The following is a 63,952-nucleotide window of genomic DNA, read 5'->3' as shown; positions in this document are numbered from 1 at the left end:
AGCTGGACCTTGGCCTCCTGCAGGCGACCACGTGAACCTTGAGCTGTGAGCAGAGAAAGCAATAAGCCCTCAGCACCCCCATGTCAGTTCTCCTTCCCCGTCTGAGGGGAATCCCTGTCCCTTGGGCACGGCTTTCCCTCCGCAGAGGCGCTAGGGCACGGTGTCCCTGCTTCCCGCCTTTGGGGAGCAGGCCAGGCCCATCTCTGCACCGGGCTACGTCCTTCAGCCTGGCTTTGGACTCTGCTGTGAGGAAGCCCAAACCCTCTCCCCACTGCACTTAGCTGGAACTTACATCTTGCAGTGGTGGAACCCCAGCCAGCGATCCAGCAGTTGTTGAGCTTTGAGACTTCTAGGGCGGGGTCAGCCAGACAGGCCAGCTGGATGTAGGCGCTGCACTGGACAGAACCGTCCAGTTGCAGCAGGGCAATGTCGTAGCTGAAGTCGGCACGCTTGTAGTAGGGGTGAACCACCACCTGCTTCACGTTGCGAACTACGGCCCCAGGGCCCGGCTGAGTGAACTTGGTAGCTCCAAGCACCACATACAGCATGCTGATGTCACTGGAAAGAAGATGGAGAGAGGGCTGAGAGGGAGCAGAGCCATGTACCACAGCAGCCCAGCAGCTGCCTCTCTTCTGCTTGGCAAGGCAGAGAGGGAGCAGTGCTCTGGCAGGTGTGAGTGCCCTCACACACATGAGGCTGGGGGAATGTCGAGCTGGAGGCCGCTAGGAAGCCTTGGCACAAGCCCAGGCTTCTCCTGAGCAGTGTGGCAGCTGGACTGCCTGAGAGGAAAGGGGACGGGAGTAGCAGGTGGTGGCTGCTGACAGGGCACCTGCTGGTGTAGCGAGGGTGTCCCCATTCCCTGGTCTGCCTTACTCAAACTTGTCGAAGCAGTGGGCCGCCGTGAGGACCCAATCTGCAGTGATGAGGGACCCTCCACACCAATGACCCAGGTTCGGTGAAAGGGGATGTTGGATGCTGACGATCCAGGGCCAGGATGCTTCCAGAGCGCCTACTCCACCCACAATGCGTGTCATGCCAAAGTCGTAAGCTTCGTTGCCGGTGGAATAAGTCATGGGGTAGTAGTCAGGTTGCGGAGCGCGGAGGCCGCAGGAACCTCTGCAAGCAGAAAGTCATTTCCATGCTGCTGCGTGGCCTGCTGTGGCTCAGGCTGAAGCTCAGCCCTGTGCCCTCCCCACAAGCGTTTGCAGGCCCAGCAGGCCAGGGAAGCCCATGGGATGTTTGTCTGTCCAAGGAACGGAGGCTTCCCCATGGTGGGTAGGAAGCTGTGGCCCAGCCACGGGGGACAGGCGGGTCCCCTCCAGGGAAGGCCCCAAGTGTTGCCACGGCTCCCTCCCAGGGCCTGGGGCCACTTACCCGCAGGGGTACTGTATGCCGTGGGCCAGCGCGGCCACGGTCAGCAGGACGAGGAGGCCGAGCCGATTCATGGCTGCCAGAGGCACGTGTCAGCTGCAAGCACTGAGGGCTCCGTGCAGCAGCACAGCCACAGCCGCAGTGCCCGGCAGCAGCCGCGCTGCCCGTGGTGGCCCCGGCCCCGGGGCTGATGTCACTGAGGGCTGGGTTCCGTGTTTGGGGCGCTGTGGGGGCCTGTGCAACCGGGGCCCACTGGGGGAGGGGCAACACCGAATCCATGGGCCGTGGAATGGTTTGGGGTGGAAGGGACCTTGGAAATCACATAGCTCCGACTTCCTGCCATTGGTAGGGATGGATAGTTTGTACTGGAGAAGTTTGCTCAGAGCCTGGCTCAGAAGCTGTCGTTGGACAATTTGAGGGAGGATGGGACATTGAAGTACAAAGTCTTTATCAACAGGACCTGACTGAGGCAGGAACCAGAGCTCTTGATCAAAGGTTGGCCTCTGCGTGAACCTTCCAACCAAATGTTGTCGAGATCCGCTCATCGGCAAAACGTGGATTTGCCTTTCGCTAATCAGAAACTGGACAAGGCCACATCTGGCCTTCTTTTGGGATGTAGGATCACAGACAACTTCCTTGGTTCCTCCTGGAGTCCTCCAAGGCCTGGGGAGCATCCCAAGAGGAGAAAAAAACCAGATGATCCTGCACTAGAAGTCCTGGTAGCTTGTTTATTCAACAGCATAAAGATGGGCCTCTCTCGCAGCCCAGTCAGAAACCTCACTGCCTGGAGGGGAAGGCACCTGCAGGGTTTCCCAGTTGCTGGCAGTGGTTCTCCAGTCCTTCACTGTGACTGACACTGGCTTCCCCCCCCGTTGATGGGCAGACCTGCATGATGGTCAAGGATTAGGGTAACTTGTGATGTGTCTCCCTTCATCACTGTAGGCAGTCTTTTACAGTAACGATTAGATGCATTGCTTAGCTTATCCTTTTCCCATTCTTTGCGGTTTTGAATTACAGTAAGTTGCATTTATTCCTGAAGTTGGTGTCTGTGTCTTCTGTGCTGACTTTGCCTACATGAAAAACAGGTATCCGCAGCTGCTCTGGGCAACCCGTGCCAGTATGTCTGCAGCCTGACAGTCAAGAATTTCTTCCCAGTATCTCATACGAAGCTACCCTCTGTCGCTGTAAAGCCATTGCCCTTGTCCTTTGAGGACCTGCCCTTGTAAGAAGGGCTGCTCTCTGCTGCTTTCTTTAGGCCCCTCTTCTTGCAGGATGAGGCTGTGCAGTCTCTGAGGCCAGCAGCTGCTGAGGAATCCATTTGGGGCAGGGAGCTGGTTGTGCAGCTGCAGTGCCAGCTGCAGATTGAGCTCTGGCTGGTGGGAGTCTGGGACCAGAGACTGCCACCCTTTGCATGACAGAGGGCACAGGGAGCTGTGGCACAGGCCAGGGATTTGAACGGACCCTGAGTGCTGCAGCAGGAGCCGGTGGCTCTTTCTGGAATGTGACATCTGCGAGTCTGCTGGGGGAATGAATCCTGAGGTTGAATGGGTACGGATACCCGCTCTGACTGGCTGAGAGTGGTGTGGGTAGGGAATCAAACGGGTCACCCATCAGCTTGTTGGAGTCACCTGTGCCTCTGGAATGGTCACACAGGGGAGATTCCTCAGCATTTTGGCAGCCCAGATGGGACCTAAGGACAGTACTGCTGGAGCCTCCGTCCTGAAGAGCAGCTACTGGTGAGTTCACCTGGGACCTTTAGAGCAGGAAGGAGCCACGGGAGGAGTGTTATAATTCCATGTGCAGAGTCTGTGTAAATTATAAGCGTGGAATTGAGCCTCTCTATTGCTGTGGCATTTGCCGCAGATTCGGTGAAGTCGTGGGTAGTGGGTGGAGAAGGTGTGCGCAGCATGAGCGGTGTGAGGTGGCCACAGAGGAGTTGTGGAGGCCCCCGTAAGTTGTGAGGTAGAGGGGCTCGAGTCTCTGCTTGAAGGCTTTTGCAGACAGGCACAGGGAGAACCTTGTGTCCCTCATGCCGCACAATGGGTGCCAGAGCACACACAGAAGGGGGTGGAAATCTCTTCTTGGCACGCAGAAGAGGGCTTCACATGCACCAAGGTGTTTGACGTGGTGGGAAATATCCCTGTTTTAGGTGAGGACGTGTCTGTGGCCAAAGTTGTAGAGAACTGGGAGAACTTCTTAATGGGCAGCAGAATTTTGCACACTAAGGTTGTGCCAGGATGATGGGGCAGCTCGAAGCTTGTCTCCCCTCTGGGCAGGGTAATGACCATCCCCAACCCTGAGTGACACTCTTGGACTCAGTGTCTTTAGTGAGCGGGCAGCCCCTGAAATTTACTTCAGTAAATATTTGAAGAAGCTTATGCCAGGCTGGCAGGGGCAAGTACAGATGTGGGATGATTGCTCTCAGCACAGCCCACCTTGATTAATACAAAGGGAAGAATGCCACATGCCGTGAGACAGGACTCCATTTGCCTGGAACCCAAGAAGAATATCCAGAAGCAGACGGAGTGACACCTAGCCCAAGGCATTTTGAAGCCTTCCATTAATGCGGGCGTTCAGAGCTGCAACGGCTAGCTCGGTCCTGAACACGCATTAATTGGTACAGCTCCGGTTCCTTCTTGCTGTGTGAGCCCTGGCCCTCAGGTAGAAGTGTGGCTCCGGCGTGGAAGACAGGCAGACTCTCACGTGGGTGACAAGATAGGTTGATTGCTGCCAGCTGGCCAGGTGAAAAATGACTTCTCTGGGCTCTCCTTGACCTTAAGTACCAGGGGTGTGGAGAGGGGCAGGGATTAGCCCAGGACCAATACCATGGGGGGTGGGAGTTACCAGGACAAAAAGACAGTACGCAGGGCATCTGATACACGCTACAGGGCGGAGAAGTCATAGGCTCTGCCAATCACCCCAGCCCCCCACCAGAGTCTGGGCAGGGTTGCAGGGAGATGGACAGGAGCCACAACTAGGGAAAAACCAAAGGGGTTGGAACACGGGGTAATCTGGAACAAACCATTCTACGTAAAGTTGCAAAGTAATAATTTTCACACCGCAACATTCCAGTATATTTAGAAAGTCAGTGTTCACTTGCCTTCACCTGGAAAAGACAGCAACTGCCTTCAACAACTGTCTTCCCCGTGGCATGAGGCTGTCATTTTTTTCTTTGCCCGTCCCACCGCCCCAAATATTGAGGTTTGATTGAAAAGAGTATAAATTCTGGGGCAAATTTGTACAGTTTGTAGAGGATTTGTTAATTAGTGAGTCGAGATAAGAAGGTTCTTGCCCATCCTGTGGTGCTTATGTGCAGCACTCAGACAAGGAAGCACGGCAAGCTGCAGTTTGTGTCTGTGCAGCTGGATCTTTGACTGCTCCTTCTCTCCGTTTGCCAGACTTACACAGCAACCTCATCTTCCTTGACTCCTCCCTGTCTCTGCCTTTGTCTCCTCCCAAATTTGGAGCCAAGCCCAGGGATCTTTTTCCCATGGCTCCCAGGCTTGGCCCTCCCTGCCTGTGAACAGCCTCGGTGTTGCAGCTGCTGTTGGCCCACTCACTTTGGCCTTCCATGGCATTCCCGGTGTGCTCTCCTACTGTTTCTGCCAGGTTCCTCTCCCCAGAATGAGCCCAGCTCTTCCTTTGAGTATCTGTGAAGTGTGACCGCCCAGCACATCAGTCCCCCTTTACTACCTGTGAACTCTGGCTCTGCCTTAGGGCACTGGTGACGGGCCTTAAGCTTTAGCTTTCCTAGTTTCAGATTCTGTGCTGCTTAGGGGTGTAGTTCTGAGCCTCGCATTAAGTGCTAGTAGGCTCTTTTCATAGAGTAAGTAGACAAACAAATCCTTTTCCTGCTGAGGACCAAGGACAACTTTCAGGCCAACAGCATAAACAACAGCGGACTGAAGAGAGAAAACAAGAAGGATGAGACCCCACAACCCGAAGCTGCAATTGGACAATTAAACCCCAATATGCAAATGGACCAAAACTTAATAAAACCTTAAGATCTTGTGACCCGGCAGCCATTTTGTGGCCATTATTTGTCCAACTTGTGGATAGCCCTGATCAGGCTCCTGTCCTGGCCAAGGTGGATTCTGGAGGCCTTTCAAGAAATACCTACTTCCTTTTTTATCTCTGTCCAATCTCTGTTTCAGGTCAGCCCTCCCAAGCCATCACTGGCAGTCCACTCAGGAGGCAGGAGCTTCCCTTGTCATGCTTGGGACTGTCTCTGGTCTGTTCTCTTTGCCCAAGCCTACACCAGGCCCTAAATCATCAGCCCACGGGCATTTGAGCACTGTCCCCAAGGTGTCTGCTTTTGTCCTATCCCCTTCCTAGGCTTGGTGTACCGGGTTCCTCCAGCCCATGGTGGCTCAGGGCACTCTCCTCTCTGACCAGGCACACTGGTGCTCTCTGGAGCCACTCTGTCCCTTTGTGCCTCAGGCTCATTCTGCAGGTGCCGAAGGTGGCACTTGTTGCCCTTCCCAGGAATTGGAATTACACCGAAAAGATGGTTCCCTGTGAACAAAGCTAGCTTTATTTCAACAATTAGATCAACTCCAGTGTTTGCCTGCACACCGGAGAGAAATGTGGGCGGGACAGAGCAGGGTTTTGACACTGAGGCTGCCTTTGGATCAGCAGGCATTGCCCCAGCAGGAAAGGGCTGTGGTGCACTGCAGCCTGCCCTGGATCCTGCCTGTCCTGCTGCTCAGGAAGCACTTTCAGCGGTGTGGTATGCACGCATGTTGTAGTCAATCCAGTGATAGAAGTGCCGAGTGGAGATGTAGATTCCAGGCTGCTTTGGTCTGGCGCAGCCTTCTCCCCAGCTGGTTATGCCGACAACCCACCAGTACTCGGCGGTGTTGTCCTTGCACATGAGAGGACCACCACTGTCGCCCTGCAAGAGAGCAGAGAGGATTAAGGTGGTGTTGAGTGGCCCCTGCCAGCACCGGGGCTGTCTCCTCTTCTCTCACAGCCCCTGCCAGAACTGTATTCCAGGCAGAGGAAGGCTCTCCTCAGAGGCTGGAGCCTCCAGAGCCTTGGCTGTGAATGGCTTGGGGTCCTGTAGGGTAGGGCTCTCTGTGTCCTCTCTGCACAAGGCAGGAGTCCTGGATGTGCAGAGCATGGATGTTTGGCACCCGGATCTCTGCGCTGCCGAGAGCGCTAGCTGGGCTTTCTGGGCTTTCTGGCACAAGGGGGGCACTGGGCAAGTAGGAGTGGATGGGGAGTGTGTAGGAAGCCCCCCCCCCCCCCCCCCCCCAGCAGCTGGGGGGGAGCTGGGGCTGGGAGGGTGACCGGGAGAACTGGCCGGGGCAAAGCAGACCCTGGGCTGTGTTTGGGCAGCGCTGCCAGGGCTGCTGGTGCTGCTGGGGGCTGAGAGGCTCGTGACACATTCATACCTGGCAGGCGTCGATGGCGCCCTGTGGGTAACCAGCACACAAGTTGTAGGGGTGGACTTGCCCTGCATACCAGTCACTGCTGTTGCAGAGCTGGGAATTGATGAGCTGGACCTTGGCCTCCTGCAGGCGACCACGTGAACCTTGAGCTGTGAGCAGAGAAAGCAATAAGCCCTCAGCACCCCCATGTCAGTTCTCCTTCCCCGTCTGAGGGGAATCCCTGTCCCTTGGGCACGGCTTTCCCTCCGCAGAGGCGCTAGGGCACGGTGTCCCTGCTTCCCGCCTTTGGGGAGCAGGCCAGGCCCATCTCTGCACCGGGCTACGTCCTTCAGCCTGGCTTTGGACTCTGCTGTGAGGAAGCCCAAACCCTCTCCCCACTGCACTTAGCTGGAACTCACATCTTGCAGTGGTGGAACCCCAGCCAGCGATCCAGCAGTTGTTGAGCTTTGAGACTTCTAGGGCGGGGTCAGCCAGACAGGCCAGCTGGATGTAGGCGCTGCACTGGACAGAACCGTCCAGTTGCAGCAGGGCAATGTCGTAGCTGAAGTCGGCACGCTTGTAGTAGGGGTGAACCACCACCTGCTTCACGTTGCGAACTACGGCCCCAGGGCCCGGCTGAGTGAACTTGGTAGCTCCAAGCACCACATACAGCATGCTGATGTCACTGGAAAGAAGATGGAGAGAGGGCTGAGAGGGAGCAGAGCCATGTACCACAGCAGCCCAGCAGCTGCCTCTCTTCTGCTTGGCAAGGCAGAGAGGGAGCAGTGCTCTGGCAGGTGTGAGTGCCCTCACACACATGAGGCTGGGGGAATGTCGAGCTGGAGGCCGCTAGGAAGCCTTGGCACAAGCCCAGGCTTCTCCTGAGCAGTGTGGCAGCTGGACTGCCTGAGAGGAAAGGGGACGGGAGTAGCAGGTGGTGGCTGCTGACAGGGCACCTGCTGGTGTAGCGAGGGTGTCCCCATTCCCTGGTCTGCCTTACTCAAACTTGTCGAAGCAGTGGGCCGCCGTGAGGACCCAATCTGCAGTGATGAGGGACCCTCCACACCAATGACCCAGGTTCGGTGAAAGGGGATGTTGGATGCTGACGATCCAGGGCCAGGATGCTTCCAGAGCGCCTACTCCACCCACAATGCGTGTCATGCCAAAGTCGTAAGCTTCGTTGCCGGTGGAATAAGTCATGGGGTAGTAGTCAGGTTGCGGAGCGCGGAGGCCGCAGGAACCTCTGCAAGCAGAAAGTCATTTCCATGCTGCTGCGTGGCCTGCTGTGGCTCAGGCTGAAGCTCAGCCCTGTGCCCTCCCCACAAGCGTTTGCAGGCCCAGCAGGCCAGGGAAGCCCATGGGATGTTTGTCTGTCCAAGGAACGGAGGCTTCCCCATGGTGGGTAGGAAGCTGTGGTCCAGCCACGGGGGACAGGCGGGTCCCCTCCAGGGAAGGCCCCAAGTGTTGCCACGGCTCCCTCCCAGGGCCTGGGGCCACTTACCCGCAGGGGTACTGTATGCCGTGGGCCAGCGCGGCCACGGTCAGCAGGACGAGGAGGCCGAGCCGATTCATGGCTGCCAGAGGCACGTGTCAGCTGCAAGCACTGAGGGCTCCGTGCAGCAGCACAGCCACAGCCGCAGTGCCCGGCAGCAGCCGCGCTGCCCGTGGTGGCCCCGGCCCCGGGGCTGATGTCACTGAGGGCTGGGTTCCGTGTTTGGGGCGCTGTGGGGGCCTGTGCAACCGGGGCCCACTGGGGGAGGGGCAACACCGAATCCATGGGCCGTGGAATGGTTTGGGGTGGAAGGGACCTTGGAAATCACATAGCTCCGACTTCCTGCCATTGGTAGGGATGGATAGTTTGTACTGGAGAAGTTTGCTCAGAGCCTGGCTCAGAAGCTGTCGTTGGACAATTTGAGGGAGGATGGGACATTGAAGTACAAAGTCTTTATCAACAGGACCTGACTGAGGCAGGAACCAGAGCTCTTGATCAAAGGTTGGCCTCTGCGTGAACCTTCCAACCAAATGTTGTCGAGATCCGCTCATCGGCAAAACGTGGATTTGCCTTTCGCTAATCAGAAACTGGACAAGGCCACATCTGGCCTTCTTTTGGGATGTAGGATCACAGACAACTTCCTTGGTTCCTCCTGGAGTCCTCCAAGGCCTGGGGAGCATCCCAAGAGGAGAAAAAAACCAGATGATCCTGCACTAGAAGTCCTGGTAGCTTGTTTATTCAACAGCATAAAGATGGGCCTCTCTCGCAGCCCAGTCAGAAACCTCACTGCCTGGAGGGGAAGGCACCTGCAGGGTTTCCCAGTTGCTGGCAGTGGTTCTCCAGTCCTTCACTGTGACTGACACTGGCTTCCCCCCCCGTTGATGGGCAGACCTGCATGATGGTCAAGGATTAGGGTAACTTGTGATGTGTCTCCCTTCATCACTGTAGGCAGTCTTTTACAGTAACGATTAGATGCATTGCTTAGCTTATCCTTTTCCCATTCTTTGCGGTTTTGAATTACAGTAAGTTGCATTTATTCCTGAAGTTGGTGTCTGTGTCTTCTGTGCTGACTTTGCCTACATGAAAAACAGGCATCCGCAGCTGCTCTGGGCAACCCATGCCAGTATGTCTGCAGCCTGACAGTCAAGAATTTCTTCCCAGTATCTCATACGAAGCTACCCTCTGTCGCTGTAAAGCCATTGCCCTTGTCCTTTGAGGACCTGCCCTTGTAAGAAGGGCTGCTCTCTGCTGCTTTCTTTAGGCCCCTCTTCTTGCAGGATGAGGCTGTGCAGTCTCTGAGGCCAGCAGCTGCTGAGGAATCCATTTGGGGCAGGGAGCTGGTTGTGCAGCTGCAGTGCCAGCTGCAGATTGAGCTCTGGCTGGTGGGAGTCTGGGACCAGAGACTGCCACCCTTTGCATGACAGAGGGCACAGGGAGCTGTGGCACAGGCCAGGGATTTGAACGGACCCTGAGTGCTGCAGCAGGGGCCGGTGGCTCTTTCTGGAATGTGACATCTGCGAGTCTGCTGGGGGAATGAATCCTGAGGTTGAATGGGTACGGATACCCGCTCTGACTGGCTGAGAGTGGTGTGGGTAGGGAATCAAACGGGTCACCCATCAGCTTGTTGGAGTCACCTGTGCCTCTGGAATGGTCACACAGGGGAGATTCCTCAGCATTTTGGCAGCCCAGATGGGACCTAAGGACAGTACTGCTGGAGCCTCCGTCCTGAAGAGCAGCTACTGGTGAGTTCACCTGGGACCTTTAGAGCAGGAAGGAGCCACGGGAGGAGTGTTATAATTCCATGTGCAGAGTCTGTGTAAATTATAAGCGTGGAATTGAGCCTCTCTATTGCTGTGGCATTTGCCGCAGATTCGGTGAAGTCGTGGGTAGTGGGTGGAGAAGGTGTGCGCAGCATGAGCGGTGTGAGGTGGCCACAGAGGAGTTGTGGAGGCCCCCGTAAGTTGTGAGGTAGAGGGGCTCGAGTCTCTGCTTGAAGGCTTTTGCAGACAGGCACAGGGAGAACCTTGTGTCCCTCATGCCGCACAATGGGTGCCAGAGCACACACAGAAGGGGGTGGAAATCCCTTCTTGGCACGCAGAAGAGGGCTTCACATGCACCAAGGTGTTTGACGTGGTGGGAAATATCCCTGTTTTAGGTGAGGACGTGTCTGTGGCCAAAGTTGTAGAGAACTGGGAGAACTTCTTAATGGGCAGCAGAATTTTGCACACTAAGGTTGTGCCAGGATGATGGGGCAGCTCGAAGCTTGTCTCCCCTCTGGGCAGGGTAATGACCATCCCCAACCCTGAGTGACACTCTTGGACTCAGTGTCTTTAGTGAGCGGGCAGCCCCTGAAATTTACTTCAGTAAATATTTGAAGAAGCTTATGCCAGGCTGGCAGGGGCAAGTACAGATGTGGGATGATTGCTCTCAGCACAGCCCACCTTGATTAATACAAAGGGAAGAATGCCACATGCCGTGAGACAGGACTCCATTTGCCTGGAACCCAAGAAGAATATCCAGAAGCAGACGGAGTGACACCTAGCCCAAGGCATTTTGAAGCCTTCCATTAATGCGGGCGTTCAGAGCTGCAACGGCTAGCTCGGTCCTGAACACGCATTAATTGGTACAGCTCCGGTTCCTTCTTGCTGTGTGAGCCCTGGCCCTCAGGTAGAAGTGTGGCTCCGGCGTGGAAGACAGGCAGACTCTCACGTGGGTGACAAGATAGGTTGATTGCTGCCAGCTGGCCAGGTGAAAAATGACTTCTCTGGGCTCTCCTTGACCTTAAGTACCAGGGGTGTGGAGAGGGGCAGGGATTAGCCCAGGACCAATACCATGGGGGGTGGGAGTTACCAGGACAAAAAGACAGTACGCAGGGCATCTGATACACGCTACAGGGCGGAGAAGTCATAGGCTCTGCCAATCACCCCAGCCCCCCACCAGAGTCTGGGCAGGGTTGCAGGGAGATGGACAGGAGCCACAACTAGGGAAAAACCAAAGGGGTTGGAACACGGGGTAATCTGGAACAAACCATTCTACGTAAAGTTGCAAAGCAATAATTTTCACACCGCAACATTCCAGTATATTTAGAAAGTCAGTGTTCACTTGCCTTCACCTGGAAAAGACAGCAACTGCCTTCAACAACTGTCTTCCCCGTGGCATGAGGCTGTCATTTTTTTCTTTGCCCGTCCCACCGCCCCAAATATTGAGGTTTGATTGAAAAGAGTATAAATTCTGGGGCAAATTTGTACAGTTTGTAGAGGATTTGTTAATTAGTGAGTCGAGATAAGAAGGTTCTTGCCCATCCTGTGGTGCTTATGTGCAGCACTCAGACAAGGAAGCACGGCAAGCTGCAGTTTGTGTCTGTGCAGCTGGATCTTTGACTGCTCCTTCTCTCCGTTTGCCAGACTTACACAGCAACCTCATCTTCCTTGACTCCTCCCTGTCTCTGCCTTTGTCTCCTCCCAAATTTGGAGCCAAGCCCAGGGATCTTTTTCCCATGGCTCCCAGGCTTGGCCCTCCCTGCCTGTGAACAGCCTCGGTGTTGCAGCTGCTGTTGGCCCACTCACTTTGGCCTTCCATGGCATTCCCGGTGTGCTCTCCTACTGTTTCTGCCAGGTTCCTCTCCCCAGAATGAGCCCAGCTCTTCCTTTGAGTATCTGTGAAGTGTGACCGCCCAGCACATCAGTCCCCCTTTACTACCTGTGAACTCTGGCTCTGCCTTAGGGCACTGGTGACGGGCCTTAAGCTTTAGCTTTCCTAGTTTCAGATTCTGTGCTGCTTAGGGGTGTAGTTCTGAGCCTCGCATTAAGTGCTAGTAGGCTCTTTTCATAGAGTAAGTAGACAAACAAATCCTTTTCCTGCTGAGGACCAAGGACAACTTTCAGGCCAACAGCATAAACAACAGCGGACTGAAGAGAGAAAACAAGAAGGATGAGACCCCACAACCCGAAGCTGCAATTGGACAATTAAACCCCAATATGCAAATGGACCAAAACTTAATAAAACCTTAAGATCTTGTGACCCGGCAGCCATTTTGTGGCCATTATTTGTCCAACTTGTGGATAGCCCTGATCAGGCTCCTGTCCTGGCCAAGGTGGATTCTGGAGGCCTTTCAAGAAATACCTACTTCCTTTTTTATCTCTGTCCAATCTCTGTTTCAGGTCAGCCCTCCCAAGCCATCACTGGCAGTCCACTCAGGAGGCAGGAGCTTCCCTTGTCATGCTTGGGACTGTCTCTGGTCTGTTCTCTTTGCCCAAGCCTACACCAGGCCCTAAATCATCAGCCCACGGGCATTTGAGCACTGTCCCCAAGGTGTCTGCTTTTGTCCTATCCCCTTCCTAGGCTTGGTGTACCGGGTTCCTCCAGCCCATGGTGGCTCAGGGCACTCTCCTCTCTGACCAGGCACACTGGTGCTCTCTGGAGCCACTCTGTCCCTTTGTGCCTCAGGCTCATTCTGCAGGTGCCGAAGGTGGCACTTGTTGCCCTTCCCAGGAATTGGAATTACACCGAAAAGATGGTTCCCTGTGAACAAAGCTAGCTTTATTTCAACAATTAGATCAACTCCAGTGTTTGCCTGCACACCGGAGAGAAATGTGGGCGGGACAGAGCAGGGTTTTGACACTGAGGCTGCCTTTGGATCAGCAGGCATTGCCCCAGCAGGAAAGGGCTGTGGTGCACTGCAGCCTGCCCTGGATCCTGCCTGTCCTGCTGCTCAGGAAGCACTTTCAGCGGTGTGGTATGCACGCATGTTGTAGTCAATCCAGTGATAGAAGTGCCGAGTGGAGATGTAGATTCCAGGCTGCTTTGGTCTGGCGCAGCCTTCTCCCCAGCTGGTTATGCCGACAACCCACCAGTACTCGGCGGTGTTGTCCTTGCACATGAGAGGACCACCACTGTCGCCCTGCAACAGAGCAGAGAGGATTAAGGTGGTGTTGAGTGGCCCCTGCCAGCACCGGGGCTGTCTCCTCTTCTCTCACAGCCCCTGCCAGAACTGTATTCCAGGCAGAGGAAGGCTCTCCTCAGAGGCTGGAGCCTCCAGAGCCTTGGCTGTGAATGGCTTGGGGTCCTGTAGGGTAGGGCTCTCTGTGTCCTCTCTGCACAAGGCAGGAGTCCTGGATGTGCAGAGCATGGATGTTTGGCACCCGGATCTCTGCGCTGCCGAGAGCGCTAGCTGGGCTTTCTGGGCTTTCTGGCACAAGGGGGGCAATGGGCAAGTAGGAGTGGATGGGGAGTGTGTAGGAAGCCCCCCCCCCCCCCCCCCCCCCCAGCAGCTGGGGGGGAGCTGGGGCTGGGAGGGTGACCGGGAGAACTGGCCGGGGCAAAGCAGACCCTGGGCTGTGTTTGGGCAGCGCTGCCAGGGCTGCTGGTGCTGCTGGGGGCTGAGAGGCTCGTGACACATTCATACCTGGCAGGCGTCGATGGCGCCCTGTGGGTAACCAGCACACAAGTTGTAGGGGTGGACTTTCCCTGCATACCAGTCACTGCTGTTGCAGAGCTGGGAATTGATGAGCTGGACCTTGGCCTCCTGCAGGCGACCACGTGAACCTTGAGCTGTGAGCAGAGAAAGCAATAAGCCCTCAGCACCCCCATGTCAGTTCTCCTTCCCCGTCTGAGGGGAATCCCTGTCCCTTGGGCACGGCTTTCCCTCCGCAGAGGCGCTAGGGCACGGTGTCCCTGCTTCCCGCCTTTGGGGAGCAGGCCAGGCCCATCTCTGCACCGGGCTACGTCCTTCAGCCTGGCTTTGGACTCTGCTGTGAGGAAGCCCAAACCCTCTCCCCACTGCACTTAGCTGGAACTCACATCTTGCAGTGGTGGAACCCCAGCCAGCGATCCAGCAGTTGTTGAGCTTTGAGACTTCTAGGGCGGGGTCAGCCAGACAGGCCAGCTGGATGTAGGCGCTGCACTGGACAGAACCGTCCAGTTGCAGCAGGGCAATGTCGTAGCTGAAGTCGGCACGCTTGTAGTAGGGGTGAACCACCACCTGCTTCACGTTGCGAACTACGGCCCCAGGGCCCGGCTGAGTGAACTTGGTAGCTCCAAGCACCACATACAGCATGCTGATGTCACTGGAAAGAAGATGGAGAGAGGGCTGAGAGGGAGCAGAGCCATGTACCACAGCAGCCCAGCAGCTGCCTCTCTTCTGCTTGGCAAGGCAGAGAGGGAGCAGTGCTCTGGCAGGTGTGAGTGCCCTCACACACATGAGGCTGGGGGAATGTCGAGCTGGAGGCCGCTAGGAAGCCTTGGCACAAGCCCAGGCTTCTCCTGAGCAGTGTGGCAGCTGGACTGCCTGAGAGGAAAGGGGACGGGAGTAGCAGGTGGTGGCTGCTGACAGGGCACCTGCTGGTGTAGCGAGGGTGTCCCCATTCCCTGGTCTGCCTTACTCAAACTTGTCGAAGCAGTGGGCCGCCGTGAGGACCCAATCTGCAGTGATGAGGGACCCTCCACACCAATGACCCAGGTTCGGTGAAAGGGGATGTTGGATGCTGACGATCCAGGGCCAGGATGCTTCCAGAGCGCCTACTCCACCCACAATGCGTGTCATGCCAAAGTCGTAAGCTTCGTTGCCGGTGGAATAAGTCATGGGGTAGTAGTCAGGTTGCGGAGCGCGGAGGCCGCAGGAACCTCTGCAAGCAGAAAGTCATTTCCATGCTGCTGCGTGGCCTGCTGTGGCTCAGGCTGAAGCTCAGCCCTGTGCCCTCCCCACAAGCGTTTGCAGGCCCAGCAGGCCAGGGAAGCCCATGGGATGTTTGTCTGTCCAAGGAACGGAGGCTTCCCCATGGTGGGTAGGAAGCTGTGGCCCAGCCACGGGGGACAGGCGGGTCCCCTCCAGGGAAGGCCCCAAGTGTTGCCACGGCTCCCTCCCAGGGCCTGGGGCCACTTACCCGCAGGGGTACTGTATGCCGTGGGCCAGCGCGGCCACGGTCAGCAGGACGAGGAGGCCGAGCCGATTCATGGCTGCCAGAGGCACGTGTCAGCTGCAAGCACTGAGGGCTCCGTGCAGCAGCACAGCCACAGCCGCAGTGCCCGGCAGCAGCCGCGCTGCCCGTGGTGGCCCCGGCCCCGGGGCTGATGTCACTGAGGGCTGGGTTCCGTGTTTGGGGCGCTGTGGGGGCCTGTGCAACCGGGGCCCACTGGGGGAGGGGCAACACCGAATCCATGGGCCGTGGAATGGTTTGGGGTGGAAGGGACCTTGGAAATCACATAGCTCCGACTTCCTGCCATTGGTAGGGATGGATAGTTTGTACTGGAGAAGTTTGCTCAGAGCCTGGCTCAGAAGCTGTCGTTGGACAATTTGAGGGAGGATGGGACATTGAAGTACAAAGTCTTTATCAACAGGACCTGACTGAGGCAGGAACCAGAGCTCTTGATCAAAGGTTGGCCTCTGCGTGAACCTTCCAACCAAATGTTGTCGAGATCCGCTCATCGGCAAAACGTGGATTTGCCTTTCGCTAATCAGAAACTGGACAAGGCCACATCTGGCCTTCTTTTGGGATGTAGGATCACAGACAACTTCCTTGGTTCCTCCTGGAGTCCTCCAAGGCCTGGGGAGCATCCCAAGAGGAGAAAAAAACCAGATGATCCTGCACTAGAAGTCCTGGTAGCTTGTTTATTCAACAGCATAAAGATGGGCCTCTCTCGCAGCCCAGTCAGAAACCTCACTGCCTGGAGGGGAAGGCACCTGCAGGGTTTCCCAGTTGCTGGCAGTGGTTCTCCAGTCCTTCACTGTGACTGACACTGGCTTCCCCCCCCGTTGATGGGCAGACCTGCATGATGGTCAAGGATTAGGGTAACTTGTGATGTGTCTCCCTTCATCACTGTAGGCAGTCTTTTACAGTAACGATTAGATGCATTGCTTAGCTTATCCTTTTCCCATTCTTTGCGGTTTTGAATTACAGTAAGTTGCATTTATTCCTGAAGTTGGTGTCTGTGTCTTCTGTGCTGACTTTGCCTACATGAAAAACAGGCATCCGCAGCTGCTCTGGGCAACCCGTGCCAGTATGTCTGCAGCCTGACAGTCAAGAATTTCTTCCCAGTATCTCATACGAAGCTACCCTCTGTCGCTGTAAAGCCATTGCCCTTGTCCTTTGAGGACCTGCCCTTGTAAGAAGGGCTGCTCTCTGCTGCTTTCTTTAGGCCCCTCTTCTTGCAGGATGAGGCTGTGCAGTCTCTGAGGCCAGCAGCTGCTGAGGAATCCATTTGGGGCAGGGAGCTGGTTGTGCAGCTGCAGTGCCAGCTGCAGATTGAGCTCTGGCTGGTGGGAGTCTGGGACCAGAGACTGCCACCCTTTGCATGACAGAGGGCACAGGGAGCTGTGGCACAGGCCAGGGATTTGAACGGACCCTGAGTGCTGCAGCAGGAGCCGGTGGCTCTTTCTGGAATGTGACATCTGCGAGTCTGCTGGGGGAATGAATCCTGAGGTTGAATGGGTACGGATACCCGCTCTGACTGGCTGAGAGTGGTGTGGGTAGGGAATCAAACGGGTCACCCATCAGCTTGTTGGAGTCACCTGTGCCTCTGGAATGGTCACACAGGGGAGATTCCTCAGCATTTTGGCAGCCCAGATGGGACCTAAGGACAGTACTGCTGGAGCCTCCGTCCTGAAGAGCAGCTACTGGTGAGTTCACCTGGGACCTTTAGAGCAGGAAGGAGCCACGGGAGGAGTGTTATAATTCCATGTGCAGAGTCTGTGTAAATTATAAGCGTGGAATTGAGCCTCTCTATTGCTGTGGCATTTGCCGCAGATTCGGTGAAGTCGTGGGTAGTGGGTGGAGAAGGTGTGCGCAGCATGAGCGGTGTGAGGTGGCCACAGAGGAGTTGTGGAGGCCCCCGTAAGTTGTGAGGTAGAGGGGCTCGAGTCTCTGCTTGAAGGCTTTTGCACACAGGCACAGGGAGAACCTTGTGTCCCTCATGCCGCACAATGGGTGCCAGAGCACACACAGAAGGGGGTGGAAATCCCTTCTTGGCACGCAGAAGAGGGCTTCACATGCACCAAGGTGTTTGACGTGGTGGGAAATATCCCTGTTTTAGGTGAGGACGTGTCTGTGGCCAAAGTTGTAGAGAACTGGGAGAACTTCTTAATGGGCAGCAGAATTTTGCACACTAAGGTTGTGCCAGGATGATGGGGCAGCTCGAAGCTTGTCTCCCCTCTGGGCAGGGTAATGACCATCCCCAACCCTGAGTGACACTCTTGGACTCAGTGTCTTTAGTGAGCGGGCAGCCCCTGAAATTTACTTCAGTAAATATTTGAAGAAGCTTATGCCAGGCTGGCAGGGGCAAGTACAGATGTGGGATGATTGCTCTCAGCACAGCCCACCTTGATTAATACAAAGGGAAGAATGCCACATGCTGTGAGACAGGACTCCATTTGCCTGGAACCCAAGAAGAATATCCAGAAGCAGACGGAGTGACACCTAGCCCAAGGCATTTTGAAGCCTTCCATTAATGCGGGCGTTCAGAGCTGCAACGGCTAGCTCGGTCCTGAACACGCATTAATTGGTACAGCTCCGGTTCCTTCTTGCTGTGTGAGCCCTGGCCCTCAGGTAGAAGTGTGGCTCCGGCGTGGAAGACAGGCAGACTCTCACGTGGGTGACAAGATAGGTTGATTGCTGCCAGCTGGCCAGGTGAAAAATGACTTCTCTGGGCTCTCCTTGACCTTAAGTACCAGGGGTGTGGAGAGGGGCAGGGATTAGCCCAGGACCAATACCATGGGGGGTGGGAGTTACCAGGACAAAAAGACAGTACGCAGGGCATCTGATACACGCTACAGGGCGGAGAAGTCATAGGCTCTGCCAATCACCCCAGCCCCCCACCAGAGTCTGGGCAGGGTTGCAGGGAGATGGACAGGAGCCACAACTAGGGAAAAACCAAAGGGGTTGGAACACGGGGTAATCTGGAACAAACCATTCTACGTAAAGTTGCAAAGTAATAATTTTCACACCGCAACATTCCAGTATATTTAGAAAGTCAGTGTTCACTTGCCTTCACCTGGAAAAGACAGCAACTGCCTTCAACAACTGTCTTCCCCGTGGCATGAGGCTGTCATTTTTTTCTTTGCCCGTCCCACCGCCCCAAATATTGAGGTTTGATTGAAAAGAGTATAAATTCTGGGGCAAATTTGTACAGTTTGTAGAGGATTTGTTAATTAGTGAGTCGAGATAAGAAGGTTCTTGCCCATCCTGTGGTGCTTATGTGCAGCACTCAGACAAGGAAGCACGGCAAGCTGCAGTTTGTATCTGTGCAGCTGGATCTTTGACTGCTCCTTCTCTCCGTTTGCCAGACTTACACAGCAACCTCATCTTCCTTGACTCCTCCCTGTCTCTGCCTTTGTCTCCTCCCAAATTTGGAGCCAAGCCCAGGGATCTTTTCCCCATGGCTCCCAGGCTTGGCCCTCCCTGCCTGTGAACAGCCTCGGTGTTGCAGCTGCTGTTGGCCCACTCACTTTGGCCTTCCATGGCATTCCCGGTGTGCTCTCCTACTGTTTCTGCCAGGTTCCTCTCCCCAGAATGAGCCCAGCTCTTCCTTTGAGTATCTGTGAAGTGTGACCGCCCAGCACATCAGTCCCCCTTTACTACCTGTGAACTCTGGCTCTGCCTTAGGGCACTGGTGACGGGCCTTAAGCTTTAGCTTTCCTAGTTTCAGATTCTGTGCTGCTTAGGGGTGTAGTTCTGAGCCTGGCATTAAGTGCTAGTAGGCTCTTTTCATAGAGTAAGTAGACAAACAAATCCTTTTCCTGCTGAGGACCAAGGACAACTTTCAGGCCAACAGCATAAACAACAGCGGACTGAAGAGAGAAAACAAGAAGGATGAGACCCCACAACCCGAAGCTGCAATTGGACAATTAAACCCCAATATGCAAATGGACCAAAACTTAATAAAACCTTAAGATCTTGTGACCCGGCAGCCATTTTGTGGCCATTATTTGTCCAACTTGTGGATAGCCCTGATCAGGCTCCTGTCCTGGCCAAGGTGGATTCTGGAGGCCTTTCAAGAAATACCTACTTCCTTTTTTATCTCTGTCCAATCTCTGTTTCAGGTCAGCCCTCCCAAGCCATCACTGGCAGTCCACTCAGGAGGCAGGAGCTTCCCTTGTCATGCTTGGGACTGTCTCTGGTCTGTTCTCTTTGCCCAAGCCTACACCAGGCCCTAAATCATCAGCCCACGGGCATTTGAGCACTGTCCCCAAGGTGTCTGCTTTTGTCCTATCCCCTTCCTAGGCTTGGTGTACCGGGTTCCTCCAGCCCATGGTGGCTCAGGGCACTCTCCTCTCTGACCAGGCACACTGGTGCTCTCTGGAGCCACTCTGTCCCTTTGTGCCTCAGGCTCATTCTGCAGGTGCCGAAGGTGGCACTTGTTGCCCTTCCCAGGAATTGGAATTACACCGAAAAGATGGTTCCCTGTGAACAAAGCTAGCTTTATTTCAACAATTAGATCAACTCCAGTGTTTGCCTGCACACCGGAGAGAAATGTGGGCGGGACAGAGCAGGGTTTTGACACTGAGGCTGCCTTTGGATCAGCAGGCATTGCCCCAGCAGGAAAGGGCTGTGGTGCACTGCAGCCTGCCCTGGATCCTGCCTGTCCTGCTGCTCAGGAAGCACTTTCAGCGGTGTGGTATGCACGCATGTTGTAGTCAATCCAGTGATAGAAGTGCCGAGTGGAGATGTAGATTCCAGGCTGCTTTGGTCTGGCGCAGCCTTCTCCCCAGCTGGTTATGCCGACAACCCACCAGTACTCGGCGGTGTTGTCCTTGCACATGAGAGGACCACCACTGTCGCCCTGCAACAGAGCAGAGAGGATTAAGGTGGTGTTGAGTGGCCCCTGCCAGCACCGGGGCTGTCTCCTCTTCTCTCACAGCCCCTGCCAGAACTGTATTCCAGGCAGAGGAAGGCTCTCCTCAGAGGCTGGAGCCTCCAGAGCCTTGGCTGTGAATGGCTTGGGGTCCTGTAGGGTAGGGCTCTCTGTGTCCTCTCTGCACAAGGCAGGAGTCCTGGATGTGCAGAGCATGGATGTTTGGCACCCGGATCTCTGCGCTGCCGAGAGCGCTAGCTGGGCTTTCTGGGCTTTCTGGCACAAGGGGGGCAATGGGCAAGTAGGAGTGGATGGGGAGTGTGTAGGAAGCCCCCCCCCCCCCCCCCCCCCCCAGCAGCTGGGGGGGAGCTGGGGCTGGGAGGGTGACCGGGAGAACTGGCCGGGGCAAAGCAGACCCTGGGCTGTGTTTGGGCAGCGCTGCCAGGGCTGCTGGTGCTGCTGGGGGCTGAGAGGCTCGTGACACATTCATACCTGGCAGGCGTCGATGGCGCCCTGTGGGTAACCAGCACACAAGTTGTAGGGGTGGACTTTCCCTGCATACCAGTCACTGCTGTTGCAGAGCTGGGAATTGATGAGCTGGACCTTGGCCTCCTGCAGGCGACCACGTGAACCTTGAGCTGTGAGCAGAGAAAGCAATAAGCCCTCAGCACCCCCATGTCAGTTCTCCTTCCCCGTCTGAGGGGAATCCCTGTCCCTTGGGCACGGCTTTCCCTCCGCAGAGGCGCTAGGGCACGGTGTCCCTGCTTCCCGCCTTTGGGGAGCAGGCCAGGCCCATCTCTGCACCGGGCTACGTCCTTCAGCCTGGCTTTGGACTCTGCTGTGAGGAAGCCCAAACCCTCTCCCCACTGCACTTAGCTGGAACTCACATCTTGCAGTGGTGGAACCCCAGCCAGCGATCCAGCAGTTGTTGAGCTTTGAGACTTCTAGGGCGGGGTCAGCCAGACAGGCCAGCTGGATGTAGGCGCTGCACTGGACAGAACCGTCCAGTTGCAGCAGGGCAATGTCGTAGCTGAAGTCGGCACGCTTGTAGTAGGGGTGAACCACCACCTGCTTCACGTTGCGAACTACGGCCCCAGGGCCCGGCTGAGTGAACTTGGTAGCTCCAAGCACCACATACAGCATGCTGATGTCACTGGAAAGAAGATGGAGAGAGGGCTGAGAGGGAGCAGAGCCATGTACCACAGCAGCCCAGCAGCTGCCTCTCTTCTGCTTGGCAAGGCAGAGAGGGAGCAGTGCTCTGGCAGGTGTGAGTGCCCTCACACACATGAGGCTGGGGGAATGTCGAGCTGGAGGCCGCTAGGAAGCCTTGGCACAAGCCCAGGCTTCTCCTGAGCAGTGTGGCAGCTGGACTGCCTGAGAGGAAAGGGGACGGGAGTAGCAGGTGGTGGCTGCTGACAGGGCACCTGCTGGTGTAGCGAGGGTGTCCCCATTCCCTGGTCTGCCTTACTCAAACTTGTCGAAGCAGTGGGCCGCCGTGAGGACCCAATCTGCAGTGATGAGGGACCCTCCACACCAATGACCCAGGTTCGGTGAAAGGGGATGTTGGATGCTGACGATCCAGGGCCAGGATGCTTCCAGAGCGCCTACTCCACCCACAATGCGTGTCATGCCAAAGTCGTAAGCTTCGTTGCCGGTGGAATAAGTCATGGGGTAGTAGTCAGGTTGCGGAGCGCGGAGGCCGCAGGAACCTCTGCAAGCAGAAAGTCATTTCCATGCTGCTGCGTGGCCTGCTGTGGCTCAGGCTGAAGCTCAGCCCTGTGCCCTCCCCACAAGCGTTTGCAGGCCCAGCAGGCCAGGGAAGCCCATGGGATGTTTGTCTGTCCAAGGAACGGAGGCTTCCCCATGGTGGGTAGGAAGCTGTGGCCCAGCCACGGGGGACAGGCGGGTCCCCTCCAGGGAAGGCCCCAAGTGTTGCCACGGCTCCCTCCCAGGGCCTGGGGCCACTTACCCGCAGGGGTACTGTATGCCGTGGGCCAGCGCGGCCACGGTCAGCAGGACGAGGAGGCCGAGCCGATTCATGGCTGCCAGAGGCACGTGTCAGCTGCAAGCACTGAGGGCTCCGTGCAGCAGCACAGCCACAGCCGCAGTGCCCGGCAGCAGCCGCGCTGCCCGTGGTGGCCCCGGCCCCGGGGCTGATGTCACTGAGGGCTGGGTTCCGTGTTTGGGGCGCTGTGGGGGCCTGTGCAACCGGGGCCCACTGGGGGAGGGGCAACACCGAATCCATGGGCCGTGGAATGGTTTGGGGTGGAAGGGACCTTGGAAATCACATAGCTCCGACTTCCTGCCATTGGTAGGGATGGATAGTTTGTACTGGAGAAGTTTGCTCAGAGCCTGGCTCAGAAGCTGTCGTTGGACAATTTGAGGGAGGATGGGACATTGAAGTACAAAGTCTTTATCAACAGGACCTGACTGAGGCAGGAACCAGAGCTCTTGATCAAAGGTTGGCCTCTGCGTGAACCTTCCAACCAAATGTTGTCGAGATCCGCTCATCGGCAAAACGTGGATTTGCCTTTCGCTAATCAGAAACTGGACAAGGCCACATCTGGCCTTCTTTTGGGATGTAGGATCACAGACAACTTCCTTGGTTCCTCCTGGAGTCCTCCAAGGCCTGGGGAGCATCCCAAGAGGAGAAAAAAACCAGATGATCCTGCACTAGAAGTCCTGGTAGCTTGTTTATTCAACAGCATAAAGATGGGCCTCTCTCGCAGCCCAGTCAGAAACCTCACTGCCTGGAGGGGAAGGCACCTGCAGGGTTTCCCAGTTGCTGGCAGTGGTTCTCCAGTCCTTCACTGTGACTGACACTGGCTTCCCCCCCCGTTGATGGGCAGACCTGCATGATGGTCAAGGATTAGGGTAACTTGTGATGTGTCTCCCTTCATCACTGTAGGCAGTCTTTTACAGTAACGATTAGATGCATTGCTTAGCTTATCCTTTTCCCATTCTTTGCGGTTTTGAATTACAGTAAGTTGCATTTATTCCTGAAGTTGGTGTCTGTGTCTTCTGTGCTGACTTTGCCTACATGAAAAACAGGCATCCGCAGCTGCTCTGGGCAACCCGTGCCAGTATGTCTGCAGCCTGACAGTCAAGAATTTCTTCCCAGTATCTCATACGAAGCTACCCTCTGTCGCTGTAAAGCCATTGCCCTTGTCCTTTGAGGACCTGCCCTTGTAAGAAGGGCTGCTCTCTGCTGCTTTCTTTAGGCCCCTCTTCTTGCAGGATGAGGCTGTGCAGTCTCTGAGGCCAGCAGCTGCTGAGGAATCCATTTGGGGCAGGGAGCTGGTTGTGCAGCTGCAGTGCCAGCTGCAGATTGAGCTCTGGCTGGTGGGAGTCTGGGACCAGAGACTGCCACCCTTTGCATGACAGAGGGCACAGGGAGCTGTGGCACAGGCCAGGGATTTGAACGGACCCTGAGTGCTGCAGCAGGAGCCGGTGGCTCTTTCTGGAATGTGACATCTGCGAGTCTGCTGGGGGAATGAATCCTGAGGTTGAATGGGTACGGATACCCGCTCTGACTGGCTGAGAGTGGTGTGGGTAGGGAATCAAACGGGTCACCCATCAGCTTGTTGGAGTCACCTGTGCCTCTGGAATGGTCACACAGGGGAGATTCCTCAGCATTTTGGCAGCCCAGATGGGACCTAAGGACAGTACTGCTGGAGCCTCCGTCCTGAAGAGCAGCTACTGGTGAGTTCACCTGGGACCTTTAGAGCAGGAAGGAGCCACGGGAGGAGTGTTATAATTCCATGTGCAGAGTCTGTGTAAATTATAAGCGTGGAATTGAGCCTCTCTATTGCTGTGGCATTTGCCGCAGATTCGGTGAAGTCGTGGGTAGTGGGTGGAGAAGGTGTGCGCAGCATGAGCGGTGTGAGGTGGCCACAGAGGAGTTGTGGAGGCCCCCGTAAGTTGTGAGGTAGAGGGGCTCGAGTCTCTGCTTGAAGGCTTTTGCACACAGGCACAGGGAGAACCTTGTGTCCCTCATGCCGCACAATGGGTGCCAGAGCACACACAGAAGGGGGTGGAAATCCCTTCTTGGCACGCAGAAGAGGGCTTCACATGCACCAAGGTGTTTGACGTGGTGGGAAATATCCCTGTTTTAGGTGAGGACGTGTCTGTGGCCAAAGTTGTAGAGAACTGGGAGAACTTCTTAATGGGCAGCAGAATTTTGCACACTAAGGTTGTGCCAGGATGATGGGGCAGCTCGAAGCTTGTCTCCCCTCTGGGCAGGGTAATGACCATCCCCAACCCTGAGTGACACTCTTGGACTCAGTGTCTTTAGTGAGCGGGCAGCCCCTGAAATTTACTTCAGTAAATATTTGAAGAAGCTTATGCCAGGCTGGCAGGGGCAAGTACAGATGTGGGATGATTGCTCTCAGCACAGCCCACCTTGATTAATACAAAGGGAAGAATGCCACATGCTGTGAGACAGGACTCCATTTGCCTGGAACCCAAGAAGAATATCCAGAAGCAGACGGAGTGACACCTAGCCCAAGGCATTTTGAAGCCTTCCATTAATGCGGGCGTTCAGAGCTGCAACGGCTAGCTCGGTCCTGAACACGCATTAATTGGTACAGCTCCGGTTCCTTCTTGCTGTGTGAGCCCTGGCCCTCAGGTAGAAGTGTGGCTCCGGCGTGGAAGACAGGCAGACTCTCACGTGGGTGACAAGATAGGTTGATTGCTGCCAGCTGGCCAGGTGAAAAATGACTTCTCTGGGCTCTCCTTGACCTTAAGTACCAGGGGTGTGGAGAGGGGCAGGGATTAGCCCAGGACCAATACCATGGGGGGTGGGAGTTACCAGGACAAAAAGACAGTACGCAGGGCATCTGATACACGCTACAGGGCGGAGAAGTCATAGGCTCTGCCAATCACCCCAGCCCCCCACCAGAGTCTGGGCAGGGTTGCAGGGAGATGGACAGGAGCCACAACTAGGGAAAAACCAAAGGGGTTGGAACACGGGGTAATCTGGAACAAACCATTCTACGTAAAGTTGCAAAGTAATAATTTTCACACCGCAACATTCCAGTATATTTAGAAAGTCAGTGTTCACTTGCCTTCACCTGGAAAAGACAGCAACTGCCTTCAACAACTGTCTTCCCCGTGGCATTAGGCTGTCATTTTTTTCTTTGCCCGTCCCACCGCCCCAAATATTGAGGTTTGATTGAAAAGAGTATAAATTCTGGGGCAAATTTGTACAGTTTGTAGAGGATTTGTTAATTAGTGAGTCGAGATAAGAAGGTTCTTGCCCATCCTGTGGTGCTTATGTGCAGCACTCAGACAAGGAAGCACGGCAAGCTGCAGTTTGTATCTGTGCAGCTGGATCTTTGACTGCTCCTTCTCTCCGTTTGCCAGACTTACACAGCAACCTCATCTTCCTTGACTCCTCCCTGTCTCTGCCTTTGTCTCCTCCCAAATTTGGAGCCAAGCCCAGGGATCTTTTCCCCATGGCTCCCAGGCTTGGCCCTCCCTGCCTGTGAACAGCCTCGGTGTTGCAGCTGCTGTTGGCCCACTCACTTTGGCCTTCCATGGCATTCCCGGTGTGCTCTCCTACTGTTTCTGCCAGGTTCCTCTCCCCAGAATGAGCCCAGCTCTTCCTTTGAGTATCTGTGAAGTGTGACCGCCCAGCACATCAGTCCCCCTTTACTACCTGTGAACTCTGGCTCTGCCTTAGGGCACTGGTGACGGGCCTTAAGCTTTAGCTTTCCTAGTTTCAGATTCTGTGCTGCTTAGGGGTGTAGTTCTGAGCCTGGCATTAAGTGCTAGTAGGCTCTTTTCATAGAGTAAGTAGACAAACAAATCCTTTTCCTGCTGAGGACCAAGGACAACTTTCAGGCCAACAGCATAAACAACAGCGGACTGAAGAGAGAAAACAAGAAGGATGAGACCCCACAACCCGAAGCTGCAATTGGACAATTAAACCCCAATATGCAAATGGACCAAAACTTAATAAAACCTTAAGATCTTGTGACCCGGCAGCCATTTTGTGGCCATTATTTGTCCAACTTGTGGATAGCCCTGATCAGGCTCCTGTCCTGGCCAAGGTGGATTCTGGAGGCCTTTCAAGAAATACCTACTTCCTTTTTTATCTCTGTCCAATCTCTGTTTCAGGTCAGCCCTCCCAAGCCATCACTGGCAGTCCACTCAGGAGGCAGGAGCTTCCCTTGTCATGCTTGGGACTGTCTCTGGTCTGTTCTCTTTGCCCAAGCCTACACCAGGCCCTAAATCATCAGCCCACGGGCATTTGAGCACTGTCCCCAAGGTGTCTGCTTTTGTCCTATCCCCTTCCTAGGCTTGGTGTACCGGGTTCCTCCAGCCCATGGTGGCTCAGGGCACTCTCCTCTCTGACCAGGCACACTGGTGCTCTCTGGAGCCACTCTGTCCCTTTGTGCCTCAGGCTCATTCTGCAGGTGCCGAAGGTGGCACTTGTTGCCCTTCCCAGGAATTGGAATTACACCGAAAAGATGGTTCCCTGTGAACAAAGCTAGCTTTATTTCAACAATTAGATCAACTCCAGTGTTTGCCTGCACACCGGAGAGAAATGTGGGCGGGACAGAGCAGGGTTTTGACACTGAGGCTGCCTTTGGATCAGCAGGCATTGCCCCAGCAGGAAAGGGCTGTGGTGCACTGCAGCCTGCCCTGGATCCTGCCTGTCCTGCTGCTCAGGAAGCACTTTCAGCGGTGTGGTATGCACGCATGTTGTAGTCAATCCAGTGATAGAAGTGCCGAGTGGAGATGTAGATTCCAGGCTGCTTTGGTCTGGCGCAGCCTTCTCCCCAGCTGGTTATGCCGACAACCCACCAGTACTCGGCGGTGTTGTCCTTGCACATGAGAGGACCACCACTGTCGCCCTGCAAGAGAGCAGAGAGGATTAAGGTGGTGTTGAGTGGCCCCTGCCAGCACCGGGGCTGTCTCCTCTTCTCTCACAGCCCCTGCCAGAACTGTATTCCAGGCAGAGGAAGGCTCTCCTCAGAGGCTGGAGCCTCCAGAGCCTTGGCTGTGAATGGCTTGGGGTCCTGTAGGGTAGGGCCCTCTGTGTCCTCTCTGCACAAGGCAGGAGTCCTGGATGTGCAGAGCATGGATGTTTGGCACCCGGATCTCTGCGCTGCCGAGAGCGCTAGCTGGGCTTTCTGGGCTTTCTGGCACAAGGGGGGCACTGGGCAAGTAGGAGTGGATGGGGAGTGTGTAGGAAGCCCCCCCCCCCCCCCCCCCCCAGCAGCTGGGGGGGAGCTGGGGCTGGGAGGGTGACCGGGAGAACTGGCCGGGGCAAAGCAGACCCTGGGCTGTGTTTGGGCAGCGCTGCCAGGGCTGCTGGTGCTGCTGGGGGCTGAGAGGCTCGTGACACATTCATACCTGGCAGGCGTCGATGGCGCCCTGTGGGTAACCAGCACACAAGTTGTAGGGGTGGACTTTCCCTGCATACCAGTCACTGCTGTTGCAGAGCTGGGAATTGATGAGCTGGACCTTGGCCTCCTGCAGGCGACCAGGTGAACCTTGAGCTGTGAGCAGAGAAAGCAATAAGCCCTCAGCACCCCCATGTCAGTTCTCCTTCCCCGTCTGAGGGGAATCCCTGTCCCTTGGGCACGGCTTTCCCTCCGCAGAGGCGCTAGGGCACGGTGTCCCTGCTTCCCGCCTTTGGGGAGCAGGCCAGGCCCATCTCTGCACCGGGCTACGTCCTTCAGCCTGGCTTTGGACTCTGCTGTGAGGAAGCCCAAACCCTCTCCCCACTGCACTTAGCTGGAACTTACATCTTGCAGTGGTGGAACCCCAGCCAGCGATCCAGCAGTTGTTGAGCTTTGAGACTTCTAGGGCGGGGTCAGCCAGACAGGCCAGCTGGATGTAGGCGCTGCACTGGACAGAACCGTCCAGTTGCAGCAGGGCAATGTCGTAGCTGAAGTCGGCACGCTTGTAGTAGGGGTGAACCACCACCTGCTTCACGTTGCGAACTACGGCCCCAGGGCCCGGCTGAGTGAACTTGGTAGCTCCAAGCACCACATACAGCATGCTGATGTCACTGGAAAGAAGATGGAGAGAGGGCTGAGAGGGAGCAGAGCCATGTACCACAGCAGCCCAGCAGCTGCCTCTCTTCTGCTTGGCAAGGCAGAGAGGGAGCAGTGCTCTGGCAGGTGTGAGTGCCCTCACACACATGAGGCTGGGGGAATGTCGAGCTGGAGGCCGCTAGGAAGCCTTGGCACAAGCCCAGGCTTCTCCTGAGCAGTGTGGCAGCTGGACTGCCTGAGAGGAAAGGGGACGGGAGTAGCAGGTGGTGGCTGCTGACAGGGCACCTGCTGGTGTAGCGAGGGTGTCCCCATTCCCTGGTCTGCCTTACTCAAACTTGTCGAAGCAGTGGGCCGCCGTGAGGACCCAATCTGCAGTGATGAGGGACCCTCCACACCAATGACCCAGGTTCGGTGAAAGGGGATGTTGGATGCTGACGATCCAGGGCCAGGATGCTTCCAGAGCGCCTACTCCACCCACAATGCGTGTCATGCCGAAGTCGTAAGCTTCGTTGCCGGTGGAATAAGTCATGGGGTAGTAGTCAGGTTGCGGAGCGCGGAGGCCGCAGGAACCTCTGCAAGCAGAAAGTCATTTCCATGCTGCTGCGTGGCCTGCTGTGGCTCAGGCTGAAGCTCAGCCCTGTGCCCTCCCCACAAGCGTTTGCAGGCCCAGCAGGCCAGGGAAGCCCATGGGATGTTTGTCTGTCCAAGGAACGGAGGCTTCCCCATGGTGGGTAGGAAGCTGTGGCCCAGCCACGGGGGACAGGCGGGTCCCCTCCAGGGAAGGCCCCAAGTGTTGCCACGGCTCCCTCCCAGGGCCTGGGGCCACTTACCCGCAGGGGTACTGTATGCCGTGGGCCAGCGCGGCCACGGTCAGCAGGACGAGGAGGCCGAGCCGATTCATGGCTGCCAGAGGCACGTGTCAGCTGCAAGCACTGAGGGCTCCGTGCAGCAGCACAGCCACAGCCGCAGTGCCCGGCAGCAGCCGCGCTGCCCGTGGTGGCCCCGGCCCCGGGGCTGATGTCACTGAGGGCTGGGTTCCGTGTTTGGGGCGCTGTGGGGGCCTGTGCAACCGGGGCCCACTGGGGGAGGGGCAACACCGAATCCATGGGCCGTGGAATGGTTTGGGGTGGAAGGGACCTTGGAAATCACATAGCTCCGACTTCCTGCCATTGGTAGGGATGGATAGTTTGTACTGGAGAAGTTTGCTCAGAGCCTGGCTCAGAAGCTGTCGTTGGACAATTTGAGGGAGGATGGGACATTGAAGTACAAAGTCTTTATCAACAGGACCTGACTGAGGCAGGAACCAGAGCTCTTGATCAAAGGTTGGCCTCTGCGTGAACCTTCCAACCAAATGTTGTCGAGATCCGCTCATCGGCAAAACGTGGATTTGCCTTTCGCTAATCAGAAACTGGACAAGGCCACATCTGGCCTTCTTTTGGGATGTAGGATCACAGACAACTTCCTTGGTTCCTCCTGGAGTCCTCCAAGGCCTGGGGAGCATCCCAAGAGGAGAAAAAAACCAGATGATCCTGCACTAGAAGTCCTGGTAGCTTGTTTATTCAACAGCATAAAGATGGGCCTCTCTCGCAGCCCAGTCAGAAACCTCACTGCCTGGAGGGGAAGGCACCTGCAGGGTTTCCCAGTTGCTGGCAGTGGTTCTCCAGTCCTTCACTGTGACTGACACTGGCTTCCCCCCCCGTTGATGGGCAGACCTGCATGATGGTCAAGGATTAGGGTAACTTGTGATGTGTCTCCCTTCATCACTGTAGGCAGTCTTTTACAGTAACGATTAGATGCATTGCTTAGCTTATCCTTTTCCCATTCTTTGCGGTTTTGAATTACAGTAAGTTGCATTTATTCCTGAAGTTGGTGTCTGTGTCTTCTGTGCTGACTTTGCCTACATGAAAAACAGGTATCCGCAGCTGCTCTGGGCAACCCGTGCCAGTATGTCTGCAGCCTGACAGTCAAGAATTTCTTCCCAGTATCTCATACGAAGCTACCCTCTGTCGCTGTAAAGCCATTGCCCTTGTCCTTTGAGGACCTGCCCTTGTAAGAAGGGCTGCTCTCTGCTGCTTTCTTTAGGCCCCTCTTCTTGCAGGATGAGGCTGTGCAGTCTCTGAGGCCAGCAGCTGCTGAGGAATCCATTTGGGGCAGGGAGCTGGTTGTGCAGCTGCAGTGCCAGCTGCAGATTGAGCTCTGGCTGGTGGGAGTCTGGGACCAGAGACTGCCACCCTTTGCATGACAGAGGGCACAGGGAGCTGTGGCACAGGCCAGGGATTTGAACGGACCCTGAGTGCTGCAGCAGGAGCCGGTGGCTCTTTCTGGAATGTGACATCTGCGAGTCTGCTGGGGGAATGAATCCTGAGGTTGAATGGGTACGGATACCCGCTCTGACTGGCTGAGAGTGGTGTGGGTAGGGAATCAAACGGGTCACCCATCAGCTTGTTGGAGTCACCTGTGCCTCTGGAATGGTCACACAGGGGAGATTCCTCAGCATTTTGGCAGCCCAGATGGGACCTAAGGACAGTACTGCTGGAGCCTCCGTCCTGAAGAGCAGCTACTGGTGAGTTCACCTGGGACCTTTAGAGCAGGAAGGAGCCACGGGAGGAGTGTTATAATTCCATGTGCAGAGTCTGTGTAAATTATAAGCGTGGAATTGAGCCTCTCTATTGCTGTGGCATTTGCCGCAGATTCGGTGAAGTCGTGGGTAGTGGGTGGAGAAGGTGTGCGCAGCATGAGCGGTGTGAGGTGGCCACAGAGGAGTTGTGGAGGCCCCCGTAAGTTGTGAGGTAGAGGGGCTCGAGTCTCTGCTTGAAGGCTTTTGCAGACAGGCACAGGGAGAACCTTGTGTCCCTCATGCCGCACAATGGGTGCCAGAGCACACACAGAAGGGGGTGGAAATCTCTTCTTGGCACGCAGAAGAGGGCTTCACATGCACCAAGGTGTTTGACGTGGTGGGAAATATCCCTGTTTTAGGTGAGGACGTGTCTGTGGCCAAAGTTGTAGAGAACTGGGAGAACTTCTTAATGGGCAGCAGAATTTTGCACACTAAGGTTGTGCCAGGATGATGGGGCAGCTCGAAGCTTGTCTCCCCTCTGGGCAGGGTAATGACCATCCCCAACCCTGAGTGACACTCTTGGACTCAGTGTCTTTAGTGAGCGGGCAGCCCCTGAAATTTACTTCAGTAAATATTTGAAGAAGCTTATGCCAGGCTGGCAGGGGCAAGTACAGATGTGGGATGATTGCTCTCAGCACAGCCCACCTTGATTAATACAAAGGGAAGAATGCCACATGCCGTGAGACAGGACTCCATTTGCCTGGAACCCAAGAAGAATATCCAGAAGCAGACGGAGTGACACCTAGCCCAAGGCATTTTGAAGCCTTCCATTAATGCGGGCGTTCAGAGCTGCAACGGCTAGCTCGGTCCTGAACACGCATTAATTGGTACAGCTCCGGTTCCTTCTTGCTGTGTGAGCCCTGGCCCTCAGGTAGAAGTGTGGCTCCGGCGTGGAAGACAGGCAGACTCTCACGTGGGTGACAAGATAGGTTGATTGCTGCCAGCTGGCCAGGTGAAAAATGACTTCTCTGGGCTCTCCTTGACCTTAAGTACCAGGGGTGTGGAGAGGGGCAGGGATTAGCCCAGGACCAATACCATGGGGGGTGGGAGTTACCAGGACAAAAAGACAGTACGCAGGGCATCTGATACACGCTACAGGGCGGAGAAGTCATAGGCTCTGCCAATCACCCCAGCCCCCCACCAGAGTCTGGGCAGGGTTGCAGGGAGATGGACAGGAGCCACAACTAGGGAAAAACCAAAGGGGTTGGAACACGGGGTAATCTGGAACAAACCATTCTACGTAAAGTTGCAAAGTAATAATTTTCACACCGCAACATTCCAGTATATTTAGAAAGTCAGTGTTCACTTGCCTTCACCTGGAAAAGACAGCAACTGCCTTCAACAACTGTCTTCCCCGTGGCATTAGGCTGTCATTTTTTTCTTTGCCCGTCCCACCGCCCCAAATATTGAGGTTTGATTGAAAAGAGTATAAATTCTGGGGCAAATTTGTACAGTTTGTAGAGGATTTGTTAATTAGTGAGTCGAGATAAGAAGGTTCTTGCCCATCCTGTGGTGCTTATGTGCAGCACTCAGACAAGGAAGCACGGCAAGCTGCAGTTTGTGTCTGTGCAGCTGGATCTTTGACTGCTCCTTCTCTCCGTTTGCCAGACTTACACAGCAACCTCATCTTCCTTGACTCCTCCCTGTCTCTGCCTTTGTCTCCTCCCAAATTTGGAGCCAAGCCCAGGGATTTTTTCCCCATGGCTCCCAGGCTTGGCCCTCCCTGCCTGTGAACAGCCTCGGTGTTGCAGCTGCTGTTGGCCCACTCACTTTGGCCTTCCATGGCATTCCCGGTGTGCTCTCCTACTGTTTCTGCCAGGTTCCTCTCCCCAGAATGAGCCCAGCTCTTCCTTTGAGTATCTGTGAAGTGTGACCGCCCAGCACATCAGTCCCCCTTTACTACCTGTGAACTCTGGCCCTGCCTTAGGGCACTGGTGACGGGCCTTAAGCTTTAGCTTTCCTAGTTTCAGATTCTGTGCTGCTTAGGGGTGTAGTTCTGAGCCTCGCATTAAGTGCTAGTAGGCTCTTTTCATAGAGTAAGTAGACAAACAAATCCTTTTCCTGCTGAGGACCAAGGACAACTTTCAGGCCAACAGCATAAACAACAGCGGACTGAAGAGAGAAAACAAGAAGGATGAGACCCCACAACCCGAAGCTGCAATTGGACAATTAAACCCCAATATGCAAATGGACCAAAACTTAATAAAACCTTAAGATCTTGTGACCCGGCAGCCATTTTGTGGCCATTATTTGTCCAACTTGTGGATAGCCCTGATCAGGCTCCTGTCCTGGCCAAGGTGGATTCTGGAGGCCTTTCAAGAAATACCTACTTCCTTTTTTATCTCTGTCCAATCTCTGTTTCAGGTCAGCCCTCCCAAGCCATCACTGGCAGTCCACTCAGGAGGCAGGAGCTTCCCTTGTCATGCTTGGGACTGTCTCTGGTCTGTTCTCTTTGCCCAAGCCTACACCAGGCCCTAAATCATCAGCCCACGGGCATTTGAGCACTGTCCCCAAGGTGTCTGCTTTTGTCCTATCCCCTTCCTAGGCTTGGTGTACCGGGTTCCTCCAGCCCATGGTGGCTCAGGGCACTCTCCTCTCTGACCAGGCACACTGGTGCTCTCTGGAGCCACTCTGTCCCTTTGTGCCTCAGGCTCATTCTGCAGGTGCCGAAGGTGGCACTTGTTGCCCTTCCCAGGAATTGGAATTACACCGAAAAGATGGTTCCCTGTGAACAAAGCTAGCTTTATTTCAACAATTAGATCAACTCCAGTGTTTGCCTGCACACCGGAGAGAAATGTGGGCGGGACAGAGCAGGGTTTTGACACTGAGGCTGCCTTTGGATCAGCAGGCATTGCCCCAGCAGGAAAGGGCTGTGGTGCACTGCAGCCTGCCCTGGATCCTGCCTGTCCTGCTGCTCAGGAAGCACTTTCAGCGGTGTGGTATGCACGCATGTTGTAGTCAATCCAGTGATAGAAGTGCCGAGTGGAGATGTAGATTCCAGGCTGCTTTGGTCTGGCGCAGCCTTCTCCCCAGCTGGTTATGCCGACAACCCACCAGTACTCGGCGGTGTTGTCCTTGCACATGAGAGGACCACCACTGTCGCCCTGCAACAGAGCAGAGAGGATTAAGGTGGTGTTGAGTGGCCCCTGCCAGCACCGGGGCTGTCTCCTCTTCTCTCACAGCCCCTGCCAGAACTGTATTCCAGGCAGAGGAAGGCTCTCCTCAGAGGCTGGAGCCTCCAGAGCCTTGGCTGTGAATGGCTTGGGGTCCTGTAGGGTAGGGCTCTCTGTGTCCTCTCTGCACAAGGCAGGAGTCCTGGATGTGCAGAGCATGGATGTTTGGCACCCGGATCTCTGCGCTGCCGAGAGCGCTAGCTGGGCTTTCTGGGCTTTCTGGCACAAGGGGGGCACTGGGCAAGTAGGAGTGGATGGGGAGTGTGTAGGAAGCCCCCCCCCCCCCCCCCCCCAGCAGCTGGGGGGGAGCTGGGGCTGGGAGGGTGACCGGGAGAACTGGCCGGGGCAAAGCAGACCCTGGGCTGTGTTTGGGCAGCGCTGCCAGGGCTGCTGGTGCTGCTGGGGGCTGAGAGGCTCGTGACACATTCATACCTGGCAGGCGTCGATGGCGCCCTGTGGGTAACCAGCACACAAGTTGTAGGGGTGGACTTTCCCTGCATACCAGTCACTGCTGTTGCAGAGCTGGGAATTGATGAGCTGGACCTTGGCCTCCTGCAGGCGACCACGTGAACCTTGAGCTGTGAGCAGAGAAAGCAATAAGCCCTCAGCACCCCCATGTCAGTTCTCCTTCCCCGTCTGAGGGGAATCCCTGTCCCTTGGGCACGGCTTTCCCTCCGCAGAGGCGCTAGGGCACGGTGTCCCTGCTTCCCGCCTTTGGGGAGCAGGCCAGGCCCATCTCTGCACCGGGCTACGTCCTTCAGCCTGGCTTTGGACTCTGCTGTGAGGAAGCCCAAACCCTCTCCCCACTGCACTTAGCTGGAACTCACATCTTGCAGTGGTGGAACCCCAGCCAGCGATCCAGCAGTTGTTGAGCTTTGAGACTTCTAGGGTGGGGTCAGCCAGACAGGCCAGCTGGATGTAGGCGCTGCACTGGACAGAACCGTCCAGTTGCAGCAGGGCAATGTCGTAGCTGAAGTCGGCACGCTTGTAGTAGGGGTGAACCACCACCTGCTTCACGTTGCGAACTACGGCCCCAGGGCCCGGCTGAGTGAACTTGGTAGCTCCAAGCACCACATACAGCATGCTGATGTCACTGGAAAGAAGATGGAGAGAGGGCTGAGAGGGAGCAGAGCCATGTACCACAGCAGCCCAGCAGCTGCCTCTCTTCTGCTTGGCAAGGCAGAGAGGGAGCAGTGCTCTGGCAGGTGTGAGTGCCCTCACACACATGAGGCTGGGGGAATGTCGAGCTGGAGGCCGCTAGGAAGCCTTGGCACAAGCCCAGGCTTCTCCTGAGCAGTGTGGCAGCTGGACTGCCTGAGAGGAAAGGGGACGGGAGTAGCAGGTGGTGGCTGCTGACAGGGCACCTGCTGGTGTAGCGAGGGTGTCCCCATTCCCTGGTCTGCCTTACTCAAACTTGTCGAAGCAGTGGGCCGCCGTGAGGACCCAATCTGCAGTGATGAGGGACCCTCCACACCAATGACCCAGGTTCGGTGAAAGGGGATGTTGGATGCTGACGATCCAGGGCCAGGATGCTTCCAGAGCGCCTGCTCCACCCACAATGCGTGTCATGCCAAAGTCGTAAGCTTCGTTGCCGGTGGAATAAGTCATGGGGTAGTAGTCAGGTTGCGGAGCGCGGAGGCCGCAGGAACCTCTGCAAGCAGAAAGTCATTTCCATGCTGCTGCGTGGCCTGCTGTGGCTCAGGCTGAAGCTCAGCCCTGTGCCCTCCCCACAAGCGTTTGCAGGCCCAGCAGGCCAGGGAAGCCCATGGGATGTTTGTCTGTCCAAGGAACGGAGGCTTCCCCATGGTGGGTAGGAAGCTGTGGTCCAGCCACGGGGGACAGGCGGGTCCCCTCCAGGGAAGGCCCCAAGTGTTGCCACGGCTCCCTCCCAGGGCCTGGGGCCACTTACCCGCAGGGGTACTGTATGCCGTGGGCCAGCGCGGCCACGGTCAGCAGGACGAGGAGGCCGAGCCGATTCATGGCTGCCAGAGGCACGTGTCAGCTGCAAGCACTGAGGGCTCCGTGCAGCAGCACAGCCACAGCCGCAGTGCCCGGCAGCAGCCGCGCTGCCCGTGGTGGCCCCGGCCCCGGGGCTGATGTCACTGAGGGCTGGGTTCCGTGTTTGGGGCGCTGTGGGGGCCTGTGCAACCGGGGCCCACTGGGGGAGGGGCAACACCGAATCCATGGGCCGTGGAATGGTTTGGGGTGGAAGGGACCTTGGAAATCACATAGCTCCGACTTCCTGCCATTGGTAGGGATGGATAGTTTGTACTGGAGAAGTTTGCTCAGAGCCTGGCTCAGAAGCTGTCGTTGGACAATTTGAGGGAGGATGGGACATTGAAGTACAAAGTCTTTATCAACAGGACCTGACTGAGGCAGGAACCAGAGCTCTTGATCAAAGGTTGGCCTCTGCGTGAACCTTCCAACCAAATGTTGTCGAGATCCGCTCATCGGCAAAACGTGGATTTGCCTTTCGCTAATCAGAAACTGGACAAGGCCACATCTGGCCTTCTTTTGGGATGTAGGATCACAGACAACTTCCTTGGTTCCTCCTGGAGTCCTCCAAGGCCTGGGGAGCATCCCAAGAGGAGAAAAAAACCAGATGATCCTGCACTAGAAGTCCTGGTAGCTTGTTTATTCAACAGCATAAAGATGGGCCTCTCTCGCAGCCCAGTCAGAAACCTCACTGCCTGGAGGGGAAGGCACCTGCAGGGTTTCCCAGTTGCTGGCAGTGGTTCTCCAGTCCTTCACTGTGACTGACACTGGCTTCCCCCCCCCGTTGATGGGCAGACCTGCATGATGGTCAAGGATTAGGGTAACTTGTGATGTGTCTCCCTTCATCACTGTAGGCAGTCTTTTACAGTAACGATTAGATGCATTGCTTAGCTTATCCTTTTCCCATTCTTTGCGGTTTTGAATTACAGTAAGTTGCATTTATTCCTGAAGTTGGTGTCTGTGTCTTCTGTGCTGACTTTGCCTACATGAAAAACAGGCATCCGCAGCTGCTCTGGGCAACCCGTGCCAGTATGTCTGCAGCCTGACAGTCAAGAATTTCTTCCCAGTATCTCATACGAAGCTACCCTCTGTCGCTGTAAAGCCATTGCCCTTGTCCTTTGAGGACCTGCCCTTGTAAGAAGGGCTGCTCTCTGCTGCTTTCTTTAGGCCCCTCTTCTTGCAGGATGAGGCTGTGCAGTCTCTGAGGCCAGCAGCTGCTGAGGAATCCATTTGGGGCAGGGAGCTGGTTGTGCAGCTGCAGTGCCAGCTGCAGATTGAGCTCTGGCTGGTGGGAGTCTGGGACCAGAGACTGCCACCCTTTGCATGACAGAGGGCACAGGGAGCTGTGGCACAGGCCAGGGATTTGAACGGACCCTGAGTGCTGCAGCAGGAGCCGGTGGCTCTTTCTGGAATGTGACATCTGCGAGTCTGCTGGGGGAATGAATCCTGAGGTTGAATGGGTACGGATACCCGCTCTGACTGGCTGAGAGTGGTGTGGGTAGGGAATCAAACGGGTCACCCATCAGCTTGTTGGAGTCACCTGTGCCTCTGGAATGGTCACACAGGGGAGATTCCTCAGCATTTTGGCAGCCCAGATGGGACCTAAGGACAGTACTGCTGGAGCCTCCGTCCTGAAGAGCAGCTACTGGTGAGTTCACCTGGGACCTTTAGAGCAGGAAGGAGCCACGGGAGGAGTGTTATAATTCCATGTGCAGAGTCTGTGTAAATTATAAGCGTGGAATTGAGCCTCTCTATTGCTGTGGCATTTGCCGCAGATTCGGTGAAGTCGTGGGTAGTGGGTGGAGAAGGTGTGCGCAGCATGAGCGGTGTGAGGTGGCCACAGAGGAGTTGTGGAGGCCCCCGTAAGTTGTGAGGTAGAGGGGCTCGAGTCTCTGCTTGAAGGCTTTTGCAGACAGGCACAGGGAGAACCTTGTGTCCCTCATGCCGCACAATGGGTGCCAGAGCACACACAGAAGGGGGTGGAAATCTCTTCTTGGCACGCAGAAGAGGGCTTCACATGCACCAAGGTGTTTGACGTGGTGGGAAATATCCCTGTTTTAGGTGAGGACGTGTCTGTGGCCAAAGTTGTAGAGAACTGGGAGAACTTCTTAATGGGCAGCAGAATTTTGCACACTAAGGTTGTGCCAGGATGATGGGGCAGCTCGAAGCTTGTCTCCCCTCTGGGCAGGGTAATGACCATCCCCAACCCTGAGTGACACTCTTGGACTCAGTGTCTTTAGTGAGCGGGCAGCCCCTGAAATTTACTTCAGTAAATATTTGAAGAAGCTTATGCCAGGCTGGCAGGGGCAAGTACAGATGTGGGATGATTGCTCTCAGCACAGCCCACCTTGATTAATACAAAGGGAAGAATGCCACATGCCGTGAGACAGGACTCCATTTGCCTGGAACCCAAGAAGAATATCCAGAAGCAGACGGAGTGACACCTAGCCCAAGGCATTTTGAAGCCTTCCATTAATGCGGGCGTTCAGAGCTGCAACGGCTAGCTCGGTCCTGAACACGCATTAATTGGTACAGCTCCGGTTCCTTCTTGCTGTGTGAGCCCTGGCCCTCAGGTAGAAGTGTGGCTCCGGCGTGGAAGACAGGCAGACTCTCACGTGGGTGACAAGATAGGTTGATTGCTGCCAGCTGGCCAGGTGAAAAATGACTTCTCTGGGCTCTCCTTGACCTTAAGTACCAGGGGTGTGGAGAGGGGCAGGGATTAGCCCAGGACCAATACCATGGGGGGTGGGAGTTACCAGGACAAAAAGACAGTACGCAGGGCATCTGATACACGCTACAGGGCGGAGAAGTCATAGGCTCTGCCAATCACCCCAGCCCCCCACCAGAGTCTGGGCAGGGTTGCAGGGAGATGGACAGGAGCCACAACTAGGGAAAAACCAAAGGGGTTGGAACACGGGGTAATCTGGAACAAACCATTCTACGTAAAGTTGCAAAGTAATAATTTTCACACCGCAACATTCCAGTATATTTAGAAAGTCAGTGTTCACTTGCCTTCACCTGGAAAAGACAGCAACTGCCTTCAACAACTGTCTTCCCCGTGGCATGAGGCTGTCATTTTTTTCTTTGCCCGTCCCACCGCCCCAAATATTGAGGTTTGATTGAAAAGAGTATAAATTCTGGGGCAAATTTGTACAGTTTGTAGAGGATTTGTTAATTAGTGAGTCGAGATAAGAAGGTTCTTGCCCATCCTGTGGTGCTTATGTGCAGCACTCAGACAAGGAAGCACGGCAAGCTGCAGTTTGTGTCTGTGCAGCTGGATCTTTGACTGCTCCTTCTCTCCGTTTGCCAGACTTACACAGCAACCTCATCTTCCTTGACTCCTCCCTGTCTCTGCCTTTGTCTCCTCCCAAATTTGGAGCCAAGCCCAGGGATCTTTTTCCCATGGCTCCCAGGCTTGGCCCTCCCTGCCTGTGAACAGCCTCGGTGTTGCAGCTGCTGTTGGCCCACTCACTTTGGCCTTCCATGGCATTCCCGGTGTGCTCTCCTACTGTTTCTGCCAGGTTCCTCTCCCCAGAATGAGCCCAGCTCTTCCTTTGAGTATCTGTGAAGTGTGACCGCCCAGCACATCAGTCCCCCTTTACTACCTGTGAACTCTGGCTCTGCCTTAGGGCACTGGTGACGGGCCTTAAGCTTTAGCTTTCCTAGTTTCAGATTCTGTGCTGCTTAGGGGTGTAGTTCTGAGCCTCGCATTAAGTGCTAGTAGGCTCTTTTCATAGAGTAAGTAGACAAACAAATCCTTTTCCTGCTGAGGACCAAGGACAACTTTCAGGCCAACAGCATAAACAACAGCGGACTGAAGAGAGAAAACAAGAAGGATGAGACCCCACAACCCGAAGCTGCAATTGGACAATTAAACCCCAATATGCAAATGGACCAAAACTTAATAAAACCTTAAGATCTTGTGACCCGGCAGCCATTTTGTGGCCATTATTTGTCCAACTTGTGGATAGCCCTGATCAGGCTCCTGTCCTGGCCAAGGTGGATTCTGGAGGCCTTTCAAGAAATACCTACTTCCTTTTTTATCTCTGTCCAATCTCTGTTTCAGGTCAGCCCTCCCAAGCCATCACTGGCAGTCCACTCAGGAGGCAGGAGCTTCCCTTGTCATGCTTGGGACTGTCTCTGGTCTGTTCTCTTTGCCCAAGCCTACACCAGGCCCTAAATCATCAGCCCACGGGCATTTGAGCACTGTCCCCAAGGTGTCTGCTTTTGTCCTATCCCCTTCCTAGGCTTGGTGTACCGGGTTCCTCCAGCCCATGGTGGCTCAGGGCACTCTCCTCTCTGACCAGGCACACTGGTGCTCTCTGGAGCCACTCTGTCCCTTTGTGCCTCAGGCTCATTCTGCAGGTGCCGAAGGTGGCACTTGTTGCCCTTCCCAGGAATTGGAATTACACCGAAAAGATGGTTCCCTGTGAACAAAGCTAGCTTTATTTCAACAATTAGATCAACTCCAGTGTTTGCCTGCACACCGGAGAGAAATGTGGGCGGGACAGAGCAGGGTTTTGACACTGAGGCTGCCTTTGGATCAGCAGGCATTGCCCCAGCAGGAAAGGGCTGTGGTGCACTGCAGCCTGCCCTGGATCCTGCCTGTCCTGCTGCTCAGGAAGCACTTTCAGCGGTGTGGTATGCACGCATGTTGTAGTCAATCCAGTGATAGAAGTGCCGAGTGGAGATGTAGATTCCAGGCTGCTTTGGTCTGGCGCAGCCTTCTCCCCAGCTGGTTATGCCGACAACCCACCAGTACTCGGCGGTGTTGTCCTTGCACATGAGAGGACCACCACTGTCGCCCTGCAAGAGAGCAGAGAGGATTAAGGTGGTGTTGAGTGGCCCCTGCCAGCACCGGGGCTGTCTCCTCTTCTCTCACAGCCCCTGCCAGAACTGTATTCCAGGCAGAGGAAGGCTCTCCTCAGAGGCTGGAGCCTCCAGAGCCTTGGCTGTGAATGGCTTGGGGTCCTGTAGGGTAGGGCTCTCTGTGTCCTCTCTGCACAAGGCAGGAGTCCTGGATGTGCAGAGCATGGATGTTTGGCACCCGGATCTCTGCGCTGCCGAGAGCGCTAGCTGGGCTTTCTGGGCTTTCTGGCACAAGGGGGGCACTGGGCAAGTAGGAGTGGATGGGGAGTGTGTAGGAAGCCCCCCCCCCCCCAGCAGCTGGGGGGGAGCTGGGGCTGGGAGGGTGACCGGGAGAACTGGCCGGGGCAAAGCAGACCCTGGGCTGTGTTTGGGCAGCGCTGCCAGGGCTGCTGGTGCTGCTGGGGGCTGAGAGGCTCGTGACACATTCATACCTGGCAGGCGTCGATGGCGCCCTGTGGGTAACCAGCACACAAGTTGTAGGGGTGGACTTTCCCTGCATACCAGTCACTGCTGTTGCAGAGCTGGGAATTGATGAGCTGGACCTTGGCCTCCTGCAGGCGACCACGTGAACCTTGAGCTGTGAGCAGAGAAAGCAATAAGCCCTCAGCACCCCCATGTCAGTTCTCCTTCCCCGTCTGAGGGGAATCCCTGTCCCTTGGGCACGGCTTTCCCTCCGCAGAGGCGCTAGGGCACGGTGTCCCTGCTTCCCGCCTTTGGGGAGCAGGCCAGGCCCATCTCTGCACCGGGCTACGTCCTTCAGCCTGGCTTTGGACTCTGCTGTGAGGAAGCCCAAACCCTCTCCCCACTGCACTTAGCTGGAACTCACATCTTGCAGTGGTGGAACCCCAGCCAGCGATCCAGCAGTTGTTGAGCTTTGAGACTTCTAGGGCGGGGTCAGCCAGACAGGCCAGCTGGATGTAGGCGCTGCACTGGACAGAACCGTCCAGTTGCAGCAGGGCAATGTCGTAGCTGAAGTCGGCACGCTTGTAGTAGGGGTGAACCACCACCTGCTTCACGTTGCGAACTACGGCCCCAGGGCCCGGCTGAGTGAACTTGGTAGCTCCAAGCACCACATACAGCATGCTGATGTTACTGGAAAGAAGATGGAGAGAGGGCTGAGAGGGAGCAGAGCCATGTACCACAGCAGCCCAGCAGCTGCCTCTCTTCTGCTTGGCAAGGCAGAGAGGGAGCAGTGCTCTGGCAGGTGTGAGTGCCCTCACACACATGAGGCTGGGGGAATGTCGAGCTGGAGGCCGCTAGGAAGCCTTGGCACAAGCCCAGGCTTCTCCTGAGCAGTGTGGCAGCTGGACTGCCTGAGAGGAAAGGGGACGGGAGTAGCAGGTGGTGGCTGCTGACAGGGCACCTGCTGGTGTAGCGAGGGTGTCCCCATTCCCTGGTCTGCCTTACTCAAACTTGTCGAAGCAGTGGGCCGCCGTGAGGACCCAATCTGCAGTGATGAGGGACCCTCCACACCAATGACCCAGGTTCGGTGAAAGGGGATGTTGGATGCTGACGATCCAGGGCCAGGATGCTTCCAGAGCGCCTACTCCACCCACAATGCGTGTCATGCCAAAGTCGTAAGCTTCGTTGCCGGTGGAATAAGTCATGGGGTAGTAGTCAGGTTGCGGAGCGCGGAGGCCGCAGGAACCTCTGCAAGCAGAAAGTCATTTCCATGCTGCTGCGTGGCCTGCTGTGGCTCAGGCTGAAGCTCAGCCCTGTGCCCTCCCCACAAGCGTTTGCAGGCCCAGCAGGCCAGGGAAGCCCATGGGATGTTTGTCTGTCCAAGGAACGGAGGCTTCCCCATGGTGGGTAGGAAGCTGTGGCCCAGCCACGGGGGACAGGCGGGTCCCCTCCAGGGAAGGCCCCAAGTGTTGCCACGGCTCCCTCCCAGGGCCTGGGGCCACTTACCCGCAGGGGTACTGTATGCCGTGGGCCAGCGCGGCCACGGTCAGCAGGACGAGGAGGCCGAGCCGATTCATGGCTGCCAGAGGCACGTGTCAGCTGCAAGCACTGAGGGCTCCGTGCAGCAGCACAGCCACAGCCGCAGTGCCCGGCAGCAGCCGCGCTGCCCGTGGTGGCCCCGGCCCCGGGGCTGATGTCACTGAGGGCTGGGTTCCGTGTTTGGGGCGCTGTGGGGGCCTGTGCAACCGGGGCCCACTGGGGGAGGGGCAACACCGAATCCATGGGCCGTGGAATGGTTTGGGGTGGAAGGGACCTTGGAAATCACATAGCTCCGACTTCCTGCCATTGGTAGGGATGGATAGTTTGTACTGGAGAAGTTTGCTCAGAGCCTGGCTCAGAAGCTGTCGTTGGACAATTTGAGGGAGGATGGGACATTGAAGTACAAAGTCTTTATCAACAGGACCTGACTGAGGCAGGAACCAGAGCTCTTGATCAAAGGTTGGCCTCTGCGTGAACCTTCCAACCAAATGTTGTCGAGATCCGCTCATCGGCAAAACGTGGATTTGCCTTTCGCTAATCAGAAACTGGACAAGGCCACATCTGGCCTTCTTTTGGGATGTAGGATCACAGACAACTTCCTTGGTTCCTCCTGGAGTCCTCCAAGGCCTGGGGAGCATCCCAAGAGGAGAAAAAAACCAGATGATCCTGCACTAGAAGTCCTGGTAGCTTGTTTATTCAACAGCATAAAGATGGGCCTCTCTCGCAGCCCAGTCAGAAACCTCACTGCCTGGAGGGGAAGGCACCTGCAGGGTTTCCCAGTTGCTGGCAGTGGTTCTCCAGTCCTTCACTGTGACTGACACTGGCTTCCCCCCCCGTTGATGGGCAGACCTGCATGATGGTCAAGGATTAGGGTAACTTGTGATGTGTCTCCCTTCATCACTGTAGGCAGTCTTTTACAGTAACGATTAGATGCATTGCTTAGCTTATCCTTTTCCCATTCTTTGCGGTTTTGAATTACAGTAAGTTGCATTTATTCCTGAAGTTGGTGTCTGTGTCTTCTGTGCTGACTTTGCCTACATGAAAAACAGGCATCCGCAGCTGCTCTGGGCAACCCGTGCCAGTATGTCTGCAGCCTGACAGTCAAGAATTTCTTCCCAGTATCTCATACGAAGCTACCCTCTGTCGCTGTAAAGCCATTGCCCTTGTCCTTTGAGGACCTGCCCTTGTAAGAAGGGCTGCTCTCTGCTGCTTTCTTTAGGCCCCTCTTCTTGCAGGATGAGGCTGTGCAGTCTCTGAGGCCAGCAGCTGCTGAGGAATCCATTTGGGGCAGGGAGCTGGTTGTGCAGCTGCAGTGCCAGCTGCAGATTGAGCTCTGGCTGGTGGGAGTCTGGGACCAGAGACTGCCACCCTTTGCATGACAGAGGGCACAGGGAGCTGTGGCACAGGCCAGGGATTTGAACGGACCCTGAGTGCTGCAGCAGGAGCCGGTGGCTCTTTCTGGAATGTGACATCTGCGAGTCTGCTGGGGGAATGAATCCTGAGGTTGAATGGGTACGGATACCCGCTCTGACTGGCTGAGAGTGGTGTGGGTAGGGAATCAAACGGGTCACCCATCAGCTTGTTGGAGTCACCTGTGCCTCTGGAATGGTCACACAGGGGAGATTCCTCAGCATTTTGGCAGCCCAGATGGGACCTAAGGACAGTACTGCTGGAGCCTCCGTCCTGAAGAGCAGCTACTGGTGAGTTCACCTGGGACCTTTAGAGCAGGAAGGAGCCACGGGAGGAGTGTTATAATTCCATGTGCAGAGTCTGTGTAAATTATAAGCGTGGAATTGAGCCTCTCTATTGCTGTGGCATTTGCCGCAGATTCGGTGAAGTCGTGGGTAGTGGGTGGAGAAGGTGTGCGCAGCATGAGCGGTGTGAGGTGGCCACAGAGGAGTTGTGGAGGCCCCCGTAAGTTGTGAGGTAGAGGGGCTCGAGTCTCTGCTTGAAGGCTTTTGCACACAGGCACAGGGAGAACCTTGTGTCCCTCATGCCGCACAATGGGTGCCAGAGCACACACAGAAGGGGGTGGAAATCTCTTCTTGGCACGCAGAAGAGGGCTTCACATGCACCAAGGTGTTTGACGTGGTGGGAAATATCCCTGTTTTAGGTGAGGACGTGTCTGTGGCCAAAGTTGTAGAGAACTGGGAGAACTTCTTAATGGGCAGCAGAATTTTGCACACTAAGGTTGTGCCAGGATGATGGGGCAGCTCGAAGCTTGTCTCCCCTCTGGGCAGGGTAATGACCATCCCCAACCCTGAGTGACACTCTTGGACTCAGTGTCTTTAGTGAGCGGGCAGCCCCTGAAATTTACTTCAGTAAATATTTGAAGAAGCTTATGCCAGGCTGGCAGGGGCAAGTACAGATGTGGGATGATTGCTCTCAGCACAGCCCACCTTGATTAATACAAAGGGAAGAATGCCACATGCCGTGAGACAGGACTCCATTTGCCTGGAACCCAAGAAGAATATCCAGAAGCAGACGGAGTGACACCTAGCCCAAGGCATTTTGAAGCCTTCCATTAATGCGGGCGTTCAGAGCTGCAACGGCTAGCTCGGTCCTGAACACGCATTAATTGGTACAGCTCCGGTTCCTTCTTGCTGTGTGAGCCCTGGCCCTCAGGTAGAAGTGTGGCTCCGGCGTGGAAGACAGGCAGACTCTCACGTGGGTGACAAGATAGGTTGATTGCTGCCAGCTGGCCAGGTGAAAAATGACTTCTCTGGGCTCTCCTTGACCTTAAGTACCAGGGGTGTGGAGAGGGGCAGGGATTAGCCCAGGACCAATACCATGGGGGGTGGGAGTTACCAGGACAAAAAGACAGTACGCAGGGCATCTGATACACGCTACAGGGCGGAGAAGTCATAGGCTCTGCCAATCACCCCAGCCCCCCACCAGAGTCTGGGCAGGGTTGCAGGGAGATGGACAGGAGCCACAACTAGGGAAAAACCAAAGGGGTTGGAACACGGGGTAATCTGGAACAAACCATTCTACGTAAAGTTGCAAAGTAATAATTTTCACACCGCAACATTCCAGTATATTTAGAAAGTCAGTGTTCACTTGCCTTCACCTGGAAAAGACAGCAACTGCCTTCAACAACTGTCTTCCCCGTGGCATTAGGCTGTCATTTTTTTCTTTGCCCGTCCCACCGCCCCAAATATTGAGGTTTGATTGAAAAGAGTATAAATTCTGGGGCAAATTTGTACAGTTTGTAGAGGATTTGTTAATTAGTGAGTCGAGATAAGAAGGTTCTTGCCCATCCTGTGGTGCTTATGTGCAGCACTCAGACAAGGAAGCACGGCAAGCTGCAGTTTGTATCTGTGCAGCTGGATCTTTGACTGCTCCTTCTCTCCGTTTGCCAGACTTACACAGCAACCTCATCTTCCTTGACTCCTCCCTGTCTCTGCCTTTGTCTCCTCCCAAATTTGGAGCCAAGCCCAGGGATCTTTTCCCCATGGCTCCCAGGCTTGGCCCTCCCTGCCTGTGAACAGCCTCGGTGTTGCAGCTGCTGTTGGCCCACTCACTTTGGCCTTCCATGGCATTCCCGGTGTGCTCTCCTACTGTTTCTGCCAGGTTCCTCTCCCCAGAATGAGCCCAGCTCTTCCTTTGAGTATCTGTGAAGTGTGACCGCCCAGCACATCAGTCCCCCTTTACTACCTGTGAACTCTGGCTCTGCCTTAGGGCACTGGTGACGGGCCTTAAGCTTTAGCTTTCCTAGTTTCAGATTCTGTGCTGCTTAGGGGTGTAGTTCTGAGCCTGGCATTAAGTGCTAGTAGGCTCTTTTCATAGAGTAAGTAGACAAACAAATCCTTTTCCTGCTGAGGACCAAGGACAACTTTCAGGCCAACAGCATAAACAACAGCGGACTGAAGAGAGAAAACAAGAAGGATGAGACCCCACAACCCGAAGCTGCAATTGGACAATTAAACCCCAATATGCAAATGGACCAAAACTTAATAAAACCTTAAGATCTTGTGACCCGGCAGCCATTTTGTGGCCATTATTTGTCCAACTTGTGGATAGCCCTGATCAGGCTCCTGTCCTGGCCAAGGTGGATTCTGGAGGCCTTTCAAGAAATACCTACTTCCTTTTTTATCTCTGTCCAATCTCTGTTTCAGGTCAGCCCTCCCAAGCCATCACTGGCAGTCCACTCAGGAGGCAGGAGCTTCCCTTGTCATGCTTGGGACTGTCTCTGGTCTGTTCTCTTTGCCCAAGCCTACACCAGGCCCTAAATCATCAGCCCACGGGCATTTGAGCACTGTCCCCAAGGTGTCTGCTTTTGTCCTATCCCCTTCCTAGGCTTGGTGTACCGGGTTCCTCCAGCCCATGGTGGCTCAGGGCACTCTCCTCTCTGACCAGGCACACTGGTGCTCTCTGGAGCCACTCTGTCCCTTTGTGCCTCAGGCTCATTCTGCAGGTGCCGAAGGTGGCACTTGTTGCCCTTCCCAGGAATTGGAATTACACCGAAAAGATGGTTCCCTGTGAACAAAGCTAGCTTTATTTCAACAATTAGATCAACTCCAGTGTTTGCCTGCACACCGGAGAGAAATGTGGGCGGGACAGAGCAGGGTTTTGACACTGAGGCTGCCTTTGGATCAGCAGGCATTGCCCCAGCAGGAAAGGGCTGTGGTGCACTGCAGCCTGCCCTGGATCCTGCCTGTCCTGCTGCTCAGGAAGCACTTTCAGCGGTGTGGTATGCACGCATGTTGTAGTCAATCCAGTGATAGAAGTGCCGAGTGGAGATGTAGATTCCAGGCTGCTTTGGTCTGGCGCAGCCTTCTCCCCAGCTGGTTATGCCGACAACCCACCAGTACTCGGCGGTGTTGTCCTTGCACATGAGAGGACCACCACTGTCGCCCTGCAAGAGAGCAGAGAGGATTAAGGTGGTGTTGAGTGGCCCCTGCCAGCACCGGGGCTGTCTCCTCTTCTCTCACAGCCCCTGCCAGAACTGTATTCCAGGCAGAGGAAGGCTCTCCTCAGAGGCTGGAGCCTCCAGAGCCTTGGCTGTGAATGGCTTGGGGTCCTGTAGGGTAGGGCTCTCTGTGTCCTCTCTGCACAAGGCAGGAGTCCTGGATGTGCAGAGCATGGATGTTTGGCACCCGGATCTCTGCGCTGCCGAGAGCGCTAGCTGGGCTTTCTGGGCTTTCTGGCACAAGGGGGGCACTGGGCAAGTAGGAGTGGATGGGGAGTGTGTAGGAAGCCCCCCCCCCCCCCCCCCAGCAGCTGGGGGGGAGCTGGGGCTGGGAGGGTGACCGGGAGAACTGGCCGGGGCAAAGCAGACCCTGGGCTGTGTTTGGGCAGCGCTGCCAGGGCTGCTGGTGCTGCTGGGGGCTGAGAGGCTCGTGACACATTCATACCTGGCAGGCGTCGATGGCGCCCTGTGGGTAACCAGCACACAAGTTGTAGGGGTGGACTTTCCCTGCATACCAGTCACTGCTGTTGCAGAGCTGGGAATTGATGAGCTGGACCTTGGCCTCCTGCAGGCGACCACGTGAACCTTGAGCTGTGAGCAGAGAAAGCAATAAGCCCTCAGCACCCCCATGTCAGTTCTCCTTCCCCGTCTGAGGGGAATCCCTGTCCCTTGGGCACGGCTTTCCCTCCGCAGAGGCGCTAGGGCACGGTGTCCCTGCTTCCCGCCTTTGGGGAGCAGGCCAGGCCCATCTCTGCACCGGGCTACGTCCTTCAGCCTGGCTTTGGACTCTGCTGTGAGGAAGCCCAAACCCTCTCCCCACTGCACTTAGCTGGAACTCACATCTTGCAGTGGTGGAACCCCAGCCAGCGATCCAGCAGTTGTTGAGCTTTGAGACTTCTAGGGCGGGGTCAGCCAGACAGGCCAGCTGGATGTAGGCGCTGCACTGGACAGAACCGTCCAGTTGCAGCAGGGCAATGTCGTAGCTGAAGTCGGCACGCTTGTAGTAGGGGTGAACCACCACCTGCTTCACGTTGCGAACTACGGCCCCAGGGCCCGGCTGAGTGAACTTGGTAGCTCCAAGCACCACATACAGCATGCTGATGTTACTGGAAAGAAGATGGAGAGAGGGCTGAGAGGGAGCAGAGCCATGTACCACAGCAGCCCAGCAGCTGCCTCTCTTCTGCTTGGCAAGGCAGAGAGGGAGCAGTGCTCTGGCAGGTGTGAGTGCCCTCACACACATGAGGCTGGGGGAATGTCGAGCTGGAGGCCGCTAGGAAGCCTTGGCACAAGCCCAGGCTTCTCCTGAGCAGTGTGGCAGCTGGACTGCCTGAGAGGAAAGGGGACGGGAGTAGCAGGTGGTGGCTGCTGACAGGGCACCTGCTGGTGTAGCGAGGGTGTCCCCATTCCCTGGTCTGCCTTACTCAAACTTGTCGAAGCAGTGGGCCGCCGTGAGGACCCAATCTGCAGTGATGAGGGACCCTCCACACCAATGACCCAGGTTCGGTGAAAGGGGATGTTGGATGCTGACGATCCAGGGCCAGGATGCTTCCAGAGCGCCTACTCCACCCACAATGCGTGTCATGCCAAAGTCGTAAGCTTCGTTGCCGGTGGAATAAGTCATGGGGTAGTAGTCAGGTTGCGGAGCGCGGAGGCCGCAGGAACCTCTGCAAGCAGAAAGTCATTTCCATGCTGCTGCGTGGCCTGCTGTGGCTCAGGCTGAAGCTCAGCCCTGTGCCCTCCCCACAAGCGTTTGCAGGCCCAGCAGGCCAGGGAAGCCCATGGGATGTTTGTCTGTCCAAGGAACGGAGGCTTCCCCATGGTGGGTAGGAAGCTGTGGCCCAGCCACGGGGGACAGGCGGGTCCCCTCCAGGGAAGGCCCCAAGTGTTGCCACGGCTCCCTCCCAGGGCCTGGGGCCACTTACCCGCAGGGGTACTGTATGCCGTGGGCCAGCGCGGCCACGGTCAGCAGGACGAGGAGGCCGAGCCGATTCATGGCTGCCAGAGGCACGTGTCAGCTGCAAGCACTGAGGGCTCCGTGCAGCAGCACAGCCACAGCCGCAGTGCCCGGCAGCAGCCGCGCTGCCCGTGGTGGCCCCGGCCCCGGGGCTGATGTCACTGAGGGCTGGGTTCCGTGTTTGGGGCGCTGTGGGGGCCTGTGCAACCGGGGCCCACTGGGGGAGGGGCAACACCGAATCCATGGGCCGTGGAATGGTTTGGGGTGGAAAGGACCTTGGAAATCACATAGCTCCGACTTCCTGCCATTGGTAGGGATGGATAGTTTGTACTGGAGAAGTTTGCTCAGAGCCTGGCTCAGAAGCTGTCGTTGGACAATTTGAGGGAGGATGGGACATTGAAGTACAAAGTCTTTATCAACAGGACCTGACTGAGGCAGGAACCAGAGCTCTTGATCAAAGGTTGGCCTCTGCGTGAACCTTCCAACCAAATGTTGTCGAGATCCGCTCATCGGCAAAACGTGGATTTGCCTTTCGCTAATCAGAAACTGGACAAGGCCACATCTGGCCTTCTTTTGGGATGTAGGATCACAGACAACTTCCTTGGTTCCTCCTGGAGTCCTCCAAGGCCTGGGGAGCATCCCAAGAGGAGAAAAAAACCAGATGATCCTGCACTAGAAGTCCTGGTAGCTTGTTTATTCAACAGCATAAAGATGGGCCTCTCTCGCAGCCCAGTCAGAAACCTCACTGCCTGGAGGGGAAGGCACCTGCAGGGTTTCCCAGTTGCTGGCAGTGGTTCTCCAGTCCTTCACTGTGACTGACACTGGCTTCCCCCCCCGTTGATGGGCAGACCTGCATGATGGTCAAGGATTAGGGTAACTTGTGATGTGTCTCCCTTCATCACTGTAGGCAGTCTTTTACAGTAACGATTAGATGCATTGCTTAGCTTATCCTTTTCCCATTCTTTGCGGTTTTGAATTACAGTAAGTTGCATTTATTCCTGAAGTTGGTGTCTGTGTCTTCTGTGCTGACTTTGCCTACATGAAAAACAGGCATCCGCAGCTGCTCTGGGCAACCCGTGCCAGTATGTCTGCAGCCTGACAGTCAAGAATTTCTTCCCAGTATCTCATACGAAGCTACCCTCTGTCGCTGTAAAGCCATTGCCCTTGTCCTTTGAGGACCTGCCCTTGTAAGAAGGGCTGCTCTCTGCTGCTTTCTTTAGGCCCCTCTTCTTGCAGGATGAGGCTGTGCAGTCTCTGAGGCCAGCAGCTGCTGAGGAATCCATTTGGGGCAGGGAGCTGGTTGTGCAGCTGCAGTGCCAGCTGCAGATTGAGCTCTGGCTGGTGGGAGTCTGGGACCAGAGACTGCCACCCTTTGCATGACAGAGGGCACAGGGAGCTGTGGCACAGGCCAGGGATTTGAACGGACCCTGAGTGCTGCAGCAGGAGCCGGTGGCTCTTTCTGGAATGTGACATCTGCGAGTCTGCTGGGGGAATGAATCCTGAGGTTGAATGGGTACGGATACCCGCTCTGACTGGCTGAGAGTGGTGTGGGTAGGGAATCAAACGGGTCACCCATCAGCTTGTTGGAGTCACCTGTGCCTCTGGAATGGTCACACAGGGGAGATTCCTCAGCATTTTGGCAGCCCAGATGGGACCTAAGGACAGTACTGCTGGAGCCTCCGTCCTGAAGAGCAGCTACTGGTGAGTTCACCTGGGACCTTTAGAGCAGGAAGGAGCCACGGGAGGAGTGTTATAATTCCATGTGCAGAGTCTGTGTAAATTATAAGCGTGGAATTGAGCCTCTCTATTGCTGTGGCATTTGCCGCAGATTCGGTGAAGTCGTGGGTAGTGGGTGGAGAAGGTGTGCGCAGCATGAGCGGTGTGAGGTGGCCACAGAGGAGTTGTGGAGGCCCCCGTAAGTTGTGAGGTAGAGGGGCTCGAGTCTCTGCTTGAAGGCTTTTGCAGACAGGCACAGGGAGAACCTTGTGTCCCTCATGCCGCACAATGGGTGCCAGAGCACACACAGAAGGGGGTGGAAATCTCTTCTTGGCACGCAGAAGAGGGCTTCACATGCACCAAGGTGTTTGACGTGGTGGGAAATATCCCTGTTTTAGGTGAGGACGTGTCTGTGGCCAAAGTTGTAGAGAACTGGGAGAACTTCTTAATGGGCAGCAGAATTTTGCACACTAAGGTTGTGCCAGGATGATGGGGCAGCTCGAAGCTTGTCTCCCCTCTGGGCAGGGTAATGACCATCCCCAACCCTGAGTGACACTCTTGGACTCAGTGTCTTTAGTGAGCGGGCAGCCCCTGAAATTTACTTCAGTAAATATTTGAAGAAGCTTATGCCAGGCTGGCAGGGGCAAGTACAGATGTGGGATGATTGCTCTCAGCACAGCCCACCTTGATTAATACAAAGGGAAGAATGCCACATGCCGTGAGACAGGACTCCATTTGCCTGGAACCCAAGAAGAATATCCAGAAGCAGACGGAGTGACACCTAGCCCAAGGCATTTTGAAGCCTTCCATTAATGCGGGCGTTCAGAGCTGCAACGGCTAGCTCGGTCCTGAACACGCATTAATTGGTACAGCTCCGGTTCCTTCTTGCTGTGTGAGCCCTGGCCCTCAGGTAGAAGTGTGGCTCCGGCGTGGAAGACAGGCAGACTCTCACGTGGGTGACAAGATAGGTTGATTGCTGCCAGCTGGCCAGGTGAAAAATGACTTCTCTGGGCTCTCCTTGACCTTAAGTACCAGGGGTGTGGAGAGGGGCAGGGATTAGCCCAGGACCAATACCATGGGGGGTGGGAGTTACCAGGACAAAAAGACAGTACGCAGGGCATCTGATACACGCTACAGGGCGGAGAAGTCATAGGCTCTGCCAATCACCCCAGCCCCCCACCAGAGTCTGGGCAGGGTTGCAGGGAGATGGACAGGAGCCACAACTAGGGAAAAACCAAAGGGGTTGGAACACGGGGTAATCTGGAACAAACCATTCTACGTAAAGTTGCAAAGTAATAATTTTCACACCGCAACATTCCAGTATATTTAGAAAGTCAGTGTTCACTTGCCTTCACCTGGAAAAGACAGCAACTGCCTTCAACAACTGTCTTCCCCGTGGCATTAGGCTGTCATTTTTTTCTTTGCCCGTCCCACCGCCCCAAATATTGAGGTTTGATTGAAAAGAGTATAAATTCTGGGGCAAATTTGTACAGTTTGTAGAGGATTTGTTAATTAGTGAGTCGAGATAAGAAGGTTCTTGCCCATCCTGTGGTGCTTATGTGCAGCACTCAGACAAGGAAGCACGGCAAGCTGCAGTTTGTGTCTGTGCAGCTGGATCTTTGACTGCTCCTTCTCTCCGTTTGCCAGACTTACACAGCAACCTCATCTTCCTTGACTCCTCCCTGTCTCTGCCTTTGTCTCCTCCCAAATTTGGAGCCAAGCCCAGGGATTTTTTCCCCATGGCTCCCAGGCTTGGCCCTCCCTGCCTGTGAACAGCCTCGGTGTTGCAGCTGCTGTTGGCCCACTCACTTTGGCCTTCCATGGCATTCCCGGTGTGCTCTCCTACTGTTTCTGCCAGGTTCCTCTCCCCAGAATGAGCCCAGCTCTTCCTTTGAGTATCTGTGAAGTGTGACCGCCCAGCACATCAGTCCCCCTTTACTACCTGTGAACTCTGGCCCTGCCTTAGGGCACTGGTGACGGGCCTTAAGCTTTAGCTTTCCTAGTTTCAGATTCTGTGCTGCTTAGGGGTGTAGTTCTGAGCCTGGCATTAAGTGCTAGTAGGCTCTTTTCATAGAGTAAGTAGACAAACAAATCCTTTTCCTGCTGAGGACCAAGGACAACTTTCAGGCCAACAGCATAAACAACAGCGGACTGAAGAGAGAAAACAAGAAGGATGAGACCCCACAACCCGAAGCTGCAATTGGACAATTAAACCCCAATATGCAAATGGACCAAAACTTAATAAAACCTTAAGATCTTGTGACCCGGCAGCCATTTTGTGGCCATTATTTGTCCAACTTGTGGATAGCCCTGATCAGGCTCCTGTCCTGGCCAAGGTGGATTCTGGAGGCCTTTCAAGAAATACCTACTTCCTTTTTTATCTCTGTCCAATCTCTGTTTCAGGTCAGCCCTCCCAAGCCATCACTGGCAGTCCACTCAGGAGGCAGGAGCTTCCCTTGTCATGCTTGGGACTGTCTCTGGTCTGTTCTCTTTGCCCAAGCCTACACCAGGCCCTAAATCATCAGCCCACGGGCATTTGAGCACTGTCCCCAAGGTGTCTGCTTTTGTCCTATCCCCTTCCTAGGCTTGGTGTACCGGGTTCCTCCAGCCCATGGTGGCTCAGGGCACTCTCCTCTCTGACCAGGCACACTGGTGCTCTCTGGAGCCACTCTGTCCCTTTGTGCCTCAGGCTCATTCTGCAGGTGCCGAAGGTGGCACTTGTTGCCCTTCCCAGGAATTGGAATTACACCGAAAAGATGGTTCCCTGTGAACAAAGCTAGCTTTATTTCAACAATTAGATCAACTCCAGTGTTTGCCTGCACACCGGAGAGAAATGTGGGCGGGACAGAGCAGGGTTTTGACACTGAGGCTGCCTTTGGATCAGCAGGCATTGCCCCAGCAGGAAAGGGCTGTGGTGCACTGCAGCCTGCCCTGGATCCTGCCTGTCCTGCTGCTCAGGAAGCACTTTCAGCGGTGTGGTATGCACGCATGTTGTAGTCAATCCAGTGATAGAAGTGCCGAGTGGAGATGTAGATTCCAGGCTGCTTTGGTCTGGCGCAGCCTTCTCCCCAGCTGGTTATGCCGACAACCCACCAGTACTCGGCGGTGTTGTCCTTGCACATGAGAGGACCACCACTGTCGCCCTGCAAGAGAGCAGAGAGGATTAAGGTGGTGTTGAGTGGCCCCTGCCAGCACCGGGGCTGTCTCCTCTTCTCTCACAGCCCCTGCCAGAACTGTATTCCAGGCAGAGGAAGGCTCTCCTCAGAGGCTGGAGCCTCCAGAGCCTTGGCTGTGAATGGCTTGGGGTCCTGTAGGGTAGGGCTCTCTGTGTCCTCTCTGCACAAGGCAGGAGTCCTGGATGTGCAGAGCATGGATGTTTGGCACCCGGATCTCTGCGCTGCCGAGAGCGCTAGCTGGGCTTTCTGGGCTTTCTGGCACAAGGGGGGCACTGGGCAAGTAGGAGTGGATGGGGAGTGTGTAGGAAGCCCCCCCCCCCCCCCAGCAGCTGGGGGGGAGCTGGGGCTGGGAGGGTGACCGGGAGAACTGGCCGGGGCAAAGCAGACCCTGGGCTGTGTTTGGGCAGCGCTGCCAGGGCTGCTGGTGCTGCTGGGGGCTGAGAGGCTCGTGACACATTCATACCTGGCAGGCGTCGATGGCGCCCTGTGGGTAACCAGCACACAAGTTGTAGGGGTGGACTTTCCCTGCATACCAGTCACTGCTGTTGCAGAGCTGGGAATTGATGAGCTGGACCTTGGCCTCCTGCAGGCGACCACGTGAACCTTGAGCTGTGAGCAGAGAAAGCAATAAGCCCTCAGCACCCCCATGTCAGTTCTCCTTCCCCGTCTGAGGGGAATCCCTGTCCCTTGGGCACGGCTTTCCCTCCGCAGAGGCGCTAGGGCACGGTGTCCCTGCTTCCCGCCTTTGGGGAGCAGGCCAGGCCCATCTCTGCACCGGGCTACGTCCTTCAGCCTGGCTTTGGACTCTGCTGTGAGGAAGCCCAAACCCTCTCCCCACTGCACTTAGCTGGAACTCACATCTTGCAGTGGTGGAACCCCAGCCAGCGATCCAGCAGTTGTTGAGCTTTGAGACTTCTAGGGCGGGGTCAGCCAGACAGGCCAGCTGGATGTAGGCGCTGCACTGGACAGAACCGTCCAGTTGCAGCAGGGCAATGTCGTAGCTGAAGTCGGCACGCTTGTAGTAGGGGTGAACCACCACCTGCTTCACGTTGCGAACTACGGCCCCAGGGCCCGGCTGAGTGAACTTGGTAGCTCCAAGCACCACATACAGCATGCTGATGTTACTGGAAAGAAGATGGAGAGAGGGCTGAGAGGGAGCAGAGCCATGTACCACAGCAGCCCAGCAGCTGCCTCTCTTCTGCTTGGCAAGGCAGAGAGGGAGCAGTGCTCTGGCAGGTGTGAGTGCCCTCACACACATGAGGCTGGGGGAATGTCGAGCTGGAGGCCGCTAGGAAGCCTTGGCACAAGCCCAGGCTTCTCCTGAGCAGTGTGGCAGCTGGACTGCCTGAGAGGAAAGGGGACGGGAGTAGCAGGTGGTGGCTGCTGACAGGGCACCTGCTGGTGTAGCGAGGGTGTCCCCATTCCCTGGTCTGCCTTACTCAAACTTGTCGAAGCAGTGGGCCGCCGTGAGGACCCAATCTGCAGTGATGAGGGACCCTCCACACCAATGACCCAGGTTCGGTGAAAGGGGATGTTGGATGCTGACGATCCAGGGCCAGGATGCTTCCAGAGCGCCTACTCCACCCACAATGCGTGTCATGCCGAAGTCGTAAGCTTCGTTGCCGGTGGAATAAGTCATGGGGTAGTAGTCAGGTTGCGGAGCGCGGAGGCCGCAGGAACCTCTGCAAGCAGAAAGTCATTTCCATGCTGCTGCGTGGCCTGCTGTGGCTCAGGCTGAAGCTCAGCCCTGTGCCCTCCCCACAAGCGTTTGCAGGCCCAGCAGGCCAGGCAAGCCCATGGGATGTTTGTGTGTCCAAGGAACGGAGGCTTCCCCATGGTGGGTAGGAAGCTGTGGCCCAGCCACGGGGGACAGGCGGGTCCCCTCCAGGGAAGGCCCCAAGTGTTGCCACGGCTCCCTCCCAGGGCCTGGGGCCACTTACCCGCAGGGGTACTGTATGCCGTGGGCCAGCGCGGCCACGGTCAGCAGGACGAGGAGGCCGAGCCGATTCATGGCTGCCAGAGGCACGTGTCAGCTGCAAGCACTGAGGGCTCCGTGCAGCAGCACAGCCACAGCCGCAGTGCCCGGCAGCAGCCGCGCTGCCCGTGGTGGCCCCGGCCCCGGGGCTGATGTCACTGAGGGCTGGGTTCCGTGTTTGGGGCGCTGTGGGGGCCTGTGCAACCGGGGCCCACTGGGGGAGGGGCAACACCGAATCCATGGGCCGTGGAATGGTTTGGGGTGGAAGGGACCTTGGAAATCACATAGCTCTGACTTCCTGCCATTGGTAGGGATGGATAGTTTGTACTGGAGAAGTTTGCTCAGAGCCTGGCTCAGAAGCTGTCGTTGGACAATTTGAGGGAGGATGGGACATTGAAGTACAAAGTCTTTATCAACAGGACCTGACTGAGGCAGGAACCAGAGCTCTTGATCAAAGGTTGGCCTCTGCGTGAACCTTCCAACCAAATGTTGTCGAGATCCGCTCATCGGCAAAACGTGGATTTGCCTTTCGCTAATCAGAAACTGGACAAGGCCACATCTGGCCTTCTTTTGGGATGTAGGATCACAGACAACTTCCTTGGTTCCTCCTGGAGTCCTCCAAGGCCTGGGGAGCATCCCAAGAGGAGAAAAAAACCAGATGATCCTGCACTAGAAGTTCTGGTAGCTTGTTTATTCAACAGCATAAAGATGGGCCTCTCTCGCAGCCCAGTCAGAAACCTCACTGCCTGGAGGGGAAGGCACCTGCAGGATTTCCCAGTTGCTGGCAGTGGTTCTCCAGTCCTTCACTGTGACTGACACTGGCTTCCCCCCCCGTTGATGGGCAGACCTGCATGATGGTCAAGGATTAGGGTAACTTGTGATGTGTCTCCCTTCATCACTGTAGGCAGTCTTTTACAGTAACGATTAGATGCATTGCTTAGCTTATCCTTTTCCCATTCTTTGCGGTTTTGAATTACAGTAAGTTGCATTTATTCCTGAAGTTGGTGTCTGTGTCTTCTGTGCTGACTTTGCCTACATGAAAAACAGGCATCCGCAGCTGCTCTGGGCAACCCGTGCCAGTATGTCTGCAGCCTGACAGTCAAGAATTTCTTCCCAGTATCTCATACGAAGCTACCCTCTGTCGCTGTAAAGCCATTGCCCTTGTCCTTTGAGGACCTGCCCTTGTAAGAAGGGTTGCTCTCTGCTGCTTTCTTTAGGCCCCTCTTCTTGCAGGATGAGGCTGTGCAGTCTCTGAGGCCAGCAGCTGCTGAGGAATCCATTTGGGGCAGGGAGCTGGTTGTGCAGCTGCAGTGCCAGCTGCAGATTGAGCTCTGGCTGGTGGGAGTCTGGGACCAGAGACTGCCACCCTTTGCATGACAGAGGGCACAGGGAGCTGTGGCACAGGCCAGGGATTTGAACGGACCCTGAGTGCTGCAGCAGGAGCCGGTGGCTCTTTCTGGAATGTGACATCTGCGAGTCTGCTGGGGGAATGAATCCTGAGGTTGAATGGGTACGGATACCCGCTCTGACTGGCTGAGAGTGGTGTGGGTAGGGAATCAAACGGGTCACCCATCAGCTTGTTGGAGTCACCTGTGCCTCTGGAATGGTCACACAGGGGAGATTCCTCAGCATTTTGGCAGCTCAGATGGGACCTAAGGACAGTACTGCTGGAGCCTCCGTCCTTAAGAGCAGCTACTGGTGAGTTCACCTGGGACCTTTAGAGCAGGAAGGAGCCACGGGAGGAGTGTTATAATTCCATGTGCAGAGTCTGTGTAAATTATAAGCGTGGAATTGAGCCTCTCTATTGCTGTGGCATTTGCCGCAGATTCGGTGAAGTCGTGGGTAGTGGGTGGAGAAGGTGTGCGCAGCACGAGCGGTGTGAGGTGGCCACAGAGGAGTTGTGGAGGCCCCCGTAAGTTGTGAGGTAGAGGGGCTCGAGTCTCTGCTTGAAGGCTTTTGCACACAGGCACAGGGAGAACCTTGTGTCCCTCATGCCGCACAATGGGTGCCAGAGCACACACAGAAGGGGGTGGAAATCCCTTCTTGGCACGCAGAAGAGGGCTTCACATGCACCAAGGTGTTTGACGTGGTCGGAAATATCCCTGGTTTAGGTGAGGACGTGTCTGTGGCCAAAGTTGTAGAGAACTGGGAGAACTTCTTAATGGGCAGCAGAATTTTGCACAGTAAGGTTGTGCCAGGATGATGGGGCAGCTCGAAGCTTGTCTCCCCTCTGGGCAGGGTAATGACCATCCCCAACCCTGAGTGACACTCTTGGACTCAGTGTCTTTAGTGAGCGGGCAGCCCCTGAAATTTACTTCAGTAAATATTTGAAGAAGCTTATGCCAGGCTGGCAGGGGCAAGTACAGATGTGGGATGATTGCTCTCAGCACAGCCCACCTTGATTAATACAAAGGGAAGAATGCCACATGCCGTGAGACAGGACTCCATTTGCCTGGAACCCAAGAAGAATATCCAGAAGCAGACGGAGTGACACCTAGCCCAAGGCATTTTGAAGCCTTCCATTACTGCGGGCGTTCAGAGCTGCAACGGCTAGCTCGGTCCTGAACACGCATTAATTGGTACAGCTCCGGTTCCTTCTTGCTGTGTGAGCCCTGGCCCTCAGGTAGAAGTGTGGCTCCGGCGTGGAAGACAGGCAGACTCTCACGTGGGTGACAAGATAGGTTGATTGCTGCCAGCTGGCCAGGTGAAAAATGACTTCTCTGGGCTCTCCTTGACCTTAAGTACCAGGGGTGTGGAGAGGGGCAGGGATTAGCCCAGGACCAATACCATGGGGGGTGGGAGTTACCAGGACAAAAAGACAGTACGCAGGGCATCTGATACACGCTACAGGGCGGAGAAGTCATAGGCTCTGCCAATCACCCCAGCCCCCCACCAGAGTCTGGGCAGGGTTGCAGGGAGATGGACAGGAGCCACAACTAGGGAAAAACCAAAGGGGTTGGAACACGGGGTAATCTGGAACAAACCATTCTACGTAAAGTTGCAAAGTAATAATTTTCACACCGCAACATTCCAGTATATTTAGAAAGTCAGTGTTCACTTGCCTTCACCTGGAAAAGACAGCAACTGCCTTCAACAACTGTCTTCCCCGTGGCATTAGGCTGTCATTTTTTTCTTTGCCCGTCCCACCGCCCCAAATATTGAGGTTTGATTGAAAAGAGTATAAATTCTGGGGCAAATTTGTACAGTTTGTAGAGGATTTGTTAATTAGTGAGTCGAGATAAGAAGGTTCTTGCCCATCCTGTGGTGCTTATGTGCAGCACTCAGACAAGGAAGCACGGCAAGCTGCAGTTTGTGTCTGTGCAGCTGGATCTTTGACTGCTCCTTCTCTCCGTTTGCCAGACTTACACAGCAACCTCATCTTCCTTGACTCCTCCCTGTCTCTGCCTTTGTCTCCTCCCAAATTTGGAGCCAAGCCCAGGGATCTTTTCCCCATGGCTCCCAGGCTTGGCCCTCCCTGCCTGTGAACAGCCTCGGTGTTGCAGCTGCTGTTGGCCCACTCACTTTGGCCTTCCATGGCATTCCCGGTGTGCTCTCCTACTGTTTCTGCCAGGTTCCTCTCCCCAGAATGAGCCCAGCTCTTCCTTTGAGTATCTGTGAAGTGTGACCGCCCAGCACATCAGTCCCCCTTTACTACCTGTGAACTCTGGCCCTGCCTTAGGGCACTGGTGACGGGCCTTAAGCTTTAGCTTTCCTAGTTTCAGATTCTGTGCTGCTTAGGGGTGTAGTTCTGAGCCTGGCATTAAGTGCTAGTAGGCTCTTTTCATAGAGTAAGTAGACAAACAAATCCTTTTCCTGCTGAGGACCAAGGACAACTTTCAGGCCAACAGCATAAACAACAGCGGACTGAAGAGAGAAAACAAGAAGGATGAGACCCCACAACCCGAAGCTGCAATTGGACAATTAAACCCCAATATGCAAATGGACCAAAACTTAATAAAACCTTAAGATCTTGTGACCCGGCAGCCATTTTGTGGCCATTATTTGTCCAACTTGTGGATAGCCCTGATCAGGCTCCTGTCCTGGCCAAGGTGGATTCTGGAGGCCTTTCAAGAAATACCTACTTCCTTTTTTATCTCTGTCCAATCTCTGTTTCAGGTCAGCCCTCCCAAGCCATCACTGGCAGTCCACTCAGGAGGCAGGAGCTTCCCTTGTCATGCTTGGGACTGTCTCTGGTCTGTTCTCTTTGCCCAAGCCTACACCAGGCCCTAAATCATCAGCCCACGGGCATTTGAGCACTGTCCCCAAGGTGTCTGCTTTTGTCCTATCCCCTTCCTAGGCTTGGTGTACCGGGTTCCTCCAGCCCATGGTGGCTCAGGGCACTCTCCTCTCTGACCAGGCACACTGGTGCTCTCTGGAGCCACTCTGTCCCTTTGTGCCTCAGGCTCATTCTGCAGGTGCCGAAGGTGGCACTTGTTGCCCTTCCCAGGAATTGGAATTACACCGAAAAGATGGTTCCCTGTGAACAAAGCTAGCTTTATTTCAACAATTAGATCAACTCCAGTGTTTGCCTGCACACCGGAGAGAAATGTGGGCGGGACAGAGCAGGGTTTTGACACTGAGGCTGCCTTTGGATCAGCAGGCATTGCCCCAGCAGGAAAGGGCTGTGGTGCACTGCAGCCTGCCCTGGATCCTGCCTGTCCTGCTGCTCAGGAAGCACTTTCAGCGGTGTGGTATGCACGCATGTTGTAGTCAATCCAGTGATAGAAGTGCCGAGTGGAGATGTAGATTCCAGGCTGCTTTGGTCTGGCGCAGCCTTCTCCCCAGCTGGTTATGCCGACAACCCACCAGTACTCGGCGGTGTTGTCCTTGCACATGAGAGGACCACCACTGTCGCCCTGCAAGAGAGCAGAGAGGATTAAGGTGGTGTTGAGTGGCCCCTGCCAGCACCGGGGCTGTCTCCTCTTCTCTCACAGCCCCTGCCAGAACTGTATTCCAGGCAGAGGAAGGCTCTCCTCAGAGGCTGGAGCCTCCAGAGCCTTGGCTGTGAATGGCTTGGGGTCCTGTAGGGTAGGGCTCTCTGTGTCCTCTCTGCACAAGGCAGGAGTCCTGGATGTGCAGAGCATGGATGTTTGGCACCCGGATCTCTGCGCTGCCGAGAGCGCTAGCTGGGCTTTCTGGGCTTTCTGGCACAAGGGGGGCACTGGGCAAGTAGGAGTGGATGGGGAGTGTGTAGGAAGCCCCCCCCCCCCCCCCCCCCAGCAGCTGGGGGGGAGCTGGGGCTGGGAGGGTGACCGGGAGAACTGGCCGGGGCAAAGCAGACCCTGGGCTGTGTTTGGGCAGCGCTGCCAGGGCTGCTGGTGCTGCTGGGGGCTGAGAGGCTCGTGACACATTCATACCTGGCAGGCGTCGATGGCGCCCTGTGGGTAACCAGCACACAAGTTGTAGGGGTGGACTTTCCCTGCATACCAGTCACTGCTGTTGCAGAGCTGGGAATTGATGAGCTGGACCTTGGCCTCCTGCAGGCGACCACGTGAACCTTGAGCTGTGAGCAGAGAAAGCAATAAGCCCTCAGCACCCCCATGTCAGTTCTCCTTCCCCGTCTGAGGGGAATCCCTGTCCCTTGGGCACGGCTTTCCCTCCGCAGAGGCGCTAGGGCACGGTGTCCCTGCTTCCCGCCTTTGGGGAGCAGGCCAGGCCCATCTCTGCACCGGGCTACGTCCTTCAGCCTGGCTTTGGACTCTGCTGTGAGGAAGCCCAAACCCTCTCCCCACTGCACTTAGCTGGAACTCACATCTTGCAGTGGTGGAACCCCAGCCAGCGATCCAGCAGTTGTTGAGCTTTGAGACTTCTAGGGCGGGGTCAGCCAGACAGGCCAGCTGGATGTAGGCGCTGCACTGGACAGAACCGTCCAGTTGCAGCAGGGCAATGTCGTAGCTGAAGTCGGCACGCTTGTAGTAGGGGTGAACCACCACCTGCTTCACGTTGCGAACTACGGCCCCAGGGCCCGGCTGAGTGAACTTGGTAGCTCCAAGCACCACATACAGCATGCTGATGTCACTGGAAAGAAGATGGAGAGAGGGCTGAGAGGGAGCAGAGCCATGTACCACAGCAGCCCAGCAGCTGCCTCTCTTCTGCTTGGCAAGGCAGAGAGGGAGCAGTGCTCTGGCAGGTGTGAGTGCCCTCACACACATGAGGCTGGGGGAATGTCGAGCTGGAGGCCGCTAGGAAGCCTTGGCACAAGCCCAGGCTTCTCCTGAGCAGTGTGGCAGCTGGACTGCCTGAGAGGAAAGGGGACGGGAGTAGCAGGTGGTGGCTGCTGACAGGGCACCTGCTGGTGTAGCGAGGGTGTCCCCATTCCCTGGTCTGCCTTACTCAAACTTGTCGAAGCAGTGGGCCGCCGTGAGGACCCAATCTGCAGTGATGAGGGACCCTCCACACCAATGACCCAGGTTCGGTGAAAGGGGATGTTGGATGCTGACGATCCAGGGCCAGGATGCTTCCAGAGCGCCTACTCCACCCACAATGCGTGTCATGCCGAAGTCGTAAGCTTCGTTGCCGGTGGAATAAGTCATGGGGTAGTAGTCAGGTTGCGGAGCGCGGAGGCCGCAGGAACCTCTGCAAGCAGAAAGTCATTTCCATGCTGCTGCGTGGCCTGCTGTGGCTCAGGCTGAAGCTCAGCCCTGTGCCCTCCCCACAAGCGTTTGCAGGCCCAGCAGGCCAGGCAAGCCCATGGGATGTTTGTGTGTCCAAGGAACGGAGGCTTCCCCATGGTGGGTAGGAAGCTGTGGCCCAGCCACGGGGGACAGGCGGGTCCCCTCCAGGGAAGGCCCCAAGTGTTGCCACGGCTCCCTCCCAGGGCCTGGGGCCACTTACCCGCAGGGGTACTGTATGCCGTGGGCCAGCGCGGCCACGGTCAGCAGGACGAGGAGGCCGAGCCGATTCATGGCTGCCAGAGGCACGTGTCAGCTGCAAGCACTGAGGGCTCCGTGCAGCAGCACAGCCACAGCCGCAGTGCCCGGCAGCAGCCGCGCTGCCCGTGGTGGCCCCGGCCCCGGGGCTGATGTCACTGAGGGCTGGGTTCCGTGTTTGGGGCGCTGTGGGGGCCTGTGCAACCGGGGCCCACTGGGGGAGGGGCAACACCGAATCCATGGGCCGTGGAATGGTTTGGGGTGGAAGGGACCTTGGAAATCACATAGCTCTGACTTCCTGCCATTGGTAGGGATGGATAGTTTGTACTGGAGAAGTTTGCTCAGAGCCTGGCTCAGAAGCTGTCGTTGGACAATTTGAGGGAGGATGGGACATTGAAGTACAAAGTCTTTATCAACAGGACCTGACTGAGGCAGGAACCAGAGCTCTTGATCAAAGGTTGGCCTCTGCGTGAACCTTCCAACCAAATGTTGTCGAGATCCGCTCATCGGCAAAACGTGGATTTGCCTTTCGCTAATCAGAAACTGGACAAGGCCACATCTGGCCTTCTTTTGGGATGTAGGATCACAGACAACTTCCTTGGTTCCTCCTGGAGTCCTCCAAGGCCTGGGGAGCATCCCAAGAGGAGAAAAAAACCAGATGATCCTGCACTAGAAGTTCTGGTAGCTTGTTTATTCAACAGCATAAAGATGGGCCTCTCTCGCAGCC

General features: G+C 55.7%; 10 protein-coding genes across 10 annotated transcripts in view; all 10 read right to left on the bottom strand.

Annotated features, from left to right (window-relative positions):
• LOC136304800 (acrosin-like) overlaps window positions 1-1,445 on the bottom strand; it is a 2,239-nt gene extending 794 nt beyond the window's left edge. Inside the window, exons 1-4 of the mRNA XM_066208245.1 lie at window positions 1,375-1,445; window positions 874-1,116; window positions 293-558; window positions 1-43 (exon numbers count right to left, since the gene is read on the bottom strand). The exon at window positions 1-43 is cut by the window's left edge and continues 103 nt beyond it. Coding sequence (XP_066064342.1) covers window positions 1-43; window positions 293-558; window positions 874-1,116; window positions 1,375-1,445 — 623 coding nt within the window. The remainder of the gene's footprint in view (window positions 44-292; window positions 559-873; window positions 1,117-1,374) is intronic.
• Window positions 1,446-6,076: 4,631 nt separating this feature from the next.
• Window positions 6,077-8,315, bottom strand: LOC136304799 (acrosin-like). Its single transcript, XM_066208244.1, has 5 exons — window positions 8,245-8,315; window positions 7,744-7,986; window positions 7,163-7,428; window positions 6,768-6,913; window positions 6,077-6,265 (listed from the first exon to the last, which is right to left on the bottom strand). Exons 1-5 carry the CDS (start codon window positions 8,313-8,315, stop codon window positions 6,077-6,079), a joined length of 915 nt encoding a protein of 304 aa, XP_066064341.1.
• A 4,631-nt stretch (window positions 8,316-12,946) lies between these two features.
• Window positions 12,947-15,187, bottom strand: LOC136304798 (acrosin-like). The gene is made up of 5 exons (XM_066208243.1): window positions 15,117-15,187; window positions 14,616-14,858; window positions 14,035-14,300; window positions 13,640-13,785; window positions 12,947-13,135 (listed from the first exon to the last, which is right to left on the bottom strand). Exons 1-5 carry the CDS (start codon window positions 15,185-15,187, stop codon window positions 12,947-12,949), a joined length of 915 nt encoding a protein of 304 aa, XP_066064340.1.
• Window positions 15,188-19,818: 4,631 nt separating this feature from the next.
• LOC136304797 (acrosin-like) lies at window positions 19,819-22,059 on the bottom strand. Its single transcript, XM_066208241.1, has 5 exons — window positions 21,989-22,059; window positions 21,488-21,730; window positions 20,907-21,172; window positions 20,512-20,657; window positions 19,819-20,007 (listed from the first exon to the last, which is right to left on the bottom strand). The coding sequence occupies exons 1-5, from the start codon at window positions 22,057-22,059 to the stop codon at window positions 19,819-19,821; spliced, it is 915 nt and encodes a 304-aa protein (XP_066064338.1).
• A 4,631-nt stretch (window positions 22,060-26,690) lies between these two features.
• LOC136304796 (acrosin-like) lies at window positions 26,691-28,557 on the bottom strand. The gene is made up of 5 exons (XM_066208240.1): window positions 28,364-28,557; window positions 28,125-28,145; window positions 27,762-28,027; window positions 27,382-27,521; window positions 26,691-26,879 (listed from the first exon to the last, which is right to left on the bottom strand). Exons 1-5 carry the CDS (start codon window positions 28,555-28,557, stop codon window positions 26,691-26,693), a joined length of 810 nt encoding a protein of 269 aa, XP_066064337.1.
• Window positions 28,558-33,560: 5,003 nt separating this feature from the next.
• LOC136304795 (acrosin-like) lies at window positions 33,561-35,426 on the bottom strand. Its single transcript, XM_066208239.1, has 4 exons — window positions 35,227-35,426; window positions 34,646-34,911; window positions 34,251-34,396; window positions 33,561-33,749 (listed from the first exon to the last, which is right to left on the bottom strand). The coding sequence occupies exons 1-4, from the start codon at window positions 35,424-35,426 to the stop codon at window positions 33,561-33,563; spliced, it is 801 nt and encodes a 266-aa protein (XP_066064336.1).
• A 5,004-nt stretch (window positions 35,427-40,430) lies between these two features.
• LOC136304794 (acrosin-like) lies at window positions 40,431-42,289 on the bottom strand. The gene is made up of 4 exons (XM_066208238.1): window positions 42,230-42,289; window positions 41,494-41,716; window positions 41,114-41,259; window positions 40,431-40,619 (listed from the first exon to the last, which is right to left on the bottom strand). Exons 1-4 carry the CDS (start codon window positions 42,287-42,289, stop codon window positions 40,431-40,433), a joined length of 618 nt encoding a protein of 205 aa, XP_066064335.1.
• A 5,003-nt stretch (window positions 42,290-47,292) lies between these two features.
• LOC136304793 (acrosin-like) lies at window positions 47,293-49,528 on the bottom strand. Its single transcript, XM_066208237.1, has 5 exons — window positions 49,458-49,528; window positions 48,957-49,199; window positions 48,376-48,641; window positions 47,981-48,126; window positions 47,293-47,481 (listed from the first exon to the last, which is right to left on the bottom strand). The coding sequence occupies exons 1-5, from the start codon at window positions 49,526-49,528 to the stop codon at window positions 47,293-47,295; spliced, it is 915 nt and encodes a 304-aa protein (XP_066064334.1).
• A 4,631-nt stretch (window positions 49,529-54,159) lies between these two features.
• On the bottom strand, window positions 54,160-56,392 carry LOC136304792 (acrosin-like). Its single transcript, XM_066208236.1, has 5 exons — window positions 56,322-56,392; window positions 55,821-56,063; window positions 55,240-55,505; window positions 54,845-54,990; window positions 54,160-54,348 (listed from the first exon to the last, which is right to left on the bottom strand). Exons 1-5 carry the CDS (start codon window positions 56,390-56,392, stop codon window positions 54,160-54,162), a joined length of 915 nt encoding a protein of 304 aa, XP_066064333.1.
• A 4,631-nt stretch (window positions 56,393-61,023) lies between these two features.
• LOC136304791 (acrosin-like) lies at window positions 61,024-63,261 on the bottom strand. Its single transcript, XM_066208234.1, has 5 exons — window positions 63,191-63,261; window positions 62,690-62,932; window positions 62,109-62,374; window positions 61,714-61,859; window positions 61,024-61,212 (listed from the first exon to the last, which is right to left on the bottom strand). The coding sequence occupies exons 1-5, from the start codon at window positions 63,259-63,261 to the stop codon at window positions 61,024-61,026; spliced, it is 915 nt and encodes a 304-aa protein (XP_066064331.1).
• Between the last annotated feature and the right edge of the window lie 691 nt (window positions 63,262-63,952).

Source organism: Chamaea fasciata, unplaced genomic scaffold, assembly GCF_029207755.1.
Source record: "Chamaea fasciata isolate MVZ Bird 193981 ecotype frontalis unplaced genomic scaffold, bChaFas1.0.hap1 SCAF_182, whole genome shotgun sequence".
Classification (NCBI taxonomy): domain Eukaryota; kingdom Metazoa; phylum Chordata; class Aves; order Passeriformes; family Sylviidae; genus Chamaea; species Chamaea fasciata.
Note: the sequence above shows the minus strand (reverse complement) of the source record. Positions and strands in the feature narration are given on the sequence as shown.

Excerpts from the sequence above, each read along its gene's own strand:
- LOC136304799 (XM_066208244.1), bottom strand. The coding sequence starts at position 8,315 with ATGAATCGGCTCGGCCTCCTCGTCCTGCTGACCGTGGCCGCGCTGGCC. Across the intron at positions 7,429-7,743 it reads CACTGCTTCGACAAGTTTGA|TGACATCAGCATGCTGTATG; the intron begins GTAAGGCAGACC and ends TCTTCTTTCCAG. Across the intron at positions 6,914-7,162 it reads GGGTTCCACCACTGCAAGAT|CTCAAGGTTCACGTGGTCGC; the intron begins GTGAGTTCCAGC and ends CTCTGCTCACAG.
- LOC136304798 (XM_066208243.1), bottom strand. The coding sequence starts at position 15,187 with ATGAATCGGCTCGGCCTCCTCGTCCTGCTGACCGTGGCCGCGCTGGCC. Across the intron at positions 13,786-14,034 it reads GGGTTCCACCACTGCAAGAT|CTCAAGGTTCACGTGGTCGC; the intron begins GTGAGTTCCAGC and ends CTCTGCTCACAG. Across the intron at positions 13,136-13,639 it reads GCGCCATCGACGCCTGCCAG|GGCGACAGTGGTGGTCCTCT; the intron begins GTATGAATGTGT and ends GCTCTGTTGCAG.
- LOC136304797 (XM_066208241.1), bottom strand. The coding sequence starts at position 22,059 with ATGAATCGGCTCGGCCTCCTCGTCCTGCTGACCGTGGCCGCGCTGGCC. Across the intron at positions 21,731-21,988 it reads GGCATACAGTACCCCTGCGG|AGGTTCCTGCGGCCTCCGCG; the intron begins GTAAGTGGCCCC and ends TTCTGCTTGCAG. Across the intron at positions 20,008-20,511 it reads GCGCCATCGACGCCTGCCAG|GGCGACAGTGGTGGTCCTCT; the intron begins GTATGAATGTGT and ends GCTCTGTTGCAG.
- LOC136304796 (XM_066208240.1), bottom strand. The coding sequence starts at position 28,557 with ATGACTTATTCCACCGGCAACGAAGCTTACGACTTCGGCATGACACGC. Across the intron at positions 27,522-27,761 it reads AAGATGTAAGTTCCAGCTAA|GTTCACCTGGTCGCCTGCAG; the intron begins GTGCAGTGGGGA and ends TCACAGCTCAAG. Across the intron at positions 26,880-27,381 it reads GCGCCATCGACGCCTGCCAG|GGCGACAGTGGTGGTCCTCT; the intron begins GTATGAATGTGT and ends GCTCTCTTGCAG.
- LOC136304795 (XM_066208239.1), bottom strand. The coding sequence starts at position 35,426 with ATGACTTATTCCACCGGCAACGAAGCTTACGACTTTGGCATGACACGC. Across the intron at positions 34,912-35,226 it reads CACTGCTTCGACAAGTTTGA|TGACATCAGCATGCTGTATG; the intron begins GTAAGGCAGACC and ends TCTTCTTTCCAG. Across the intron at positions 34,397-34,645 it reads GGGTTCCACCACTGCAAGAT|CTCAAGGTTCACGTGGTCGC; the intron begins GTGAGTTCCAGC and ends CTCTGCTCACAG.
- LOC136304794 (XM_066208238.1), bottom strand. The coding sequence starts at position 42,289 with ATGACTTATTCCACCGGCAACGAAGCTTACGACTTTGGCATGACACGC. Across the intron at positions 41,717-42,229 it reads TGACACGCATTGTGGGTGGA|GGGGCCGTAGTTCGCAACGT; the intron begins GTAGGCGCTCTG and ends CAGCCGGGCCCT. Across the intron at positions 40,620-41,113 it reads GCGCCATCGACGCCTGCCAG|GGCGACAGTGGTGGTCCTCT; the intron begins GTATGAATGTGT and ends GCTCTCTTGCAG.
- LOC136304793 (XM_066208237.1), bottom strand. The coding sequence starts at position 49,528 with ATGAATCGGCTCGGCCTCCTCGTCCTGCTGACCGTGGCCGCGCTGGCC. Across the intron at positions 49,200-49,457 it reads GGCATACAGTACCCCTGCGG|AGGTTCCTGCGGCCTCCGCG; the intron begins GTAAGTGGCCCC and ends TTCTGCTTGCAG. Across the intron at positions 48,642-48,956 it reads CACTGCTTCGACAAGTTTGA|TAACATCAGCATGCTGTATG; the intron begins GTAAGGCAGACC and ends TCTTCTTTCCAG.
- LOC136304792 (XM_066208236.1), bottom strand. The coding sequence starts at position 56,392 with ATGAATCGGCTCGGCCTCCTCGTCCTGCTGACCGTGGCCGCGCTGGCC. Across the intron at positions 55,506-55,820 it reads CACTGCTTCGACAAGTTTGA|TAACATCAGCATGCTGTATG; the intron begins GTAAGGCAGACC and ends TCTTCTTTCCAG. Across the intron at positions 54,349-54,844 it reads GCGCCATCGACGCCTGCCAG|GGCGACAGTGGTGGTCCTCT; the intron begins GTATGAATGTGT and ends GCTCTCTTGCAG.
- LOC136304791 (XM_066208234.1), bottom strand. The coding sequence starts at position 63,261 with ATGAATCGGCTCGGCCTCCTCGTCCTGCTGACCGTGGCCGCGCTGGCC. Across the intron at positions 62,375-62,689 it reads CACTGCTTCGACAAGTTTGA|TGACATCAGCATGCTGTATG; the intron begins GTAAGGCAGACC and ends TCTTCTTTCCAG. Across the intron at positions 61,213-61,713 it reads GCGCCATCGACGCCTGCCAG|GGCGACAGTGGTGGTCCTCT; the intron begins GTATGAATGTGT and ends GCTCTCTTGCAG.